We start from the raw sequence: 72,089 nt of genomic DNA, 5'->3' as shown, positions 1-72,089 counted from the left end.
CACTCTCATAAAAGATAAAAAAGGCATCAGCAATAGGTGGAAAGAACACTTCAGTCAGCTTCTCAACTGACCCTCTTCAGTCGACCAAAGCTCCCTTGACCCAATCCCCCAAAACCGCACCATTGAACAACTTGATGTCCCTCCTTCAATAGAGGAAGTCCAAAAAGCCATTAAACAAATGAGTGCAGGCAAGGCACCCGGTAAAGACAGGATCCCAACCGAGGTGTACAAGGCCTTAAATGGAAAGGCGCTCCAGGCATTCCACATAGTGCTGACCAGCATATGGGAAGAGGAAGACATGCCCCCAGAACTCAGAGATGCCTCCATCGTAGCCCTATACAAGAACAAAGGCTCACGAGCAGCCTGTGACAAATACAGAGGCATCTCACTACTCTCCACTGCTGGAAAGATCCTTGCCCGTGTTATACTCAACAGACTCCTGTCATCTGTTTCAGAGCAGAACCTGCCTGAATCACAATGTGGCTTCCGACCAGATCGCAGCACCATTGACATGGTCTTCACGGTGAGGCAAATGCAGGTGAGGCAAATGCAGGAAAAATGCCTTGAGCAGAACCTGAGTCTCTACATTGTCTTCATATACCTGACAAAGGCATATACCTGACACAGTGAACAGGGACACATTGTGGGTGATCCTCAGCAAGCTTGGTTGCCCAGCCAACACCAGGCCACAACCGCACCTCCCGTAACAACTGGAGTCCCATGCCCCATGTGTCATAAAATTTGTGCCTCAGCCTTTGGACTCCAAAGCCACATGAGGGTACATCAATAGATGATAATGCACAAAGACAATCGTCATTCTAGGTCACCAAGAGACTACCACTACTGATCAGAGAAAAAAGAAAAGAATTTACATGTTCTAAAATATTTATAGAAGTTCTCTTTGGGGTGGCAAAGAACTAGAAATTGAAGGAATGGTCATCAATTGGGGAATGACTGAACAAGTCAAGCATATGATTGACATGATGGAATACTACTGTACAATAAGAAATGAACAAATTAATTTTCTAAAAACACATGTCAAAGTGGAATCTAGAGGTCCCCGTGCTTGCAGCTTGGAGGGATTTGGTGATCTCCAGTTTATTTAGTTTGGAGGTAGAAACCTCCTTATCACATGAGAGTTCCTCCCTGAGGGAAAGTCCTACTTCACTGGTCTCTGGCTAACAATAGACCTCCATAGTCTGAGTGTGAATAGCTAATCTGATCAGATGTTAAGTATCTCTTTTGTCCCAATGGTTTCTCCACCTAGGCTAAAATCCTTTACCTGGGTGGCCCAGCCATGGGCTTGATCTTTCGTTTTTGTGTCCATTGTGAAGCATTAGCCCTACTCTCTATGTTGATAGGGCATGAGACTTTTGATCTCAGAGTCCTGGCTTTTAGTCCCATGTTTTGTGGAGTTGTTATCTAGCATGGTGGCACTCCCAGGGGTCAATATCCAGAGTGACCAGAGTTTAATCCTCCAGCTCTGTGCAGTCCTGTGGTGTGGCCTACTATTGCACTGAACCCCTTTTCCCTTGATTAAAGAATGATTTTGACTATTTAATAATTCTATGCTTTTTTTCCCAGCCAACATATGTAAGGACTTCCATGAAGTTATGAAGAGTGAAATGAACAGAACCAAGAGGACATGATATGCAGCAATAGAAATATTGTTTTAAGAATGACTTGTGTATGTCCACCTCCAGGAGAAGAACTGATAGAAATAAGCAAGACAGTTTTATATGTACATATATCTTTTTGTCAAATGATATCTTTAATAGAGGGAGAGGAGAGAGGAAAGGAGTTACCTGTTTTGTTTTTTTCTTTATTCAAAGGTGTTTTATTTCCCAATTACATTTAATAATCAGTTTCAACATACATTTCCCAAAATTATAAGATCCAAATTGTCTCCCTCTCACCCCCCTCTTGGAGATGGTAAGCTATTTGATCTGGATTGCCTGGATATTTTAATGTAACAAATAAATAATTTTAAATTTTATAAATGTTATTGTTATTTCTGGAATTTCATTAATAAAAAAATTCTCCATACAATCTTGTAGAAAAGAAATGAGGGTATCTGCTAACACCTAATTAGAAAAAGTAAATGATATAAAGGAATGCAAGAAATAGGACAATAGCTTGAAGAGGAAATGGGGTCAAGTAGTTCTGGGATTTTTTTTTCTCCAAGATCTAGTCATATTTTGATTTTTCTCCAAAAGTTATGCATTCTTAGGAGAGTCTCATCCTCTTCTCTGATGTTTAGTGACTCTTCTAGTCTCCAGAAGCCTCTTCCAGTATATCATACCCTCCTTTCAAGGATTGAACTGGGGACCTTCAGCTTGAAGTGCCGCCTACCCTGCCAAATCTTAAAAGTCTATTGTTAGTCTAAGAGGCAGTGAAGTAGGACTTTTCCCTCAGGGAGGAACTCTCATGTGACTAGGTCAAAACCTGGGGTTTCCAGATCCCAGTAGGCCACAAGTTTGGGGTTTCTAGATTCCATGTTGACAGTCTATTAAGGGGAGACAACACATAAAAGGAGACAAGAAAGTAGGGGTAATAAGGAGGAGTCAGAGACCAGGGAATATTGTATCAGAGACCCTTTCCCAAGAAGACCCACACCTGCACAGGGTAAGCAGCCCCTTCCCTTACACCCCAGCCTCTAGCTAGGATTCCTTTCCCAAGCTTGATTGTATTTTGTCTGTATAGTTTGAACACTCTCATTTCCTTTGTAGCTATAGTGATGTCAATCATCTTTCCCTGCCCCAAATGCTATATAGGCTCCCCAAATTCTTTTGTTCCTTGGAGTTGTCAATCTAGCAGGCTTGACTCTCCCAGGGTTCAGTGTTCAGAGCATCTAGATTTCAATCCTTGGACTCTGTGTGGGTATTAGTGTGCATCTCTGTGTGGAGGCCTACTATTACACTGAACCCCTTTCCCTTGATTAAAGAATGGTTTTTCTGACTATTTATTAGTTGTGTGTTTTTTCCAAGTCAACAAATTGAGGTTCCCCAGTAAGATTCCAAAGTCCCAGTTGTTTGAGCAACCCTCTAACTAACAAGGACCCCAGATGTGAGGTACCCACACTACCCGTTTGGGGTTGAGTCAAGAGTCCAGTTAGCAGAGGGGCCAGGTAAATGGCTCTCAGAAAAAGTACTCGGTCTCGTCTATTTGGGAGTGACCCACTCTTTAATTAAGGGGGCATTAAGCAGTGGTCCACAGAATCCAGCTACTCCGGAGCTGCTGGAATGGGGAACAGCATGTCTATGGTTCCCAGGAGGAGGTGGGGACAGTTGGCAGCCCAAGGAACCACTTTTTCAAAGTTTGGGTCTGATGTAGGTAAAGGTTGTCAACGTGGAAATCTAGAAATCCCCAGTTTATTTAGTTTGAGGGTAGAAACCCCAGGTTTTGACCTTGTCACAGGAAAGGTTTCCCCCTGAGAGAGGTGGGAGACAGATCTCATCTGAAGCCAAGTAGCTCTTTTGTCTCCAGAAGCCTCTCCCAGTATATCACACCCTCCTTACTGAGGATCAAACTCAGGACCTTCAGCTTGTGAGACTGACATGCTACCTATTGCATCAAAGCTAAAGTAGATGTCTATTGTCTGGTGAAGAGGGACCTTCCCTCAGGGGGAACCTCTCCAGTGACAAGGTCAAAACCTGGGCTTTCTACCTCCCAACTGAATAAACTGGGGATCTCTAGATTTCCACCTTGACAAGGTTTAGATAAGATTGCAGTCAGTGGCAGAATCTGGCTGCAAGGTAAATTTGACAAATGGAGTCTAGTTCAACTTGACTACAAGCTCTGAGCTTGGCTAGGTTTTTGGGTGTGCGTGTGTTCGTGCATGCCTATGTGAGTGGAGCAGTGTCTATGCTAGACTAAGGGCAAGGAGAGTAGTTCAGATGTATGAATGGTTGGCTGAAAGCTTTGAATGGGAAGCTGAGCTGGAGTGTGAGAGCCTGAGTGCTCGCTTGAAGTTCTGGGTAACTGCTTTAAGTCGATTAAAATAGAGAAAGTTTCTTAATGAATTGAAATGCTACTGTTTAAGGTTTGAATGGTTGTACATTCTTTGTGAAAGACCTTCTTAGAAGCTTAAGGACTTAAGTTCTGGATTTCTTCTCAATTTCGGTGGGGTTTTGCTTATAGTGTATGTCTAATGGATTCCTTAAGTGGAGGCTTCGCTACTAATTTCAAATGCTCATGATTTAAATGTTAGGAAATAATGTCTGAAAGTTGCGTTAGCAGTTAATTCCTCCCCAAAGCTAGAGGCGAGGCAGGCAGCAAAAGGAGGTCCAGACATTCATAACCTTCAATTCTAATCTTTTCTTCCCCGTTTTGGTATGGTTAATGTGTGAAATATTGCATATCAAGTGCAGTTGGCAATGAGATGCATTTTATTCTAGGTATTTACTTTGTTATTTGAGTGCTGTGATTTCACATTTTGTCAAGCTGCTATTAGTTTCCAAAGAGCAAGGTTTTTCTGATTAATGTGTGTGTTCAGGAGTAAAGAAAGTTCATTTTTGGTCATTGCATTGTTGTAAAAAGACTAGATCTTACTGGGGAAAGGCTTTGCTTTAAATGGTAAGGAAGCCCTGAACACTTTAAAAACTAACCTACAAATTTCCTCTCCTGGAGCGTCTTTAGCCTTAGGGCAAAAAGGGTTTAAGGCAAAACTGAAAGAAAGGCAATTTTGGAGCCAAAAGCAAATTAGAGTAAAAAGATAATGGGAAGAGAATTGGATAGGTATTCTTATTTAAAGGTAATTTTTTAAGCTTTTCCTTAGTAACCCTAAGTTTTGTGTTTGGAGCAAAATTTGTGTGGATTAAAAAAAAAAGGTAAAGGACCATGAACTATAGCCTGATTCTTAAGAGTTTTTAAGGTAAATTTCCAGAGTGCAACCATTACAATAGATAAGTTTGTTTTTTTAAACCCTTACCTTCCTTCTTAGAATCAATTCTGTGTATTGGTTCTGAGGCAGAAGACTGGTAAGGACTAGGCAATGGGGGGTTAAGTCATGCTCAGGGTCACACACACAGCTGGGAAGTGTCTGAGGCCAGATTTGTTTTTGTTTTGGTAGACCAGAGAACTCTGATTGTTTCCTAATTTTTCCTTTTTAAAAGGAGAGAACTAATCCGATTTGGCATTTATTTTGTGAGCATTATTTTTCTGATCATTGGCATATGACCACTAGTAGAGAAAGGAATTCCCCACCTGGGAAATCCCCAAGAATTGGATACTAAAAGGGTGGTCCCTTCCCAGTTGTGGGTCTTCTTGGGAAAGAGCCTATGATACAAAAGTGAAGACTACCTAAGACAAAAAGGGTATTTAGCATATGCTTAGTCCCACCTAACTAGGATTCTCTTTTACCCCAGGGTCCATTATTCAGTTTGAAATTGCTAGGCTGAGATTCTTTGCCTGGTGGATTCTCACTGGAACTAGGAACTAGTACAAGCTTACCAATTTACAAAATAGTCCTAAAACTTGGGGTTCATCAGATCTTACTAGGCTACAGGTTTGGGGTTTCTAGATTCCATGTTGACAAATGGAAGGGCTGAGAAATGGCTCAGCAAGGTTTGTCAAGTTCTACAGGTGGCTGCTGATCATTACCAACTTATGTTTGGTATTAATATTACAAATTATGGGAGCTTTTCTCCTTTTTAATTTACTTCCCACTTTTCTCCTGTTATAGTAAATTTTCAGTTGCCAACATGGAATCTAGGAATCCCAAACTTGTGGCCTAGTGGGATCTGATGAAGCCCAATTTTCAGAACTGGTTTGTAGATTGGAGACCCCAAAGTTTGTACTTGTTTCCTGTTCACATGGGAATCTACCCTGAAGGGAATCCCAAGCTAGCCCTTTCAGACTGAGTGGAAGACCCTCTGGGGAATGACTATCCTAGTTGGGTGAGACTAAGCATATACTAAGGACCCTCTGTTTTAGGTAGTCTCCCCTATTGTATCAGAACTTTTCCCAAGAAGAGATCCCAGGTCATTAGGAAAACCTGGCAACCATCAGTACCAAAAAGTGGGGGAAGCCTTATGTATAAATACTAGATTCTAAGTAGCATTTTTAATATGCAGGGTTCAGACAGAACACTGAATTACTCCCCAGTGCCAGTAAAGTTTAAATATTTTGAAGCCCCAAGGCAGGAAACAATGAGATAAGAAGGAAACCTTTGTGACTAGGGACAATGAATAGATACTCAGGAAATTGAAAAGTGTGCTCAAAACAAAACTAATTTACTAAATCAGGAGATCTGTAATACTGCCACAACAAAAGAGTTATTTTTCACAATCATTTATCTACAGGTTTTTGCTTTGGCTGGGACTCAGTTGCAACATTATTTCTTACTAGAGTTAAAGGGATTAAAGTAATGGTAAAGAGGAGTGAAAAAAAAAGGTCTGAGCCATTTAAGCATAGTTATAATTGTTAAATAAGTAGTTAAAAGTAAATGAAAAGTTTTTAAAATCCTAGTATCTCAACCTCCCCAAAGGGGGGGTGTATGAGAGGTTTTAAAATTAGGGAAAGGTAGAAGCATTTTTAATTTTGAGAATTTTTGGTGTTAATTTTAATTTTGAGACATTTTAAATTTGCCTTTAAAAATAGTTTCAAGGCTGAAATTGCCATGCAGTAATTTTAATGTGGTTTTGGATTTTTGAGTGATAGAATATCTAGTTAGAATTTTACTTAGTACTAGACAATATTTTAATTTTGGCCACGGAACAGGAGAAAGGGACATTTTTAGATTTACAAGCCCTGAATAAACTGTGATGTGGATTTTATTTTTGGCTTTTATATTTCTATAGTTTGTAGGGTTTCTTTTTATTTTATTAATTTATTTTTAAACCCTTACTTTCCATCTTGGGATCCATACTGTGTATTGGCTCCAAGGCAGAAGAGTGGTAAGGGCTAGGCAATAGGGGTTAAGTGACTTGCCCAGGGTCACAAATCTGGGAAATGTGTGAGACTAGATTTGAACCCAGGACCTCCCCTTTGTAGGCCTGGCTCAATCCACTGAGCGACCCAGTTGCCCTCAGGATTGCTTTTTATAGGATTATTTTGGTAGAGTAAGTCAATCTTTCTGATTAAAAAGTAGCCTAAATAATTTTATAATTGGTGTATAATAGACATTAATAGAATTAATAATATGGGATTGCAGATTAAGATTAGCAGTGTAGATAATCTTTATAGTTAAGTATATTGGGAGTTGATAAAGTCCTATTTAAAGAATGTATTTATGGATTTCTCTTATTTTTCTCTTGCAGCAATGAAGTAGTCTTGTACAAAAGGAGAATTCTGAAGGAGGACAGAGAAGTTGCAGGAGAGAGGAGGCTGAAGGCATTACAACAGGACCCACCAGATTTGAAAGACTTAAAGACTTTGGAGAAAAGGGTTAGTGTTTTGTTTGTTAGAATTTTTGCCAAAGGCAGACTGTCTGCCTTTCTGGCTCAGATGTCTATGGGCAGGTATTTGAGGAATGCCTCCAAATACCAACTGCCCATACCTGTACCCCAAGGTTTTCCACCACATTGTGTGCCCACATTTGTAAATAAGTTTGAACTCAGCCCTCTTGGGTGGACTCTTCTTCCCGAGTTCTCCTCCTTGCTCTGCTCTCCTGCCCTGTGTGGTTCAGGTAAAACTTGCTCTTACTCAGGCTTTATCTATTTTCCTCTACTTCAAGTCATTATTAATCTTATGAAATATAATATTTGGAGCTATTGTATATTAATTTTAATCTTATGGCGACCAGTGAAGTTGGAAAAAGAATTCTCCATTTTTTAAAGATAGACTTTTGAGTAAAGAATAGGGAGTAGACAAATTTTGCAAAGCTATGTTTCTCTACTGCTGTTTCTGGTGCCCCGCTTCTACTGTTGTTTTTTCCCTGTTTCTTGCCAGCCACCCTGGGCACCTGCATGCTTTCATTTGAGTGAGTTAGCCATGGGCCTCTTGGCCAAGAAGGGATAAGCCATTTTTCACACCCATCTGCTTGAGCCAATGTTCCTCTCTACTGCCTCCCACTACTTCTGCTCCGTCGTCTGCCCATAGTCCAGCCTGCAGCCTCCACTTGCTGTGACCATACCTCCTGCTGTGAGCCTGCCCCTCTTTTCACCACACATGTTAGGATATCTTAAGAAGCTGGTGAAAATGGACTCTTGAATTCTATGCCTATATCCTGCCATGCTTATTGTCTTTGGCTGAGTTTGTTTTAAGGTTTAATTTTACCTTACTAAATTCACATCTTAATCTGATATATACTATTCTGTTACATTGAATCATTTTAAGTTACTGTGTTTTGGCTATTAGCTCTATATGCTGTTACATTGTCTTTATTTGTACCTTTCCCCTATGACTGTACTAAAGAACATATTATTGTAAAGCCCATACTCAATTTGCACAAACCCTTTCCCTGGCAAAACCATAAGCCCTTATGGATAACTGGGTTTGTCACCAGTTCCATCAAGGTCATGTGTTGCCTTAACAGCCTTTTGTTCCTTTGTGCATTAGTTAATTGTCACATCTATGATGGATGTACTCCATCAAATTGGATACAACCTGTATACAACCTTAGGAGAATTTAATGAGCTAAATATCTCAAATTGATTTTAAGGGGTCTTCAGACATGATTTTTAGATATCTAGTAGCATCAATATCTCTGATCATTTTTCATGTCTCTTGAGTTATTTGTAACAAGAGGTAAGGGCCTATTTTGAGCCTGGAGTGTCATGGCACTGTTGTATTGCCCCATTTCTGCAATGGATGAGGCATCTGAAGTGATTTTCACTGTTTTTCTCCTCAGCTGTACATTGAAATGGATGGAACATATTGGAGACATTCCTTTTACGCTGTTACAGTCTCATAACAGAGGGAAGGAGGTTTCCCAAAGAGGCTTAGTTACCTAAAAACGGGTTATAATTTCATCATGGAGGTGGGAAAATAATGTCGTAGGAAGCCTAGTAGCTTTTTTTTTTTTAATTTTTTTTTAATTTATTTTTGAACATTATTTTATTTGGTCATTTCCAAACATTATTCATTGGAAACAAAGATCATTTTCTTTTCCTCCTCCCCCCCCACCTCTCCCATAGCCGACGCGCAATTTCACTGGGTATCATATGTGTCTTTGATTTGAACCCATTTCCATGTTGTTGGTATTTGCATTAGGGTGTTCATTTAGAGTCTCTCCTCAGTCATGTACCTTCAACCCCTGTAGTCAAGCAGTTGCTTTTCATCGGTGTTTTTACTCCCACAGTTTGTCCTCTGCTGGTGGATAGTGTTTTTTCTCCTACATCCCTGCAGATTGTTCAGGGACATTGCATTGACACTAATGGAGAAGTTCCATTACATTCGATTGTACCACCGTGTATCAGTCTCTGTATACAATTTTTTCCTGGTTCTGCTCCTCTCACTCTGCATCAATTCCTGGAGGTTGTTCCAGTCCCCATGGAATTCCTCCACTTTATTATTCCTTTGAGCACAATAGTATTCCATCACCAACATATACCGCAATTTGTTCAGCCATTCCCCAATTGAAGGGCATCCCCTCATTTTCCAATTTTTGGCCACCACAAAGAGTGCAGCTATGAATATTCTTGTACAAGTCTTTTTCCTTATTATCTCTTTGGGGTACAAACCCAGCAATGCTATGGCTGGATCGTCTTTTATTCCCCTTTGGGCATAGTTCCAAATTGCCCTCCAGAATGGTTGGATCAATTCACAACTCTACCAGCAATGAATTAATGTCCCAACTTTGCCACATCCCCTCCAGCATTCATTATTTTCCTTTGCTGTCATGTTAGCCAATCTGTTAGGTGTGAAGTGATACCTCAGGGTTGTTTTGATTTGCATCTCTCTGATTATAAGAGATTTAGAACACTTTTTCATGTGCTTATTAATAGTTTTGATTTCTTTATCTGAAAACTGGCTATTCATGTCCCTTGCCCATTTATCAATTGGAGAATGGTTTGATTCTTTCTACAATTGATTTAGCTCTTTGTAAATTTGAGTAATTAAACCTTTGTCAGAGGTTTTTATGAAGATTGTTTCCCAATTTGTTGCTTCCCTTCTGATTTTAGTTACATTGGTTTAGTTTGCACAAAAACTTTTTAATTTGATGTAGTCAAAATTATTTATTTTACATTTTGTGACTTTCTTAGTCTTGCTTGGTTTTAAAATCTTTCCTTCCCAAAGGTCTGACATGTATACTATTTTGTGTTAGCCTAATTTACTTATACTTTCCTTCTTTATGTTCAAGTCATTCACCCATTCTGAATTTATCTTGGTGTAGGGTGTGAGATGTTGATCCAAACCTAATCTCTCCCACACTGTCTTCTAATTTTCCCAGTAGTTTTTATCAAATAGTGGATTTTTGTCTCAAAAGTCTTTGGGTTTGTCATAGACTGTCTTGCTGAAGTCATTTATGCCAAGTCTATTCCACTGATCCTCCTTTCTGTCTCTTAGCCAGTACCAAATTGTTTTGATGACCATTGCTTTATAGTACGATTTTGGATTCTAATCCACTCTGTTATTCGCTTGCATTTTATGGGTGAGTTCATTCCATTCACATTCAGAGCTATGATTACTAGCTGTGTATTACCCAGCATTTTGATTTCTACTCCTGTTCCTGCCTTTTCTTTCACTATTTCCTTCTACACCAATGTTTGTTTTTAATCAGTCCCCCTAGTTCCCACCCTTATTTTACTTCCTTTTCTACCCCCTCCCTTCTTATTTCCCCCCTTATTTTTCCTATAGTCTTTCTAAAATTAACCCCCCACTCCCTCCCTCCCTTGTACTGCTTCCCTTTCCACCAGTCCATTTGTTATCCTTCTACTCCCCTGTAGGGTGCAAATCTATTCTCTGCCCCCAATGGATTGGATTGTTTTTCCCTCTTTGAGTCAATTTGAAAGCACATAAAAGTTGAGTATTTCCTGTCTCCAACCTCTTTACCCTTCCAATGTATTGATGTTCTCCCCTCTCCCACCATGAGCTTTTTTGTGACATATAAATTTACCCCCGTTTGTTTCTTTTCCCATTTCTTTTAATATTAACCTATTTTTAAGCTCTAGTTATATATGTATATATTTATACATACATACATACATATATATATATATATCCTGTTCTTGTGGGAGGCCCTGCATTTTAGGGGGGGAGAGGTCCTGGCCTCCCTGGGCTCTGAGGAGTCCTGATGAGATTAGGTTCAACTGGGTTGGTCTGGATATTCCCCAAGGCAAAAACCTCCAGGGAGACTGGAGCCAGATGGAAAGACCCAGCCATGGGGCTCCTGGCTCCCCAGTCTCTCCCTGGCTTCCTCCCTGCTGCCAGAGCTAGACACTCTGAGCCCGGCGCCTTGCTGCTCACAAGGTAGACCCTCCAAGCCAGCACCTTTGCCCGCCCAGAGGTTCCAGCTGCTGCTGGGGGCTCAGCGCTCTGGGTTGGGGGGGAGGGGTCCTGGGACCTTCCTTCTGCCTTCCCCTTAGACCCAAGTGTTCTCGGATTCAGGCTTTTGGGGGGGGGGCGTACCTTTTGATTTGAGTCCAGAAGAAGGGTTCCCCTCCTCTGTCCTGTTGTTAAGTTTGAATTTCAGCACCCTAGGAGCATTCAGTTTGTGATTGGCAAGGAAGGATTTTCAGAGGTCTGAACTTTTGCTGCTACTAAGCCGCCATCTTGACTCCTCCTCCCCTAGTAGCTTCTGAACAGGTTGTTTTGGTGTGTTTTTCTTTAGATATTTGTAACTCTTCAGCTTACTCTATCCTTCCACCAGAATGATCTAAATTTTTGGTAACATTTTAGACCCAAAAGGTTTTCATCAGCAGTACAGAGGTTTGTGTTTTGTTTTTTTTCTGGCTTCTCTGCCAAATTTTGGAATGATGGCAGTAATAAACATTGTTAAAAAGATCTTTGCCAAGGTTGAAAGATTTGCTACATCTTAGAACTTGTGACAAGTATCCATGAGTTCATAGGTTTTTTAAATGTCACACAGCAAGTGGCTATAGATTCATGAGAATCCTATATGATAGTGGGTTTATTTACTATTGTCATTAACTGAGCTTTTATGATTTGGGGGAATTTTGGAACTTCTTTGAATGTGCATTACCTACTGTACTACTGTTTTATAAAGCTCTTACTTTGAAAATCATTGGCACTCACACTGTGGATCATAGCCAAGTTAAAAAGGAAATGGATCTCATTTTGGGGTGAGAAACCTTTGTATTCTACTTCTCCTTAGCTGACACAGTGTGCCACTGATTGTAAGCTATATTTTTTTATTTTTAAAACATTTTTTATTATTGTCTTTTCCCTTTCATATGCAATATAGTATTTGAGTTTTATTTTATCTCTCATTTTTTGTACTCAAAGCACATGTTACCAATATTAAGTTGTTTTTTTTTATTTTGCACAAGAGTAAGTTTAAAATGTGTATTAGCCCTAATGTCAATGCATAACCAAAGCTTTATATTATAGAAATGGTGCCATCAATTGTTCAAAAATTATGAGACTTGACATTGTATTAGAAACACTAGCAGTAGCAATTAGAGAAGAAAAAGAAATTGAAGGCATTAAAATAGGCAAGGAGGAGACCAAATTATCGCTCTTTGCAGATGACATGATGGTCTACTTAAAGAATCCTAGAGATTCAACCAAAAAGCTAATTGAAATAATCAACAACTTTAGCAAAGTTGCAGGATACAAAATAAACCCACATAAGTCATCAGCATTTCTATGTAATTCCAACACAGATCAACAGCAAGAACTAGAAAGAGAAATCCCAATCAAAATTACCTTAGACAAAATAAAATACTTAGGAATCTATCTCCTGAGACAAACACAGGAACTATATGAACACATCTACAAAACACTCTCCACACAACTAAAACTAGACTTGAAAAATTGGAAAAACATTAACTGCTCATGGGTAGGATGAGCCAATATAATAAAAATGACCATCCTACCCAAACTCATCTATCTATTTAGTGCCATACCCATGGAACTTCCAAAAAATTTTTTAATGATTTAGAAAAAACCATAACAAAGTTCATTTGGAAGAACAAAAGATCAAGGATATCCAGGGAAATAATGGGGAGGAAAAGAAAATGATCTTTGTTTCCAGTGAATAATGTTTGGAAATGACTAAATAAAATAATGTTTAAAATTTTTAAAAAAGAAAGAAAAAAAAGAAAAAATGAATGTTAAAAATTTTTTACATGTATTTGGGAAATATTTAATGAAATAAATAAAATAAAAGATAAAGAAAAAAAATTATGAGACTTTGCTTACTGATTGTGTCTGATTCCAGGAGAAGGGAACACAAAAAGAGCCAATGCATAGTGCCAAGGGAGCATATAGAATCTGCATAGTGCCAGTTGAGCACATGGTCAAAGAGCCCAACCAATCTCAGTGAAATTGATGAGGTACTGCACCAAGACAAGAGGACTTGAACGTGTTTGGTGTTTGGGGTTTGAGGTTGTGGCTGTTTGAAATATGTCAGACACAGGTCTTCCTTGTCCCACACTTCTATCAAGCACCTTACTTTGGCTGCCATCTTGGCTCCCTTATTCCTGAGAGAAAAGTAAAATCAGACCAGGGAATCCTATTTCCCAATTTTCTGCTAAAATCTAGTCTCTTTTCTTTCTTTCATAGTGTGGCAAATTTTCTGTAGTCCTGGCTGCTGATTGGGTAAGTGCATAATTGCTACTATAGGCATATGGGACATAAATTACTTTAATCGGGCCCTGATTCAAGGACCTGTTATAGGTTTGTTTTTCTTACTTAGAATTGTTACATATTAGACTTTGGTATTTTATATTTCAAACAGATGTGATTTTTTCTCTTTTATTTGGATTTTTATGTTTTTTATTTTCTTCTGACAATTGATTCATATACTTCATAACTCAGCCATGCATCCTTGAGTGATCCATGTGTTTATTAACACCTTCCTGAGAGGGAATTGTATTATTATCCAATAATGCAAAATTTAATTCTTTTGAGAGTAATTTTAGGATAAGAAATTTGCTACCTCCCAGAATCCAGAAGGTGAACTGTTTAGAAACGGTGCCATGAAGATGCTTTTCAGAAATCACATGCTGTATCAAAAGATCCAGAGTGAACTTGGGGATGTGGTGAATTGAATTGTGGGGGGTTGAATGCATTTGTTTTGAATGTATATTTATGCCAAAGGGGTCTGTCCCCTAATAGGTTTTTCATAAATATAGCAGTCATTGGTTTTTGTTCTTTTTCTCTTGTTTCCCTTTTATCCCCATATTATTGTAATTTCTCTTCAGAAACTGCAATATTGTATATACCTTTAGTTACAATCTTTAGTTTTAAATTTGTCATGTTTAAATTATCCACTGGGGAGATTAGTCTCCCAAAAGGATCACAGGGAGTAATGTGTAAATAGAATTTTGTACCCTTGGACTTCATCTCCCAGAATACTTTTCCCTTCATCCCTATATTATGTGTTTACATTGTGTTGATAAAATTGTGTGTAACTCTGGCCTCTCTCCCTTCTACCCTGAGCATGGCTGGGAAACTCTTTATTAAGGCTATCACTTTCCTCTACTTCAAATTATTATTAATACATCTTATAAAAATAATACTTGGAGTATTGAATATAAAATTTTAATCTTATACTATCATCTGCAATTGGAATAAATTAGAAGACTTTCCAATAAAATCAGGAGTGAAGCAAAGATGCCCATTTATAACCACTATTTTTTAATATTGTGTTAGAAATTAGAGAAATGCTAGCTTTAGCAATAAGAAAAAGAAATTGAAGGAATTAAAATAGACAATGAGGAAACTAAATTATCACTCTACAAATGATATGATGGTATATTTAGAGAATCCTAATGAATTGGTTAAAAGACAAGTTGAAATAATTAATAACTTTAGAAAAATTTCAGGATACAAAATAAATCCACATAAATCATCAGCATTTCTATGTATGAAAAACAAAGTTCAGCAGCAAAAGATAGAGAAATTCCATTTCAAGTAATTCTAGCCTATATAAAATATCTGGGAATCTACTTGTCAAGATAAACCTGAGAATTGTATGAACATAATTACAAAATACTTTTCCCAAAAATAAAGTCAGATCTAAGCCACTGGCAAAATATTAATTGCTCATTGGTAGGTTGAGCTAATATAATAAAAATGACAATTCTACAGAAATTAATTTACTTATTCAGTGCCAACCCAAACTACTAAATAATTATTTTCTAGAACTAGGAAAAATAATAACAAAATTCTTCTGGAAGAACAAAAGGTCAAGAATATAAAGAAAATTAATGAAAAAAAATGTGAAGGAAGGTGGCCTAGTAGTACCAGATCTCAAACTAGAGTGATCCCTCTCCTATCATGGTAGTTATGTTTCAGAGAACCTCGTGACAGATGAAAATCCACAAGGTACTGGCATTATATTTATTTTTATTATTAACTATATTTTAAGTATTTATAAACCCCACTTTTCTACAAACGTTTTCTATACACTTATTAACCTTTCCCACACTTTTATAAAGATTGAGCCAATCAGCGCCTAGGATACAGAACACAGTGCTGTGGTTGGTCACCTTTCGTTCCATCAGCCAAAAGTGTGCCATGTATAATCTCACATTGACAAACTTGTGCAAGAGGTAGTGGTATACTGCATTTCCATTGTTCACAGTACAGTATTTATCTGCAAAATCCTGCAATATAGCAAAAATTCTGTGATACAGAATTAGGTACATATTTTTTTTTTAAACCTGAGATACAGTGAAGCTGAAATATGTGAAGCATAATATAGCAAGAGATGACTGTATATTATAAAATGATAATCATTAAACATTCTGGTATTGGATAAAAAAAAGAATGGTAGAACAATGGAATAGAATAGATACTGTATTAATGCTGGTTGTTTCTTTATGGATTATGGTACTGTAAGATTGCTGGGCAAAACCTATAGACCAATGAGGTAATGAGGAATCAGATCTGCCTCCTTCCTCCCTTCTCCCTCTCACTTCAGTTAGTCTCTTCAGTTGATGACAAATGGAATTCAGTTTTGAGTCAGTTGCCTGATATATCTGATATAAAATGCACTCTTTAAGTTGTTGGAACAAGGAGTTTATTTAAGGAAGGGGAAGGAAAAGGAAATTGAATAGGAGAGAGGGTTTAGGGTTTTCCTGATCTTAAAGAATCCTAAATTGAGAAATAATATTATAGTCTTGGATGAGGGATGTGGCTAACAGGTTTGAGGATCTTAGAGTCACTTCTTGATACAACAGAAAGAAAATCAGTAAAGAAAGGATCTTCTCAGTCCTTCCTCCTTCATGTGTCAGGACAAAGATTTCAAGCAGTTTGGGTATTTCTTTTAACAGTCTCCTCCTGGTCACATTCTTCTTCGGAATGCTCATTGATTGACAGCTCTACAAACGTCCATCCATTGCTTCTGCAGGTTTTCTTCAATGTACTCATTCACAATACACAATAAAATGGGAGAAATGATCTTAGAAGTCTAGTGTTTGATAAACACAAAGACCCCAGCTTTTGGAATGAGAAATCACTGTTTAACAAAAACTGCTTGGAAAATCAGAAAATAATATGGCAGAAAGTAAGTAGAGATCAAAATCTCACACCCTATACCAAGATAAGGTCAAAACAGGCATATGATTTAGATATAAAGACTGATACCATAACTAACTTAGGGGAACATAGAAGAGCTTACCTGGCTGATCTATAGAGAAGGGAAGAATATGACCAAACAAGAGATAGAAAGCATTATAAGATGTGAAATGAATAATTTTGACTATATTAAATTAAAAGTTTTTGTACACAGTGCAATCAAAATTAGAAGAGAAACAACAAACTGTGAAGAGCTTTTTATAAAACAATTCTCTGACAAAGTCACAGAAGAGATTGCTGCACTGCAAAGCATCAAAGGAACAACTACAGGAGAGGATATCTATGAAAAGGTTTCCCAAATTGTGAACGATTTGGAGCTGGACTGGGCTAAACTAGCCAGTGTGACAACTGATGGTACTCCTAGCATGGTGGGGTTTAAGAAAGGAGTAATTGCTCGCATTTACCAAGAGATGGACAAACGTAACCATTCTCATCCAATAGTCATACACTGCCTCATCCACCAACAAGCACTGCTATGTAGTAAATCACTGGAGTAGGACTCTGTTATGAAAATTGTGATATCTTGTGTTAACTTCATTAGAACTAATGCACTAAACCACAGACAATTTCAGGAATTTCTGTCTGAGCTAAATGTTGCCTATGAAGATGTTCTGTACCACACAGAAGTCCATTGGCTGAGTCAAGGGAGAGTTTTGAGACATTTCTATGACTTACTTCCACAGATTACAGCTTTTATGCTTTCAAAAAACAAAGAAGTACCAAAGGTCAATGATGCAGAAAGGAAACAGCACCTTACCTTTCTGGCAGATGTAACTGCTACTCAATAGTTTCAATGTTGTGACAAGGAAATCACTTTAAAAGACTGATATATATTAATTTAAGGTCGCCAAGGAATTCAGCTATGTAATTCCTAAATGAAAACTCAAGTCAGCCAGCAGTCAACCTTTTATGGAGTTTAATTACAAACAGGATGAAGAAAGGTATTAGAGATAGAGAGAGAGAGGGAGAGAGAAAGGGGAGAGAAGGGAATAGGGCTTAAATACCCCTTCTGTTTAGGCTGGGCCAAAAGGCCCAAGCCCTTAGATAGCTGGGGCAAAGAAAGGAGATCAGTCCCTATTACTCACGTGACCAAAATGGAGAAACAGTCTCAGGGGCCTCCACCTCCAGCTTCCTTCAGAGCAAGCTTCTCAGAGCACCTCTCCAACCACTCAGAGCCAAAACTCTCCAACCAACCACCCCTCAGTCCTCAGACCCCTCTCTCTTTAAGCAAACCATCCAAGTTCCCTCCCCTCCATTCTCACATCTACCAATCACTGTCCATGTCTTCCCTGTGCCAATGGTGGCTCTAGCTTAACCAGGACTGCCCAGAGGTCTGTGGCTTTGCACACGTCTGTTGAAGGTCATATTCTCAAATAATTAAATCTTGATCCTTGGCTACAGCCCTTCCTAAATCCTGTTACCCTGAGTAGGTTAGAAATTGGAATAATTAAATTTTGATCTATGCTGCAGCCCTTCCTAAATCCTGTTAGGACTGAGTAGGGTGGAGATTGTAATTTCCAAGACCTGGTTCTGTCATTCCAAGTATCTCTATTGTATCAATTCTAAAATCAATCATGACTCAAAGAAATTCCTGTTCTATGCTTAAGCATAGGTCAAAGCCCTTTCCATTGTTCAGCAAAAGGTTTCTGTCCTAAAGTAATCTTAAGAAGGGAGGAGGAGGAACCTCCCATGCCAATGGGGTTCACATTCCAATAGAGTTCCCACTATCAATAGGAAATTTTTCAAGTATGAAATTTCCCAATAGTGAAATTTCCAACATTTATAAGTCTAAGAAATTTTAAGGTTTACAATCCCCCCTGATGATCATTGGGAGACTAGTCTCCCCATTGATCATTTAACATAATCATTTTGTAGTTCTAAATTCACTTCTAACTAAAGATATACACAATATTCAATTTTCTAAGAGAAATTAGAATAGTGAGAGAGGAAATAGAAAAGAAAAGAAAGCAAAACCAATGTTTTGCTAGGCGCATTGACAAAAAGCAAAATTAGGGGCAGTCCCTTTTGGCATAAATGTGTACAGTTACAATAAATGTTCAATCAAAAGTTCAGTCCAATCAATCACATCCAAAGTTCATTCTTGATATTCTTGATGAAGTGTAGATTTTCGGCATCTTTCTGCAACAGTTCATTCTCTGGATATAAACATTTCAAGCTTTTTTCTTGAAGATCTTTTCTCGAACAGAATCAAAATCTTTGATTTTTATAACAGTAAAATCTTAAACAAAATTCAAAATTCTTGGGTTTTTATAAAAATACAATCTCAAACAAACAAAAAAATTCAAAAAAAAAATTCTTAGATTTTAAATTAAAATACAATCCCCCCTGAAGTAAGTATTTAAAAAAGTATCAAGTTTAGCTCAGAATGCAATGTTCAGTTATGGGGGTGTATGTGTCAATTATCAAAAGAATAGAAAAATAATCAAAAACATAAGAAAAATTCAAAATAGGCCTTGTATAGGTCCAGTTTAAAGTAATTTCAATCCCACAAGTATGTAGGACAGAATGCAGTAATATTTCACTTAGCCATTTGTAGCCAAGACTACAGGAAGTTGCCATAATATAAGAAGAAAAGAATTAGAATTCTATTTTGATGGGGAAATGTCATTCCCTTGTCTGATTTTTTTTTTCCTTAGGGATATAGGGAGCCAGCATGATAGTCAAGCTTTGTACTTGTTTGAGTACTTCGAAAACAGTGTAGATACAAGGAAGTCCTACGACTTAAACATAAGTTAAGCGTCGCAACCTCGAGTCTCACTTTAATATTTCTTGTGTGCTCTATTGGCACTATTCAGGTTTAGTCTGTGCTCCTTGTTTTTATCCCTTTTCCTGGAATCAGACACAAACATTAATCACAGTCCTATAATATTTTATCAATAAATGGCAGGTTCCCATAGTTTAAAGCTTTTAGGCATATATTGATATTATAGCAAGAGTATATATATTAACTTGTATTACTGCAGGGAAAAATAATATTAATATTAATTATGTGTACCTTCAGTACAAAAAAGGAGAAAAAAATCAAATATTCTGATCAAAAAAGAAAAGAAAAGAAATAAGAAAAATAAGAAAAAAAATCAGTAATTCAACATATTCTTGAAAAAACAGCATCCATTTGTCTATGGATTATTATCTCCAATTCATATGATAAGATAGAGTCACAATTCATATGATAGGATAGAGTCAATCAGTCTCAGCAGAAGATGCTTTCTTCACATGTGAGCAGTGAATCCAAGAGTCTCTTTCTCCAATCTTTATAGATGTTGGAGTAGTTAATAATATTTGGAATGGTCCTTCCCATGAAGGTTCAGTTGCTCCAGTTTGCTTGAAATTCTTGATATAAACTTTATCTCCTGGGTTCAGGTCATGCAGAGAAAAGTCTAATGGTCCGGCTTGTACTGCAGCTCCAGATTCATGAAGTTCACGTAGTTTGTGCTGTAACTCCTGTATATAGGAAGCAATAGTAATATCTCCCCCTAATAGCGATGTATAAGCCGGGGAGAAAGGCTTAGCCTGTATAGGCGGATGTCCAAAAAGCATCTCAAATGGTGAAATATGTAAGTCTCCTCTAGGCCTGCTTCTAAGATAAAATAGGGCCAGAGGGAGAATTTCAGGCCATTTTTAATGGGTCTCAGTGCATAATTTGCCAATCATAGTCTTAAGTTCTTTATTCATCCTCTCCACTTGGCCTGAGCTCTGGGGGTGATATGGAACATGGAATTTTGGAGTTATCCCCAAGCAAGAATATATTTGGTTTAAGACAGAATCGGTAAAATGACTCCCTCTATCGGAGCCAGTACGTGCTGGCAGGCCAAAACGAGGAATAATTTCTTTTAAAAGTATCTTTGCAACAAAGTCTGCTGTGGCTCGGGTCGTAGGAAATGCTTCTGGCCATCTGGTTAGTTGATCTACAATTACTAGACAAAATTTATAATGTCCAGCCTTTGGCATCGTTATGAAATCTATCTGTAGATGTTCAAAAGGTGTGTAAGCCAGAGGACGTCCCCCAAAGGCTTTTCCACGATATGCATGTTGGTTATATGCCTGGCAGATAGGGCAGGCTGAACATACTTTAGAGGGTATAGTAGTTATACCAGGGGCTATCCATACTCTCTTGACAGAGTCCACGATGCCCTGGGTGCCAAAATGACCATTTTTATGAATAGATTGGCAAATTTGGTTATAGAAACTTCTAGGGAGCAGGGGTTTTCCTTCAGATGACACCCATACTCCATTAATCTGTTTTGCTTTAAATTTTTGTTTCCATTTTTCCACTTCCTTTTCATTATAGGAAAGTGATAAATTTAAATTATCAGTGGTTGTTAATGTTAAAATTAATCCAGGTCCTTCTATGGCTGCTAGTTTTGCAGCTGCATCTGCTCGGTCATTTCCTCTAGAGACAGGGTCAGAGCCACCTGTATGGGCAGAGCAATGAACTACAGCTAGGGCTTTAGGCAGTTTGAGAGCAGAAAGAACTTCGTTAATAATTTCTGCATTAGCTATGGATTTTCCAGCTGAGGTTAAAAATCCTCTCTGGAGGCATAGCATCCCGACTGAGTGACAAATGCCAAAAGCATATGTAGAATCCGTATAAATTGTTGCCTTTCTATCCTTGGCAATTATACAAGCTTGTTTTAGAGCTATGAGTTCTGCTCCTTGAGCGCTAATGTTAGAAGGTAGTGAAGCTGACCATTCACTGGCAAATTCTGAGACTACCGCAGCTCCAGTGTAACGTATGCCGTCCCTCATAAAAGAGGAACCATCGGTAAATAAAATCAGATCTGCATTGTCTAAGGGAGTGTCCAAGAGATTATCTCGAGACTTTTCTGCCATGAACAGTAATGTTTCACAGTTATGTAGTGGTTCTCCTGAAGTAGGTAAATCTGGAAGCAAGGTGGCAGGGTTAAGAGTTGAACAGCGTTTAAAGGTAATATTTTCACTATTTAATAAGGTTATTTCATACCTTGTAATTCTCTGATCCAAGAATGCCTGTGTTCTATGTTTTATCAATAATGCTTCTATCTCATGTGGGCACATTATTGTTAATGGACATCCCAATACTAAATCAACGGTTTTTGTTACTAGTAAGGCTGTAGCAGCTACTCCTCTAAGGCATGGTGGTGCTCCTGCTGCTACTGGGTCTAGTTGGGCAGAATAATAAGCAATTGGGCGCTGAGAAGGTCCCAAAGTCTGAGTTAACACACCAGAGGCTACTCCTCTTCACTCATGCACATATAAAGTAAATGGCTTGTTGTAATCTGGAATGCCTAGAGCAGGGGCAGACATGATAGCCTTTTTTAGATCTGATAGAGCTGACAAGTGTTCAGGCTCTAATTTGAGGGGTTCAGGAACCAAATCCTTTGTTAATGCTATAAGGGGTTTAGTGATTTCCCCATAGCAAGGAATCCATTGTCTACAAAACCCTGTTGCTCCTAAAATTGCTCTCAGCTGTTTCTTAGTGGTAGGAGCACTCAATTTTTGAATGTTCTCAATTCATTTTGGAGAAATATAATGAGTACCCGCAGTCAAAATGTATCCCAAATATTCTACTTTTTGGAGACACCATTGAACTTTATCCTTAGAGATTTTATGTCCTCTTTTGTGTAATTCCAAAAGAAGGTGTTTGCTATCTTCTTGACATGTTTTTGCATCTGTTGAAGCCAAGAGTAGATCATCTACATATTTGATTAATTTGCTATTTTTAAATGTTATATTGTCTGTGTCTTGGCTCAAAATTTGCTCAAATAAGCTCGGACTTTCGACATAACCCTGTGGCAGCCGACACCAGGTATATTGTGAGCCCTTCCAGGTAAAAGCAAAAATATGCCTGGAGTTCTCATGTATTGGTATGGAAAAGAAAGCTGAACACAAGTCTACTACTGTAAAGTATGTAGCTGTGCTAGGAATAGATGAAATAATAGAATGTATGTTAGAAACTACGGAGTGTCTCTTTATAACGTGATTATTCACTGCCCTTAGATCCTGTACGAATCTATAGATGTGTTTGCCATCGGGCCCTTTTTTTGGTTTTTTAATTGGCAGGATGGGCGTGTTGTATTCAGATTTGCAAGGGATTATTATTCCCTGTTCTCTTAATGAGTTAATAACTGGTGTAATTCCCTCAATTGCTTCCTTCGAGAGGGGATACTGAGGGATAGAAGGAGGTGGGCTAGATTTAGTTTTTATCTGTACAGGAACAGCAGATTTAAGTAAGCCTACATCAGAAGAAGATGTGGCCCAAAGAGACTCAGGTATATCTTTAGGTATTTCAAAAGTGAGAAGAGGGGTATATATTTACATTAAAAAACTCTTACCTTCCATCTTGGAATTAATACTGTGTATTGATTCCAAGGCAGAAGAGAGGTAAGGGCTAGGCAATGGTGGTTAAGTGACTTGCCCAGGTTCACATAGCTAGGAAGTATCTGAGGCCAGATTCAAACCCAGGACCTCTTGTCTTTATGCCTGGTTCCCCATCTACTGAGCCATGCTTTAGGGAAATTACTTAAGAAAATTAGGAAAATAGACTTCTGGGTAAGTGTGGCAGCAGTCTACATGCAAGACTCATCCTCTCCTCAGCACCCACTGATATAGACTACCTCAAAAGATCAAAAAAACCTAATTCATAAGAATGAAGGGACTCTACATTAGGGTGCAGCATTGAAGGTATGTGGGATTTTGGCATTTCCACACTATAAGGGGGTGGAAATTTTCCAACTAAAACCTCAAACTGAGCTATCCTTCCCCACCCCACCTACAGAGCCAGAAACAGAGCCAGCGTGCACCAGAATCAGTGAGCAAGGGGCATCTCCAGAGTGTGTAAGGGGCACCCCTAGGTCCTTGGGAGCTGACTAAGACCACCAAAGACCTATCCTTGAGAACAGCTACACCTGAAACTCCAGCAGGCTGAAAAGCGCAGACTGTGTGTGCTCGGGGGAAAATAGCACAGAGAAGGGCAGCAAACAGCAGAAGCTGAGGAGATTCTAGAGCTTGCCAAAGGCAAAATCCTTGCTCCTTAGCTCCATACACAGAGAGCCTCCCCATCTCACTCATATTTCTTACTAAAAAGAGAACGAAAAACCTCCACAGCTATGGCAAATTTTGCCCAGGAGCAACAATAGCTGGAAACCATGAAAAACAGGAGAGACTAAACCAAAAAGGAAAATCAAAAGATTATAGTGGAAAATCAGTCGTTAAAGACCAGAATTAGGCAACTGGAAGACAATGATCTTGCAAAAGAGCAAGAATTAATAAAGCAAAGTCAAAAGATTGACAAAATAGAAGAAAATATAAAATACCTCATTCACAAAATGACATATCAGGAAATCAGATCGTGGCGAGATAATCTGAGAATCATTAGTCTACCTGAAAAGCCAGAAATAAACAGATATCTCGACATCATACTACAAAAAATCATACAAAATAGATATTGAAAGATTTCATAGAACATCCTCTAAACTAAATCCTCAAAAGACAATTCCCAGGAATATAATTGCCAAATTCAATAGCTTTCAAGCTAAGGAGAAAATTATACAAGAAGCCAAAAAGAGACAATTCAGATACCAAGGAGCACCAATCAGGATCACACAGGACCTGGCAGCTTCCACAGTAAAGGACCAAATGGCCTGGAACATGATATTCAGAAAGGCAAGAGAATTGGGTCTTCCCATCTATCCTTTGATCCAGCCATAGCACTGCTGGGTTTGTACCCCAAAGAGATAATAAAGATAAAGACATGTACAAAAATATTTATACTTGCACTCTTTGTGGTGGCAAGAAATTGGAAAATGCGGGGATGCCCTTTAATTGGGGAATGGCTGAATAAATTGTGGTATATGTTGGTGATGGAATACTATTGTGCTCAAAGGAATAATAAACTGGAGGAATTTCATGGAGACTGGAACAACCTCCAGGAAGTGATGCAGAGTGAGAGGAACAGAACCAGGAAAACATTGTACACAGAGACTCATACACTGTGGTACAGTCAAATGTAATGGACTTCTCCATTAGTGGAAATGCAGTGATCCTGAACAACCTGGAGGAAATATGAAAAAAACTACTATTCACATCCAGAGGAAACACTGTGGGAGTAAAAACACCAAAGAAAAACAACTGCTTGAATTCATGGGTTGAAGGGATGTGGTTGGGGATGTAGAGTCTAAATGAACATCCTAGTTCAAACAACAACATGGAAATAGGTTCTGATCAAGGACACATGTAATACCCAATGAAATTGCAAGTGGTTGTGGGAAGGGTGGATGGAGGGGAGGGAGGGAAACAATTTGATTATTATAACCAAGGAACAAAGTTCTAAATTGGCTAAATAAATGAATTCAAATGGGGAAAAAAAGAGAATTAGGTCTTCAACCAAGGATAACCTATCCATCAAAACTGATTATATACTTCCAGGGAAAAGTATGGGCATTCAACAAAATAGAAGATTTCCAAGTATTTGTAAAGAAAAAACCAAAACTATGTGGAAAGTTTGATATCCAAACACAAAGATCAAGAGAAACATGAAAAGGTAAATAAAAAAGAGAGGAGAAATTGGAAAATTTTTTTTTATTCAAACTTTCTTCTTTAAGGGCTACAATTAGATCAAATTATATAAATATATGGGAAAATGTTATTTGTAATTCTCAAAAATTATATTCACTATTACAGTAATTAGAAGAATTATTCACAGGAAGAGATTGGGATAATAAGTGCTATAAGATTATATACAAAAAAAACAAAAAGGGCAGGGGAATTGAAGATGACACCAAGAGATACTTGAAGAAATAAAATAAATAGGATAATCTTTATCACACAAAGATACACATATGAAGGGGAGGGGAAGAATACTCTTATAAGAATGAGAAGAAGAGAGTGCTAATAAGTAATACTAAAACCTTACTCTCAGTGAAATCAATTCTGAGAGGGAAGAGCATCTAGATCCCTTGAGGTCTTGAATTCTATCTTATCCTACAGAGAAAGTGAGAAGGAAAAACTAAGGGGGGGTAAGGGGAAGGGAATACAAAAAGGGATGAAAAGAGAGGGTGGTGGGAACTTAACAGACCCTAAAAAAACAAGAAGGGGACAAAAAGGGAGGTGCCAGAAAGTGAAGCATATCAAGGGAGGGGATTAGGGGGATTGATTAGAAGTAAACCACTGGTTTAAAATGATATAGCAAAAGAAGAAAGGACAGAGCTAGGAGAAGATATCGAAATGGAGGGGAATACACAAGTGACAATCATAACTTTGAATGTGAATGGGATGAACTCACCCATAAAAAGAAAACAAATATAAGAGGTGATTAGAAACCAAAATCCTACCATATGTTGTCTACAAGAAACACACCTGAGTGAGTTTGTAATAATTAAAATAGTGGAAGCCATAAACTGTGGCAGATAAAAGAGTGGTTGGCTTAAATTGTGACCACAGAAAATATGGTTTCAAGACAGTGTCTTTTTTTAAATCAAATATAAGGTGGTCACCAGGGAAAAATTCCCAAATATTAAATATACCCAGGCTGAAAAACCTAAGAGAGAGATCAGGCAGTCTTTTATCAATGCACCACAAGATTTGTCCAAGCAAGATTCTAATGTTCAGAGAGACACCAGTTCAGCTTTGGCCAGCTCAATCTCCAGAGAGAGTTCTCTGAGACAGTTCTTGAGAGAGAGTCCTTTGCTCTCAGCTTATCATCTCCTTTTAAAGAGAATTTTCTCCTATGTCACCTCCCCTAAGTTCTCACATCTACCAGTCACAGTAGACATTTTCCAAAGGACACACCATTCTTAATTCAGACCTGAGTAGACTAAACTTTTGAGTAATTCACATCTGAGTAGACTAAAAACCTTTGAGTAAGTTCTCACCTCTTTGTCCTTTGCAAGTTCACAAGTTGCCTGACCTTTATAGGTACTTAACACCCTTTTTTTTTATTAGATCTAAAAATAGGCACAGCTTAAGAACTTTTGTCTTACTATAAGTATGGGTTAAGTATTTTTCATTGTTCAGCAAGGAGTTTACAATTTTATCTTCCCCTAAAGTATGCTTAAGTAGGGGTGAAGTAGGGGTCTCACATTCCTGATCTAAGGCCCTTCATTGTTTAAAATGGGGAATGGTCTCAACCAAATCTTATGAAGTAGGGTCTGAGAATTTTTGAGATTCACAGGGTAGATGCTCACAAGGTTGGAATCAAAGGTTGGAGCAAAACCTATTGGGCCTCAACTGACAGAAAGAAGGCAGGAGTTGCAATAATGTTATCTGACAAAGCCAAAGTAAAAATAGATCTGATTAAAAGGGATAGGGAAGATAAATACAACCTGATAAAAGGGAGTATAGACAATGAGGAAATATCAGTAATCAGCATGTATGCACCAAATGATATAGCATGCAAATTTCTAAAGGAGAAACTAGTGGAATTGAAGGAGGAAATAGATAGTAAAACTATACTAGTGGGAGACCTGAACCTACCTCTATCTAATTTAGATAAATAAAACCAAAAATAAGTAAGAAAGAAGTAAATGATTTGAATGAAATCTTAGAAAAATTAGCATTTATAGATATATGTTGAAAAATAGATAGGGACAAAAAGGAATACACCTTCTTTTCAGCAGCACATGGTACATTCACAAAGATTGACCATGTACTAGGTCATAAAAACGTAGCAAACAAATACAGAAAAACAGAAATAATAAATGCAACCTTCTCAGATCATAATGCAATAAAAATAATGATCAGTAAGGGTACATGGAAAGCCAAATGAAAAATTAATTGGAAATTAAATAATATGATTCTCTAAAATCGGTTAGTTAGCGAACAAATTATAGAAACAATTGATAATTTCATTGAAGAAAATGACAATGATGAGATATCCTTTCAAACTCTATGGAATGCAGACAAAACAGTACTCAGGGGAAAATTTATATCCTTGAGTTCATATATTAACAAATTAGGGAAGGCAGAGGTCAATGAATTGGACACGCAAATCCCAAAACTCAAAAGCGAACAAATTAAAAATTCCCAGAAGAAAACTAAATTAGAGATTCTAAAAATTAAGGGAGAAATTAATAAAATCAAAAGTGAAAGAACTATTGAACTAATAAATAAGACTAGAAGCTGATATTTTGAAAAAACAAACAAAATAGACAAAGTACTGGTCAATCTAATAAAAAAGGAAAGAAGAAAACCAAATTAACAGTATCTTAGATGAAAAAGGAAACTTCACCTCCAATGAAGAGGAAATTAAGGCAATCATTAAAAATGCTATGCCCAATTATATGGCTATAAATGTGACATCTAGGTGATATGGATGAATATTTACAAAAATATAAATTGCCTAGATTAACAGAAGAAGAAATAAATTACCTAAATAACCCCATATCAGAAAAAGAAATTGAACAAGCCATCAAAGAAGTCCCTAAGAAAAAATTCCCAGGGCCTGATGGATTTACAAGTGAATTCTATCAAACATTCAAAGAAAAGCTAATCCCGATACTATACAAACTCTATGACATAATAAGCAAAGAAGGAGTTCTACCAAATTCATTTTACTACACAAATATAGTACTGATCCCAAAGCCAGGCAGGTTAAAAACAGAAAAAGGAAACTATAGACCAATCTCCTTAATGAATATAGATGCAAAATTCTTAAATAGGATACTAGCAAAAAGACTAGCAAGTGATCACTGACAGTTATTTACTATGGCCAGGTAGGATTCACACCAGGAATGTAAGTATGGTTCAATATTAGGAAAACCATCCACATAATTGACCATATTAACAAGCAACCTGACAAAAATCACATGATTATCTCAATAGTGCAGAAAAACCCTTTGATAAAATGCAACACCCATTCCTATTGAAGATACTAGAAAGTATAGGAATAGAAGGGCCTTTCCTAAAAATAATAAATAGTATATATCTAAAACCATCAGCAAACATCTTCTGCATTGAGGATAAACTAGAAACCTTCCCAATAAGATCAGGAGTGAAACAAGGATGCCCATTATCACCTCTATTATTTAACATTGTACTAGAAACACTAGCAGTGGCAATTAGAGAAGAAAAAGAAATTGAAGGTATTAGAATTGGCAATGAGGAGACCAAGCTATCACTCTTTGCAGATGACATGATGTTTTACTTAAAGAATCCTAGAGAATAAACCAAAAATCTAGTCGAAACAATCAACAATTTTAGCAAAGTTGCAGGATAGAAAATAAACCCTTATAAGTCATCAGCATTTCTATATATCTCTAACCCATTTCAGCAGCAAGAATTAGAAAGAGAAATTCCATTTAAAATCACCCTAGACAAAATAAAATACGTTCGAATCTATCTGCCGATACAAACACAGGAACTATATGAACACAACTACATAATACTCTCCACACAATTAAAACTAGATCTAAACAATTGGAAAAACATAGATTGCTCGTGGGTGGAATGAGCTAACATAATAAAAATGAAAATCCTACTCAAATTAATCTACCTATTCAGTGCCATAGTCATTGAACTACCAAAAAACTTTTTACGGAATTAGAAAAAAACATAACAAAATTCATTTGGAAGAACAAAAAATCAAGGATATCCAGAGAAATCATGAATAAAAAAATGCAAAGGAAGGAGGACTTGCAGTCCTAGATCTTAAACTATACTATAAAGCAGTGATTATCAAAACAATTTGGTACTGACTAAGCGACAGAAAAGAGGATCAGTAGAATAGACTTGGAGTAAATGACCTCAGCAAGACAGTCTATGATAAACCCAAAGATCCCAGTTTTTGGGAATACAACCAACTTTTTGATAAAAAACTGCTGGTAAAATTGGAAGAACGTATGGGAGATATTAGGTTTGGATCAATATCTCACACCCTACACCAAGATAAACTCAGAATGGGAGAATGACCTGAATATAAAGAAGGAAAGTATAAGAAAATTAGGTGAACACTGAATAGTATACATGTCAGATCTTTGGGAAAGAAAAGACTTTAAAACCAAGCAAGAGCTAGAAAAAACCACAAAATGTAAAACCAATAATTTTGATTACATCAAATTAAAATTAAAAAGTTTTTGTTCAAACAAAACAAATGCATCCAAAATTAGAAGGGAAGTAAGAAATTGGGAAACAACCTTCATTACAAAAACCTCTGACAAAGGTCTACTTACTCAAATTTATAAAGAGCTAAAACAGTTGTACAAAAAATCAAGCCATTCTCCAATTGATAAATGGGCAAGGGACATGAATAGTCAATTTTCAGTTAAAGAAATCAAAACTATTAATAAGCACATGAAAAAGTGCTCTAAATCTCTTATAATCAGAGAAATACAAATCAAAACAGCTCTGAGGTATCACCTCACACCTAGCAGATTGGCTAATATGACAGCAAAGGAAAGTAATGAATGCTGGAGGGGATGTGGCAAAGTTGGGACATTAATTCATTGCTGGTGGAGTTGTAAATTGATCCAACCATTCTTGGGCAATTTGGAACTATGCCCCAAGGGCGATAAGAGACTGTTTGTCTTTTGATCCAGTCATAGCAATGTTGGGTTTGTATCTGAAAGAGATAATAAGGAAAAAGACATGCACAAGAATATTCATAGCTGCGCCCTTTGTGGTGGCAAAAAATTGGAAAATGAGGGGATGCCCTTTAATTGGGGAATGGCTGAACAAATTGTGGTATATGTTGGTGATGGAATACTATTGTGCTCAAAGGAATACTAAAGTGGAAGAATTCCATGGGGACTGGAACAACCTCCAGGCATTGATGCAGAGTGAGAGGAACAGAACAAGGAAAACATTGTACACAGAGACTGATACACTGTGGTACAATAGAATGAAATGGACTTCCCCATTAGTGGCAATGCAGTATTTCTGAACAACTTGGAGGAATCTATGAGAAAGAACACTATCCACATTCAGAGGAAAAACTGTGAGAGTAAAAACATCAAAGAAAAACAACTGCTTGATGACATGGTTTGAGGGGGATATGATTGGGGATATAGCCCCAAAATGAACATCCTAGTGCAAATATCAACAGCATGGAAATAGGTTCTGATCAAGGACACATGTAATACCTAGTCAAATTGCACTTCGGCTGCGGGAAGAGAGGGGTGGTGGTGAAGAAGCTGGAATAGAATATGATTTTTGTAAGCAAGGAATAATGTTTGAAATTGACTAAATAAAATTAAAAAAAGAAAAAGAAAATTAGGAAAATAGTCCATATGTGGGATGGACTCTAGTAGTTTAGGGCTTGAGTAGGTGGCAGGTGGTCAAAGACTGAACCAATGTAGTGACTATGTGAATAGAGAGAAGTGATCAAATGGGAGTTGTGGAGAGAGAAATGGTGAGATTTGACAAATAAGTTGAGTAAGGAAGAGTGAGGAGAGGACAATGCAAAGTTTACAAACCTAAGAGACTAGAGAATGGTGAATAACTGTTGTTGGACATTTCTATAGAAATAGGGAAGTAACTGGCAGGCTTTCATGAGTAATGCTCTACTGCAGGCCACAACTTTATACAAATGACTGAAAAATGGGCTCATTTGTTGTTCACTGTTGGTGATGGCCTTTTGTGTAACTAACATTTGGTCTGAAGGAACTAAACCTTCAGATATAAGCTGTACTCCTATCTCTTTGAGGAATAGTGACTTTAAAAACAACCTAAACCTAAAATGGTTTCCCCAATAATAACAATATTTAGGGAGGCAGCTAGATATAAATCTAGCCCAATGCTCTCTCTCTGAAGAGAGCAAAGTAGCCAGCCCACTGACCTCAATCTTTTGCTCCTTTTCATCCAGTAATTAAAGTCTCTTTTGGAGAAGGGAAATTAATTTCTAAAAATAGTTATTTATGCCTCTCTGCTAGGTGAATTTATACAAAACCATGTGGACATACATATCACATTCATGGACAAGATACACCTAATGTGAGGAATAGAGACATTCTTTATCTATTTCATGCTTTTGATGTGGATAGTTTTAATTATTTTGAAAAGTTGTAATTAATCATGATTCAATAAGCAGTAATTAAACATCTATCATATTGTGCTAGACACTAAGTATATGAAAAGAAAAATTAAATGGTCCTTGTTTTCAAGAAATACACAGTTTATTGGGAGAAACAATATGTACACAGATAAATATTAGAATAGAAAAAGGAATAAGGCCTATGTATATAATTTCATTTCTACAAAGAACTCACAGATGAAGAAATTATTCTATCAATGCAAGTTGACACCTTCTCTGCAACTCAACTGTTTTACAGAGTTGTCTAGAGCACAGAGAAGTTAAATGACTTGCCTGGGGTCACACAGCTAGTTATGCATCAGAGGGGGACATGAAGTCATATCTTTCTGACTCCAAGTCCAGCTCTTTATCCATGATGCCAAAATGAATATGGGTTATTCTTTGCAGGGGAGATGGAGTGAAGGAAGAGACCCTGGAAACTAGAAGGATAAAGAAAGACCCCATCTAGGAGGAAGCATTTAAGTGGTGCTTTGAAAGCACTATCAGGATTTTGATTAGATAAAGAACTGATTGGGTAATAGAACACTAGGACAAATTATCAGTTAGGAAGAACGTCTAGGGTGCAGTGCCACAGAGACCTACCCATACCTCTCTTCTACTTTATATTTTTATCAAAAACTTGCGAATAGACAATGTAATAATACAATCAGCAAAAACACAAAGCTGGAAGTGATCACAAATGTGCTAATTGGCAGAAAAAGCATCCAAAAAAGATTTAGACAGACTAGAGCTGAATGTAATGAAATGATATTCAATAATGATAATATAAAGTCTTACACCTAAGTTAAAAAAGAATCTTCAGAAGTATGAGATGGCAGTAGATATGGTTAGACAGCAATTTAGTTAAAAAAGGTTTTGGGGTTTCATTATCCAGAAAGCTCAATATGAGTTAGCAGTGTTATGTAGTAGCCAAAAAGGGCTAACATCTTGGGATCCATTCAGACATTCAAAGCTTTCAGAAAAAAGGAGGTGATAATTCCTCTGTACTCTGCATAGGTTAGATGATATCTAGGATATGGTGTTCAGTTCTGGGTACCACAGTTTAGGAAGAACTTGGATATATATGTCAGAGAGGATCTAGAGGAGAGCAACTGTTTGGCTAGAGAACCTTGAGTCTTATTTTATGAGAACTGGAAGAAGTAATTGGTGATGTTTAGACTAAAGAAGAAAATATTCAGAGGAGACATTGAAGAGTTACCATGTGGAAGTAGCATTTGACTTATTTTAATTTACCCTAGAGGACTGAACCTGGCACAATGGTGGAAGTTGCAAAGAGATATATTTAGGTTTGATGTCAGGAAATACATCTTAGCAATGAGAGCTTTCTGTAAGTGGAATGTTCTTACTTGTGTGTATGAAAGAGAGGCTGGCTTCCCCTTATTGGAAGTCTTCATGAAGAGGCTGAATGACCACTAGTTGGGTGTGTTCTATCTAGTGGGGTCTAGATTGGACTAGAGGGCTGCTGAGACCTTCAAGCTCTAGAATTCTGTGATACCTCTAGTTACCCAGGTTTACAGTCTTGGTGTTATCCTGTACTCCTCCCCCATATCTACTCAGTCAACCAGCTTGTTTTCTCCACTTCCATAACATCTCTCCCATCTAGTCCCTTCTCTTCATTCTATTTCTATTATATCTACTTCAGACCCACCACTTTTTTTAAAAATAATTTTTTATTTGATCATTTCCAAGCATTATTCATTAGAGACAAAGATCATTTTCCTCCCCCCCCCCCCAATAGCCGACGCACGATTCCACTGGGTATCACATGTGTTCTTGATTTGAGCCCATTTCCATGTTGTTGGTATTTGCATTAGAGTGTTCATTTAGAGTCTCTCCTCAGACATGTCCCCTCAACCCCTGTAGTCAAGCAGTTGCTTTTCCTCTGTGTTTTTATTCCCACAGTTTATCCTCTGCTTGTGGATACCCACTTCACTTTTTGCCCAGACCAGTAAAGTGGCTTAATAATTGTCCTACATGCTTCCAGCCTCTCTCCTCCCCATTCCATCTACCATATTGCAGCTAAGTTGACAATAAAAAAGCACAGGTCTGACCATGTCGTGCTTTGCTCAAGAAGTTTCCGATTTCTTTTTGGCTAAATTACAAATTCCTTAACCTGTCTCCAACAGAGACTGATAGGTAATGCATGGGATAGAGAGCTATGCCTAGAGTTAGGAAGACTTGAATTCAAATGTAGCCTTAGATACTAGCTGTAAAACCCTGGGAAACTCATTTAACCTTTGTCTACCTCAGTTTCTTCAACTGTAAAATGGGAATATACTGCTTAAGTATAGTGCTCAGATATAGTTATATCAAAGCTTATTTTCTTCTCATATGAAACCCTTCACAATCTGGCTCCAGTCAGCCTTATTGTTGCACATTTATCTGCATAAACTATATTCCAGCCAAATGGGCTTACTTGTTATTCATTGAGCACAACTTTCCATCTCCTGTATCTTTGCCTTCATCGGACCTGCCCCCCATGTTTAGAATGCACTTCCACCTTGCCTTTTAGAACCCCTAGATTCTCCCATCTTTGGTAGCTTCCTACAGACAGGCTTATCCTGTCTCATGCCAGTATTCTCCACAACTATTTAATATATGCACATTTTTTTTTTTGGTATTTATGTTTATGTTACTTCTGGCAGTAGACTATAAATTCCTGAGAACAGGGACTATTTTTTTAAACCCTTATCTTCTGTCTTATTGATTCACAGGCTGAATAGTGGTAAGAGCTAGGTAATAGTGGTTAAGTGACTTGCCCAGGGACACATGGCTAGAAAGTATCTGAAGCAAGATTTGATCTCATTTCTAGGCTGGACTCACTATCCATTGATTCACTTTAATGTCCCCTAACTTTTTTATCTTTTTCTGGCTCTCCTTTTCCTCCAGTGACTAGCACTGGAGTTCTGGACTAGTTCTTACTACATAGTCAACACCTAATAAATGTATCCGTATTTACAGAATGAGGGAATAGAAATAAATAATATTACTGGGTCATTGGCTGTAATGCAGGGCTGGGGCACCATTGTTTTCTCAGAGATTTCATCATCCCAAGTCAGAAAAGATAATTCCTTCCCAGGTATTAGTAGGTTCTGGGACATGGAAACGGAGCCATTTCTTGAAAGCAGCTGGGCCTGGGCCCAAGGCCTACATCTTCCATGACAGAGGAGCAGCAGGTTCTGTAGCAGTCAGTTGACAAACATTTATTAGGCTCTTACAGTGTGACTAGCAATGTGCTCGTGTGTGGGGCTCTTTGGTAATGGCAGCCTGATGGAGGGCCCTAGTGGGGCTGCTGAGGTGGTAAGAGTGGCAGCCTCCCGTCCTCGGCCCGTTGAAGTGGCTGCAAGAGCTGATGGAGAGCGGCTCTTCCTCTGGGTGGCTGCTGTCTGTCTCTCTGCCTACTCCTACTCCTCCGTTTCTCGTGGCTCTTATTGCCCGCCCTGGGATTTCTGGGCATCTCTATCTCTGCACGTGCCTGAAGTCCCGCTGTTTCACTCCTTCCTCTTCCCTCTCAGTCACAGTAGCACTGCCCGTAGCCCCTAGCGCCCCCTGCTGCCCGCCGAGAAAGCACCGCCCTCGCGCAGCTCCTCCCTGTGCTCAGCACCGGAGAGGTCCCACGGCGGCCCAGCCCCGGGCGGAGGCAGGGCTTGGGGCCCTCGTGGCCGCGCATCCGGAAGCGCCCCGGAATCCGCAGAGCCTGCAGTCCCAGCCGCCAACCTTTCACCTCAAATCTTCAGACTCCTGCTGCCGTCATGCCGGTGAGTCGTTCGGCCAACTGGCGCCACTCTCCTTTGTTTAGCCGGGTCCTCCCGCATGGCCCTACCCCTGCCCCAGCCCCTGCCCCTGAGATTGCCCCAGCCCCTTCCCTTTCCCCAACCCCTCCCCCCAACCTTTCTCCCTTCCCCAGCGCCTGTTCCTCCTCAGAGCCTGCTCCAGCCTCAGAGCTTGTCCTATTCCCAGCTCCTACCTATGGCCATGCCTATGTCCCCTGCCCAAACCTCGCTCCCCTCTTCAAAGCTCACTCCCCTCCTATCCATTCCTGCGCTGCCTCATTGCATCCCCGCCCCGGGATTGGGATTTAAAGAGCTGAGATTCCAAAGACTCGGGGAAGGAGGGCTTGGGAAAGAACCCGGTGCTTCTTCCCGAGGCTCCTTATCCCTCTGCCCCACCACGCCCTGGCCGCCTATAGGAAAATTCTTGAGGAGCCTCCTAGCCCCAGCCTTGGACCCCTTTAGATCCCGGGCCTACAGCCCGCCGATTTCTTCCAATTTCTTCGATGACTCCCAAATCCCGGAGCTCCTCTGCCCCCTTACCCTCTTAGCCTACTCACGGATTCACGGAATCCTAGACAGTCGGCAGATCCGTTAGTAAATATTCAGTCTATAAAAAGAGCCTGTTGGGGGAGAAGAGGGAAACCTCTTTTATTAGTCCTACTATGTGCCTGGCGCCATGCTAAACTCTATAAATATTACCTTATTTGTTCTATTTGATGGGATCTGACCAGAAGCTGGGATACGAAGTCTATGAGTTATCTCTGGCTTAATCCTTTTTTTTTCCTTTTCTTTTTGAAAAAGTTGACCCTCAGCTATACGTAGTGGCTTTCCCTTACTGCCTTCCTTCCACCTTGTAGGAGGTTGCCAATTTTCTCCATTCTACTAGGGCCTGGTAAAATTTCCTAGGTTAGGAACCAACTCAGAGAAAGGTAAGGGCTAATAATACTGTTTGTCTGTAACAGAGCTTTAACTTTTCCCAAATATTACCTTTGTTTTTTTCTCATTTTACTAAATGAAGAAACTGAGGCTGTGGGAGGTGGTAAATGAATATTAATGTTGCTTATTGGCAGAGGTTGGACCTAGAACACAGGTCTCCTGATTTCCAAGCCTCATTCTAGTGCTCTTATCCATACAGAAGAATGTCTTTGGCTATTTTGGAGGGGGTGGGGGAAGGGCTTCTATTTAGAGTTAATTTAAAGGATACAATTCATAGGAGCTTGGGGGCCCTGGAGATGACACTGGCCTTTGGGGAGGAAAGACTATTGGTAATTAAAAGACCTTAGTTTGAGTCCTGCCATCTACACTTGTTAGGAGAATGACCTTGTAAATAATTGAACCCTCTTTACTAATCCATCAAAAAGGCAGCCCAGTGGCTCATAGAGCACCAGGTTTGAAGTCAGGAAAACCTGGGTTCAAATGTAGCCTCAGACACTTCCTATCTGGGTGATACTGAGCAAGTCATTTTAACTTGGTTTGCTTGGCCCATGTCCTTCTGACTTGGAGAAGTTACTAGGAGAGAAAGTAAGGGTTGTTTTTTTAAACCCTTACCTTCCATCTTGGAGTCAATGCTGTGTATTGGCTCCAAGGCAGAAGAGTGGTAAGGGCTAGGCAATGGGGGTCAAGTGACTTGCCCAGGGTCACATAGCTGGGAAGTGTCTGAGGCCAGATTTGAACCCAGGACCTCTCGTCTCTAAGCCTGGCTCTCAATTCACTGAGCTACCCAACTGCCCCCTCAGGTGATGCTTCTAACATACATACTGGCTATGTATCCCTGGATGAGTTACTTAACCAATTCTTTCCCTAAGTCATTAAGACTATACATTGTAGATCATATACCAACCTCCATTGGTAAAAAGAATTTCCTCAGTCAAATCTCAGGTTCTATCCCAGAAATAATATTTGCTGTACTTTATCTTACAGGATGTTTCTGAGAAAGAAATGAGATAAATGTATGTAAAAATATTATATAACTATTAGTTCTTATCTTTATTATTTTATATCTGGTTACTTCTGAAAGTGCCTGAGATAGTACTTTGCCTACAGAGGGTGATCCTTGCCAGGTGCTGTGTTCCTCAGGCTCTCTGTATCCTAGCAGCCTGTCTTTGAGAGCTATTATATAAGCTGGAAGAACTCCAAGAAGACCTGCCACTGTCCCAGGTGTTTATTCTTTGGAGCCAGGTGCATTCAGAAGGGCTTGAGAGAGAAATCGCAAACAAAAGATGCAAGACTCCCTGGCCATAGAACTACCCTGATTAGTTCTCCCTTCCCCAGAAAGACTCATTTAGTATTGTGAAAGAAGTAGTCACTTCCTCCTCTCCCAGACTAGGCCTCCAGAACCTAAGAAGGCATGGGGCATTATATTCATGCTCCCAGTAGTGTTAATCTCCCTAAGACAACATCTCTGAGACCCAGGGATGGATGGGCCCCATGGGAAAGCCTGGAATTGGCTCCCTGCCTCTTTTGGACCCTTGACTTCCACCTTTGTTATTGGTGTGTATATTGGGTCAGCTTCTAGATAGCTTTTTTAGAGAGATCCATTGATAAGAGCTGAGTGGCCAGGATGGTGAAATCACCCAAAACTGTTGGGTGAGGATCTTTTGAAGGAACTGAAGTTGTTTTAGTCTAGAAACAGGGACTGATAGGAGTAGGCAATATCTTTTTTTAAAATTTTAAACCCTTACCTTCTGTCTTGGAATCAATACTGTGTGTTGGTTCCAAGGCAGAAGAGTGGTAAGGACTAGGCAATGAAGGTTAAGTGACTTGCCCAGGGTCACACAGCTAGGAAGTGTCTGAGGCCAGATTTGAACCCAGGACCTCCCATCTCAAGGCCTGGCTTTCAATCCACTGAGCTACCCAGCTGACCTCCCTTCCCCCCCCCCCCATGATTACTATCTTAAGATATCTAAAAGAATGGCCATGTGTCATTTACCAAATGAATTAATGCAGTAAAGCATTTTGTAAATGCTAACGCACTCTGTAAATGCTGGCTGTGGAAGATAGATGAGACAAGGCTGAAAGGGAAATTAGAACATAGAATGACAGCACTGAAAAATGACTAGAGGTTGGCTCATCCAACCCCTATACTTTGCAGGGGAGAAAACTGAGGGAAGGGGTTTTTCCATAGAATTGGTGGCAGAACCAGGACTTTGAACAGAGATCATGTGACTCCTGATTCATTGCTCTTCCTTTCACAACCCAGAAGGTTTTTGCCTGTGTGCAACTCCAGGGAAGAGGGAAGTGGGGGTTGGGGAAAGTTGAAAGTCAAATGCCAGCTCAGGAGAAGCTGTTTATGATCAATATCAGTAGTCATAGCTAAAGCATATATGAAATGCTTAAGTAGCTTAAAGTTTGCAAAGTGGGCAGTTAGGTGATACAATAGACATAGTGCCAGGTCTGGAGCCAGGAAGACCTGAATTCAAAACCAGCTTCAAACACTTACTGGCTTATGAAACTGGACAAGTCACTTCTGTTGCTTCAGCTTCCTCATCTATAAAATGGGGATCATAGCACTTATCTCCTAGGTAAGGATTAAATGAGATAATTTTTAAACACTTAGCACAATGCCTGGTATACAGTAAGAGCTGTATATAAATGTTACCTATGATTATTATTCTCTTCATCCTTTTGTGAGGTAGGGGTGATACTGCAATAGAAGATTATCCCCTTGTCCCTGGAATAAGTGGGGCATGGCTTGGAGTGTTTCTCCTTTTTCAGTCCCAGGGAACATAAAATCTCAAAGCTGGAAGGAATCTTAGAGGTCATGGAATATTCGAATACCACCTTCCAATGACAACATCCCGGACAAGTGATCCCTTTGCTTCTGGTCTTAACTTTTCTGTAATGGGACTCAGTCCTTTTGGAGACAACCTTATCTACAATTAGGCTCTGGAGTTTTTGGTTGTTAGCTATTTCCTTGTATTGAGGCAAGATCCTGCCTTTCTGGGACTTCTGGGTCTATAGAGGATTGGTTATGGTCTGAGTGCACTTTTACTCATAGGTTTTCCTTAACTCAATGGAGCTTCCAAATGTTATTTTTCTCTTGTTATAAGTAGCACATAAGGAAGACCTTTCCAGTTCTAAGATTCTATGAAAACTGAATAAAACATTTGATGAATCTATCCTGTAATTAGTGTACACCTCTCACTCCAAACCTTTTCTGAAGAAAGATAACTTAGGGAAAAGATCTGGACAGTAGCTATAGTGATTATACATTAAATATTTTCTAAGAAATTTTAGAGAGGAAAGACTGATTCTTAAGAATATTATAAAGACTAGAGATATTAAATACAAAAAAGAAATGGGGCCTCTAAACCATAAGTAAGGATCCCTCTAGGAGCATATTGATTTGGAGAACCTTGTATTCTTGTTATCTGTGTTTTATTATATTTTTAAATTTTTATTTTTTGCTATTTTTAAAGCCTTTACCGTCTTTCTTAGAATCAATACTGTGTTCCCAAAGGCAGAAGAGTGGTAAGGGTTAGGCAGTAGGGATTAAGTGACTTGCCCAGAATCATACATTTAGGAAATGTCTGACTCTCAATCCACTGAGCCACCCAACTCTCAGGACCCACCCCTCATTATATTTTAATTCTGTTCAAGTGCATACTAGAGGATGTTGTGAGCCACATATGGCTGTGCATTTGACATTTATGATATAGATCATTGGATCTCAAGTTTTTTGGTCTTAGTATCTTTTCATGCTCTTAAAAATCGAGGATCCTCAAAGAGCTTTTTCTAAATCAATATTTAATAGGGAAAGTAAAATGTCTTAGTATTATTAAAGTAGTTTTGACCTCTAAGATACCCTAAAAGGATCTTAGGGACTCCAGGCATCCCTACACCATACTTTCTAGAACCACTGTAGTAGATTGAAGTCACAGATAGAGTCATTCAGCAAATATTTCTAAGCATTTACCATATTCATGACTTAGTATTCAAATTGATCAAACAATACTTATTGACCAACTTCTATGTGTCAGGCATCATGCTAGGTGCTGTTGATACAAAGAAAAAAATAATCCCATTCCTCAGGGAACTTACATTTTATTGAAGGAGATGTGTGCTTATAGAAAACATATACAAAACAGACACAAAATAACCTTAGATGGAAAGGTTTTGGCAGCTGAAGAAATTGGATAGGCCTCCTGTAGAAGATGGCACTTTGAGCAGAGTCTTGAAGGAATCCATGAAGGAGAACAGGCCAGGCTTGGGTCTAGCACCTAGGGCAAAGACCATAAAGATAAGAGATGGCATGATATGTGTGAGGAATGGCAAGGGGGCCAGTGGGAATGGATAATAGAGTGTCTGTATGGAGGGTTCGATGGGGGTGATATGTAAGGAGACTGGAGATGTAGGAAAGGATTAGATTATGAAGAGCTTTAAGGGCCAAACAAAGAAGTTTATATTTGACCTTAGAAATAAGCTGCAGTGTATGGGGGGGGGGGGGGGGGCGGGGAAGCATGGTTAGACATGCTTTAGGAAAATCAGTTGTGACTGTGGAAGATTATTGAAATGAAGAGAGACTTGAGAGAGGGACACCATTGAAGAAGTTGGAGGAGAACTTGACTTAGGGTGGTGGCTGTGTGAGTTGAAGGGAAAAGATGAAGATGAGAAATTAAAGAGTTAAAATCAGCAAGATTTGGATTACTAATTCCACTTGTGAGATGAGGGAAAGTGAGTAAGGAAGGTGATTGAGAGAAGCTAAAATGATCTTGTATTTTTGCAAGCTTGATAGAAAAAACACCTTTTACAATGTAGACCGTTTTACAACATAGACCCAACTTAATACACATTAGTCATCATTTAACACACTTTAATTCAGCTAGACTAGCCTTCTTCTATGTTCCTTACATACAACATTCCATCTAGGTGATGCAGTAGATATAGTACACTGGGCCTGGAGTCAGGAAGATGTAAGTTCAGATCTGATCTTGGACACTATCTTTATGGCCCTGGGAAGGTCATATAACTTCTGTTTGCATCAATTTCTTATCTCTAAAATGGAGATAATAACAGCATCCACCTCCCAGTGCCAGAGTTGGTCTGAGGATCAAATGCAATAGTATTTATAAAGTGCACTCTTCCTCCCATAGCATCTATTTTGTGCACATGCACAGACACACATATACACATACACAGAGCTCAATTATAATTATAGTGTTTTCAAAGCTAAGGTTTGTTTCACTTTTATCTTTTTAGCCCCAGCACCTAGCCCAGTGCCTGGCACATAATAGATGTTTAATAAATGCTTGCTGATTGATTGATTGATTGATTGATTGATACCTCTTGTAGTTCCCTCTACCCTTTATACTCTTTATAGCGTACAGTCTTTTTAACCGTGTACCTGTTTTTGTCTTCTGCTTATACTCCAGATTATACTCATTATAAGCTATTTTAGAATAGAAAGGCTCTTGTTTATCTTTAAATCCCCAGAATAGATAGTTATACTAAATATAAGTTTGTTGAATAAATGAATTGGAATAAGCAACTGTTTTTGTAGTGGGATGGGCCCCAACATGTCTGGTTAGTCTAGATCTTAAGATGTATCTCAGGTCGGGTCAGCAGTGAGGCCCCATCAGGAGATTAGCTTGGGGGGATAGATACCAAGATGGTAGAAAGCAGCTAGAATTTCTGAAACAAGGAGGACCCATGGTTTTAGCCTGGATTTAAATCACATGACTGTCATGTGCCATGGCTCATATACCTGGAGGTGGGACTCCCACCCATTATAAAGTTCCTTTATTGTAGGAGTTATTAAGCTGAAGCTTGAAAAAAATTTCTTTGATGACTTTACTTCCATAAAATTGGTTTCCTAAACCTATATATTTTATTTTAAACATTTAAAAACATTGTTCTAAGAAGGGATCCATAGGCTTCAGCACACTTCCCAAGAGGTCTGTGATACAGAAAAGTTCCAACCCCTGTTTTTGTAATTTTGAGGATCTCATTTCTTTTTCTGAGACTAATAACCCCAGACTTGAGTGGCAGGCATAGTATAGAAACTCATTCTGGTTTACCTCCTGTTAACATTGAGCTGAAGATGACCCCAGTGGAAAATAAGTCTGATGATTCTGCCTTTTGTGTTGTAAGAAAGAGAGAGAAGGAAGGAAAGAGGTCTGGAGTCTACCCAGGCATACTTTGGAGATATCAGGGGTTTGGTTTCAGATGACTGCAGGAAAGTAAATATTACAGTAAAGTGAGTCACATAAATTTTTTGGTTTCCCAAAAAGTCGCAAAAGTTATATTTGCAATATACTGTAGTCTATTAAGTGTGTAATTATATTATGTTTAAAAAATAACATTCATACTTTATTTTAAAAATACTTTATTGCTAAAAAATGCTAACCATCATCTGAGTCTTCAGTGAATTGTAATCTTTTTCTATCAGAGGGCAGTGCCACAAAGTTTATTGGCTAATCCAGGTGGTGGTTGCTGAAGATAGGATGGTGGTGGCAATTTAAAAAAATAAAACAGCTGTGAAGTTTGTGGCATCAATTGACTCTTCTTTTCACTTGAACACTTAGAGGCCGTTGTAGGGTTACTAATTAATTGGTCTAATTTCAATATTGTTCTATCTCAGGGGAAAAGGAAGGAGGCTTGAGGGAAAGGGAGAGAGAGGTGAACAAGCAATCAGAACATATTTATCAATTGTCTCAAAACAATTAACAATAGTAACATCAAAGATCACTGATGACAGATCACCATAACAGATATAATAATAATGGAAAAGATTGAAATTTTTCAAGAATTACCAAAATGTGAAAGACATGATGTGAGCACATGCAGTTGAAAAAATGGTGCCAGTATGGGTGTAACCTATATGAGACTCTTGGTAGGGGGGAACAGGGGTAGAGAGGGAGAAAACCTGAATTCTAAAAAGTCACAGAACCATCATCAAAAATTGTTTCTGCATGTAACTGAAAAAATAAAATTAAAAATTTAGAGGAAAAAAGAAAGAAAAACAGAACCAGTAGACTTGCCTCAAACCCTCTATTTCTAAAAAATGCAATATCTACTAAGTGCCATAAGTGCAATAAAACAAAGTATGCATGTATGCCTTATAAGATTTCTATCTGCAACCAGCTGTTTGTCCTTTGAAAACTAATGAGTAGATTAGGGCTTACCTTGGTTCAGAAAAAGAACTGAAGGTAGAAAAATTTGTCTGCATAGAGTGCCTATACTTCCTCTCCTTTAATTCACTCTTCATCCTTTTGAAATCTAGCTTTTGACCTCATCACTCAATTAGTAATGCTCTCTCCAGAGTTACCTGTAACCTCTTAATTGCCACATCTGGTGGTCTATTTTCCTATCCTTAATCCTTTTTAACTGATCTTTTAAATTTGATATTGTTGACCACTCCGTCTTCCAAGATACCCTTTCCTCTTTTGAACTTTCCCAACTGCTTTCTCCTGGTTAATTTACTACCTGTCTGATCAGACTCCTCAATTTCTTATCGACAGATCATCATACCCCCTAAATATGGGGTTTTCCCCAAACCCTGGACCATCTTCTTTTTTACCTGTATGCACATTCTCTTGGGACCCCTTATTAGACCCTGTGGATTCAACTACTATCTCAACATAGATATTTCCCAAATTTATATATCCTAACCCAGGCTCTCCCCAGCTTTATCCCTGTAGCCTACCAAATGAACACTGGACCTTTTAGACTATAGGTGTTAAAGTCAGTCTTATCTGAAACTGAAATTATTATCTTTCCCCGTTTTTCATGAATTCTTAATCTATTTTGTGTCACAAACACCTTTGGTAGTTTGATTTAAAAAAAGAACCAATGTATTTCACAGAATAATGTTTCTAAATGCATAAAATAATATATAGGATTACAAACTAAACCAGTTAAAAATAGAAAATGGAAATAGTTATCAAAATATATTTTTTTAAAGTTCAGGTTCACTAGATTAAGAATCCCTGATTGAAAGATCCTTCCTTCTTCCAGACTTCTCTGTTTCTGTAGATTTCACTGTCCTTCTAGTATCTCAATGTTACTTTTTTAAACTTTTACTTTCTTTTTTAAATATAATTTTCCATGATTACATGATTTATGTTCTCTTCCCTCCCTTCTCTTGTAGCTGGCAAGCAATTTTACTGGGTTATACATATATTATGACTCAAATCCTCTTTCTATATTACTCATTTTTGTAATAGAGTAATGTTTTAAAATCAAAACTCCAAATCATATACCCATATAAACAACGATAAATCATATATTTTCTTTTGCGATTCTACCAATTCTTTCTCTCGATGTGGATAGTATTCTTTCTCATAGGTCCCTTGGTATTGCCCTGGATCATTGCATTGCTAATAGTAGCAAAGTAGCCCAATGTTTCAGTTACTGTGTATAATGATTTCCTGTAAACCTTTACCTTCTGTCTTAGAATCAATAATATGATTGTAAAGAAAAGTTCCTTCTGAGTATCTGCTATAGAGTATCCTCCACCAATTAATCAACAGTCAACAAGGCACTAAGCCCTGTTAAAAGTTAAATTAAAAAGTCCTAGTTCTTCGTTTCCATAGAGTTAATTAATATTACTTGAATAAAGAAAGCAGATAGACATTAAAGCCTATTTCTAATCTAATTCTAACCACCTGTTTCTCTACATGACTATCTCTCTCAGCCATGGTCTTCTGCCACCACTGCCCAAGGGAATAGAGAGAGCACGCCCCCCACACCCCCTTTTTTTTTTGGCCTGGACACATCATCTGTGCATTCATGTGATATCCAGTTTCAAAGTGCAGGGACGCAGGTCAGACGACCCTAGGGTGGGGAGGGGGTTCCCTTTACACAGCCCCTACTATGTACCACTAGACAACTAATACAGTTACTGCAAAAGAGTGGTAAGCGCTAGGCCATGAGGCAATAACAGTTAACTGATTCACTCAGGATCACAGCTAGGAAGTGTCTGAGGTCAGATATTGCACCCAGGACCTCCTGTCTCTAGGTCTGGCACTCAATCCACTGAGCCACTTAGCTTCCCCTTCTGTATAAATTTATTTGTATTTTTATATATATTCATTATGTCTCCCATTAGACTCACCGATTGAGAGCTGGAATTGTTTCTTTCTTTGTACTTGTGTTTCCAGTGCCTAGCATGGTACATGATGCATAGTAGGCATTTGGTGCCTTGTTGATTGATGGAGGATATCTTATGGAAGAGATTTAGGAGGAACTTTTCTAATAGAATGGAAGATCTTTTCTCTCTCTTCACTTTTCTCTGTCATCTTGGAAGGCTGGTCCAGATAATCTGCTGAGGGTCCTATCCTGTAGTGGGAAGGCTTTAGGAAGCTCATCAAGAGGAAACAGTAGATACACTCTATTTGTGCTGCCACTTGTCACTGCTGCAGACGTTTTGGAAAGCAGTTGGACCATATGTAATAAGAAGCACGAGGTTGGGGGTAACTTGGTGGGCCAGAGTTAGGAGGTCCTTGGGTTGGGTTCAAATGTGGCCTTCCTAACTCTATGACCCTGGATACTTACCAGTATCCAGGTACTTACCCCCCATTGCCTAGCCCTTACCTCTCCTGCCTTGAAACCAATATACAGTGTTCATTCCAAGATGGAAGGAAAATGGAAGGGTCTTTTAAAAAAAGGCATAAAATCAGTTGTGCTTTTAGATACTTTAATTTTATTGCATATTCCAAAAAGGAACTGGGATTTTTATCACCTCAAAGTAATGAGAAATAAAAAGCTACCTATATAGAAGTAATCATAGCTTGTCTAGATGTAAGGCCAAAAAAAAAGGAAAACTAAATGTACAGTATTTGGAGACTGGTCAAAGTCATGACATTTTAAAAATTAATTAATTTGGAATATTTTTCCATGGTTACAAGATTCATGTTCTTTCCCTCCCCCTCCCAGAGCTAGCAAGCAATTCCACTGGGTTTTACATGTATCATTTATCAAGACCTATTTCCATATTGCAATAGATTGATCATTTAAAGTCAAAATCCCCAATCATCCTCATTGAACCATGTGATCTATCATGTTTTTATTCCCACAGTTTTTTCTCTGGTTGTGGATAGTATTCTTTTCCTTAAGTTCCTCTGGATTGTCCTGGATCATTGCATTGCTGCTACTAGAGAAGTCTTTTACATTTGATTGTGCCACATTGTATCAGTCTCTATGTACAATGTTCTCCTGGTTCTGCTCCTTTCACTCTGCATCAGTTCCTGGAGGTTGTTCCAGTCTCCATGGAATTCCTCCACTTTATTATTCCTTTTAGCACAATAGTATTCCATCACCAACAGATACCACAGTTTGTTCAGCCATTCCCCATTCGATGGTCATCATGATATTTTAAGATAAAAGCAAATAAAGAAGAGGAAAGACCTACATGTATGCATAGGAAAATCAGCAAAACCAGTTCTGTGATTTAGCAACTGATTGTTTTTTGATGACTTATTTGGGTCTACCATCTTTAAATTCTAAGGCAGGACTTCCCAATCTTTTTCAGTTCCCCTACATCTTATCTTAGCCTTCAGTAAACCTTTCTTCTTGCTCTGGGACATCTCTCCACCGGGCTGGCTCCCTTCTCCTACTGATGAGTTTCTTCTGGAACCTTCATTTTAGGGACAGGCTTGAGCCAGCCATTGCTTCTGATTGTACTCCCATGCCCCCTTGGGTGTCTTTTCTTGCCATCTGCTTCATCCTCTCTTCATTTATCATTTATGAATTATCTTTCCCCATAGAATGTAAACTTAAGAGAAGGGGTTGTCTGCTTGTGTTTTTATAAACCCTAGTGATTAGCACAATGCCTTGTGCATAATAAATGCTTAATAATGCTTGTAGCCTTTCTGCCTGCTTACTTTCTTGTATCCCCTAGTCACTGTGAAAGAAAATAAGTTCTGTAGTTTATCATACATATGGAATAAGAAATAAAATTGATTAATTTTTCATAAAGAAAATTTTATTCAGCATACATTTTAATACCATAAAGTTTTAAATATTTATCAGAACAGAATCAAATAAATTATAGTCTTTTTGATGCTCTTTCTTGTCAACAGATAATTTTATTCTCAGTATAGTTTTTGAAAGGGCTACCCAATATCATGCTGAATCTACAATTTGTTTCTTGCATTGGATTTGATTGAGAACAGGACTGAGAGTCCTGATTCACAAAGATCATTTGTTATGAATAGAACTCAGGCCTTGTGAGAACATTCAGTAATAATGGGACATGCTTTACCAAGGGTCTACCAGATGACTGGTAACTTCATTGTTTGGAAATCAATTCAGAAGCTCTCTTTCTTCTGGAATTCAGTTTATTCATCTTTCAGTGGGTTGTTGTAGATTTTCTTCTAGCTCAGTATGAAAAGAGTTCCATATTCAAATCTCATTTATTTGTTTGTTTTTTTTTAAACCCTTACCTTCCATCTTGGAATCAATACTATATATTGGTTCCAAGGCAGAAGAGTGGTAAGGTGTAGGCAGTGGAGGTCAAGTGACTTGCCCAGGGTCACATAGCTAGGAAGTGCCTGAAACCAGATTTGAACCCAGGACCTCCCATCTTTGGATCTGACTCTCCATCCACTGAGCCACCCAGGTCACCCCCTGGTTTTAATCAGTAGAAATTAGCCCAATTGTCTTTTTCACATTTTTCAGAGATATTATAATATTCCTCCTTTTATTATTATAGATATTCTCCATACTTCCTTGAAAGTTTCTTTTACCTTCTGAAGAATATATATATATATGTATATATATATATACCTCAACTTAGGAACTTCTAAGGGCTTTAAGATTTTACTTTTAGTTTATATTTTTCTTCATTGTTATTTAACAGTTATTCAATTCATAATAATTAAAAAAAATTTTTTTATTGATGACTTTTTTTTACTCCTTCATCCCAGGCATTTCTGGATGTACTTAGTGCTCACCTTTTCCACCCAAGAATCTTACTTTCCTTTAAGATTCTAGAATTTTAGATATTGAAGTCAGAGAATATGAGACAATTGAAACCATTGAAAATTAGTCTATACAACACCACCATAGCTTTCTACCTCTTCAAAAGGAAAAGACATGGGGGCGGCTGGGTGACTCAGTGAATTGAAAGCCAGGCCCAGAAATGGGAGGTCCTAGGTTCAAATGTGGCCTCAGACACTTCCTAGCTGTGTGACCCTGAGCAAGTCACTTGACCCCCATTGCCTAGCCCTTACCACTCTTCTGCCTTAGAACCAATGCACAGTATTGATTCCAAGATGGAAGGTAAAGGTTAAAAAAAAAAAAGATGTGTCACTTGAACCCAGGTCTTAATGACTCTAAGATGTCTTTCTACCACAGTGCCAGGCTGATGTTAATTCAAGTATTGTGGTTTGTTTGTTTGTTTGTTTGTTTTTTTCTCTCTCTTGTTACTTTTGGGGGCAGCTGGGTGGCTCAGTGGATTGAGAGCCAGGCCTAGAGATCCTAGGTCCTAGGTTCAAATATGACTTCAGACACTTCCTAGCTGTGTGACCCTGGGCAAGTCACTTGACCCCCATTGCCTAACCCTTACTGCTATTCTGCCTTAGAACCAATGCACAGTATTGATTCCAAGACAGAAGGTAAGGGTTTAAAAAAACAAAAACAGAAAAGATAGCTGTTGATTGTAGTTCTTCTGAAAACTTTTGGTACATTTTGGCCACTTAAGCTATTGGGGAATGGCTTTTGGTCTTATTTATAAATTTTTGGGTATATTGGTGTTTGCATATAGTATATTTTCTGTTTGTTTTTTTTATAACAAGATTAAGGATTATTATTATAAGTGTTTATCTTTACTTTGGTTTTTTATTTACATAATTATAGTCATGTTTATTGTTTCCTTTATTCTGCTTTGTATTGGTTCAAGTCTTTCATGTTTCTCTGAACTCATATATATTCATTGTTTTCATATAGTTTCATAATATTTCATTTGGTCAGTTAAACATCTACTATATGTTGTGCATTATTCTAAGCTCTGGGGTTATAAAGAAAAGCCAAAAACAATTCCTGCCTGCTAGGAAGTCATATTCTAATGGGTAGGAATATGCAAGACAATTATGTACAACCAAGCTATATACAAGATAACTTGAAATAATCCATAGAGGGAAGGCAAATAAACCAGGAAGGACTTCCAGTAGAAGAGGAGATTTTAGCAGCAATTTGAAGGAAGCCAAGGAAACAGTGAGAGGAGAAGGAGGAATGAGCAGGGAGAACATTCAGGGCATGAAGGATAGCCAGAGAAAATGGCTAATTAAGAGTTGAAGTATCTTGGAGTAACTTATTTGAGAAACAACAGTACTTTCATATAACCCAATTCTTTTGACTTTCAGTTATTTCCAGTTTTTTGTTTTACCAAGCAACACTGCCTTTAATATTCTGTGGCTTCTTTTTGTTTGTTTGTTTGTTTTTGAGCTTCTTGGGGTAAATGCCCAGCAGTGAAATCTCTGCCTTTCCCTTCTTTCTCCCTCTCTCTTCCTCCTTCCCTCTCTCTCCACCCTCCCTCTCTCTCTCTCATTTCTTTGTCACTCTTTTCTTCCTCCCTTTCCTTTCTCCCTTCCCCCTCTGTCTCTCTCTCCCTCTCCCCCCCTTCCTCTCTGTCTCTGTCTGTCTCTCTTTCCCTCTCTCCCTTTCAGTCTGTTGCCCAGCCCATTGCTTTCATCTCTAGCATATGCCCCCTTCTCTCTCTCTCCTCTGATAGTGCCCCCATCCTGGTGCAGGGTCTCATCACCTCACCCTTGTGTTACTGTAATAGCCTGCTAGTGGGTCTGTCTTCCTCCTGTGGTCTCCCTGCTCCAGTCTATCCTCCACTCATTTGTCAAAATGATCTTCCTGCAGCCCAGATCTGAGCATTTCCCCCACCACTCAGTAAACTCTATCCCCTCTAGAATAAAATCTAAAATACCGTGTTTGGCATTCAGAGCTGATCACAGCCTGGCAACCTCCTACTTTTCCAGGCTTCTTCCACCTTCCACCCTCCCCGGCCTCTTCTGGCAGTGCCTTTCCTCATTGCTGTTCTTTCACAACATGGTCCATCTCCCAACTCTGGAGCTTTTTCTCATGCCTGGAGTACTTTCCTTTGTCATCTCCACTTCTCTTAAGAAGCCTTTCCTTTTTCCTCTCTAATGCCTCATCCAATTTATTCTGTATCTCTCTTGTTTATTATACATAGTTGTTTTCTTGTCTCTCCATTGCCTCAAAGGCAGGGATTCTCTTCTGCCTTCCTGTGTATCTCCAGCCCTCAGCGCCATGCCTGGCACCTGGTAGTCCCTTAACAAATGCCTGTTGACTAGCTTTAAAGAGAAGCAGCATTTCTCACTCCTCCTTCGTGGTTGGGTTTTCTATAACTCCCACAAGCTTCCTAGTCAGGTGAGAGGCGGCCTCCTGGGGGACCAATTTGCTAACCTTTCTCCTCTTTTGATTTCAGAAACATGAATTCACTGTGGATATGACCTGCGAGGGCTGTTCTAATGCAGTCACCAGAGTCCTCAACAAGCTGGGTGGTAAGTGGGATGGAGGAGGCTGGAGAGCATGAATGGAGGAGCCTAGGAAATACAGGGAAGGTTGAGGCCAGTTACAAGTGTCTCTGCATGCTCTTCTATTACCTCTGAGCAAAGTACTTTTTAAATTATTTTTTTATATTTATATTTACTATTTTTTTATTATGTAGTAGCTTATTATGGACTCAAAGACTATTTGGAATAGATTATCAGTATCTGCTTCTCTAGCCCCTTATGTGACAGATTAGGAAATGGAGATCTGGAGGAAAGTGAATTGCTCAGAATCATATCATTACTTAGTGTCAGAGGAAGGATTAGAACCCAAAACTCCTAAGGCCTCATTGAGGACTCCCTTTCTACCATACCAGGCCTCTTTGGTCATATACAAAGAAGATAGTGTTAATCCACTGTCAAGATACTTTGAGCAAGGAGATAGGTTATTCTCATTTAATCACTGATTTTTTTATTATTCCATTTAGTTCAATGAGATTTATTAAGTGCCTACTGTATGCAAGGCCCTATTCTGGGGATGTCAGTGGGGATGGGGGATAGAGACACAAAAGTGTAACTGCCTTTTCCCTAGACACTTTCATAGGGGCTTGAATTTTGAGGCTAGCTAGCAGGGCAGCCAACGTTCAGGGACTAGAATGGAGCCCTGCTGGCTGCCTGTGACTATTGAGGAAGGGAGGATCAACACTGAGTCCCTCTCTTTGTTAGGAGCTGAATTCTAATTTCTTGAACTGATACAGAAGTGAAGCTGGGCCAGTGGGGGGGTGGGGACAGGGGAGAGAAACAAAGAAAATCTCAAGTGTCAACTTTTACGGGAGGAGTAAACTATGCATTTGACAAGTTCTTGAGAAAACCAAGCTTATGTTTGTATATGTTGGTGTCTGCAGATATCCTGATGATTTTCATCCTGTCCCTTGTAGAGTACTTCAGCAAGTGGCACCTAGGAAAAGCCCTGTGCCCTGCGATAGGCTGGCAGGAGAACCACTAGAGAGGGCAGGAACTTGTTCAAGCCTGGGCTAACTGGAAGTCCAGGGTAGTGTGGATTCCTTAGGCACTAGTTAGTCCCAGTCTCCAGCTCCCTCCCTTGTTATAGATGGAAAGGTGAGCGTGCTTACTCCCTGGTGCTGAAGAGCTTCTTGGAACATGCCTGAGGGAGGGACACCTGTATCTCTCTCTGTTTTGCCTACTTTTTCTCATTGTCCAGCTTGCTTTTTCTCTGATTATCTCTCCACTCTCTTAGTCTCTTTTTCTCTTCTTTCTCCCTTGCCTGCTTGTGAGGTCTGATTTCCCTCAGGATTGCCACCATTTCTTCAGGTGAAAGAGCTTACTGACCCCTGATGGCAGCTCTGAGCTGAGTTACTTGGCTCACAGGGGTTCTTAATCTGGGGGCTTACATACATGTGTGTTTGTTGGGAGGGGCAGTAACTAGGTGTCTCGGTGGACAGCACTGGGCTTGGAAATTAGGAAGACTTATCTTTATGAGTTCAAAACTGACCTCAGACCCTTAATAGCTATCTGACCTTGGGCAAGTCGCTTAACCCTTTTTACCTCAGTTCCTCATCTGTAAAAATGATCTGGAGGAGGAAATGGCAAACTACTTCAGTGTCTTTGCGAGAAAACTCCAAAATAAGGTTGCAAAGAGTCAGACACAATTGAAATAAACCAATCACAACTAAATTTTAAATAAATGTCTTTTAATATAATTGATTTCCTTTGTAATTTCTGTGTATTTTATTGTACACATTTAAAAGCATTATTCTGAGAAGGGATCTACAAGTTTTACCAGAATGTCCAAAGGGGACACAAAAACATTAAGCCCTGCTCTTGAATCTAGTGCCATTCCCTTTAGTCACATGGAAGTTGCTTTCCCCAGAGGGTCTCTGCTTAGAAATATGAGCCTCTAAGAGGGTCCTTTTCTCTTTTCCGTAGAGGAATTTTGGGAAGAAGGATAGGCATTTCAGACCTGGCATATTACAGACAAAATACTATCCCAGATCTTGAATCTGTTGGGTAGAGGGAGCCTCATGTTCGATTGTTCCCTAGGTAGGGGTCTGAGAGAACTGTTTTCTGGAACAGAGTGTCTCAGTCTGCTTCCCCCAATGGGACCAGGTTCTAAGTCTTAAATCTACCAACTAATTCTGTGCATGACTTTAGACAAATTATTTCCATCCTCATTTTTCTCCCTAAATAAGTGTTAGATTAAATGGCCTTAAAGGTTCTTTTCATCTTTTAAGTGTCTTTGGTCCAGAACTGTGCCAGACCCCTAGCTGGGGCCTAGATCTCACCCCTTCCCATTTGAACACTTCTCTGAGATTGCTTGAAAATGTCTCATTTGTTTGTTTTGTTAACATTTACTACCTTAGCAATTTATCAAGCATATCTTATTTTCTATTCTATAAAAGGTGCAGTGGATAGAATTCTAGACTTTTGAGTTAGGAAGACTCATTTCTTGAGTTCAAATCTGGCCTCAGACACTTATTAGCTGTGTGACCCTGGGCACATCATTTTACCCAATGTGCCTCAGTTTCCTTATCTGTAGAATGAACTGGGGTAGAAATTTGCCAAGACTCCAGATAAGGTCAAGAAGAGTCAGACACAACTGAAACAACTGAACTGGCTTCTGGGAGCCAGAGGAAGTAGAAGTCCTCCTTTGAAAGGAACTCTAGGCTAGCTCATCATCCAGGTACCTGAGAGGGGAAGCTAACCCAGAGCAGATCAAAGCCTAAGAGCATCAAGAATACTGGGGGTAGGATTAGTGGGGGAAGGGCAGAATGCAGAGGAAATTTGCTTTCCTAGAACTCAGAGTTTGGAAACTCTGCATTGTATTCAGAGGGCTTTTGGGATGGACTCTGCCAAGCCACCTTTTTAAGATAAGGCTCCAGAATGGGTAAGTTCAGCCCTGCTCCTAAGGATCTAATTACCACCTATGTTTCCTCTGCTGCTGGGACATTAAAACTAGTTGGCAGTCAATTCAGTTGGAGTCTCCTGGTCATTGTTAATCTTTTTTCTTACCTGGCTCATAGTAGCCTAAATCTTATGCTTATTATCCTTGGGGACATCATTGTTTAAGTCAGTGTCTCTTCAAGTACCTTGACCTTCCACCTCAGCTACACCCAGATCCTTGCTCTGATATTCAGCTTCCTCGATTCAGACCTCCAAAACTTTTCTTTCTTAATTTAACCTCCTGTTTTTCAATCTTTCCCTCTGCCTTAGCCCTCCTAAAACCTATACTTCAATTTTACTGTGACCTCCAGGCCCTCTACATCTCCTAATTCATGTATCTTAAGTGTTTTCTTAATTCATGTATCATTCCTGTTCTGATTTCATTTCTGTCCTTTCAAAGACTTGACCCTATGGTTGACTCTTGCCCTTTTGTCTTTTTACCAGGTAAGCCTTGCAAAACCCCATTCACTTTTTCTTGCTTCTTATGTCTTGCTGAAAACTACTGGAAAAAGTTGTACCCTCTCTTTACACTACAAATGCATTTAATGATAATTATGCCTTCCCTTGTGCCCTAAAATCCTTTTATTTTTCCTAAATAGACTTATTATATCATACTTTCTATAATGGTCATTCCAAAACTTCTTTCTACTCTCTTTCTGAACAGAAGTCTTTGACTTCTGCTTTACTGAGAAAATAGAAGCTCTCTGTTGCAACTATCCTCTTTTTAAAAAATATCTACTTCCATTCATTCTCATTCTATCTTTTACTTTCTTTGATGAGTAGATGGACTTTCTTCTTACCACGACAAATCTGTCCATTTAAAAAAAACCTTTACCTTCTCTCTTAGAATCAATACTGTGAGATTTAAAATGGTTGAGGTCTTAAACTGTAGTGATTAAAATAGTGGAAGATATAAATTGTGATAGATATAAGAGAGGGTGAGTAAATTTGACCGCAGAAATATGTTTCACTACAGTGTCTTGGATTTAAAATCAAATATAAGGTGGTCGCCAGGGAAATATTCCCAATTATTCAAATACCCAAGTCAATTGGGTTTTATAGAGATTTTAATTAACAATACAATGAGTAATCAAAGAAAGAGAGAGAGAGAGTAAGAAAGGAATAAGTATGAAGGGCCTCAAGCCAATATGGCCTAGACCTGAGTCTTAAAAGAGAAATCAGTCAGTTTTTTAAAACTCACCACAAAGTCTGACTAAACAAGGATACTAGTGACACCAGGCCAGCGTCCTTCCTCAAAGAGTCTTCCAGCCAGAGATTGTTTCAAAGGGCCTCTCTCAAGAGCCTCCAGAGCTCCTACCCCAGAGGGGCAGAGTCCCTCAGAGGATCTCCTCAAGGAACTCTCCTTCAGAATGAGAGTCAGAAATCGAGATTCCTCTCCTGAATGAGATCCAAGCTCTTATTTTTAAGGGCAAAATCTCCTCTGTCACCTCCCCTAAGTCCTTACATCTACCAATCACTGTAGATGTTTCTAAAGGACTGCCCATTTTGAATTCACAGCTGAGTAGTTTTAATCTCTTTAGTAAGTCAGGAAAAAATGCTGCTGTGTCAACAAATTTCATTAGAAAAAACCTCTGAATAAGTTATCACCCTTTTAGGTTTAAGTAGTTTACAAGTTGCCCCACCTTTATAGGTACTTAGTATCCCATTGTATCAATTCTAAAACAGTCATGACTCAAAGAACTTCCTGTCCCTTCCATAAGCATGGATCAAAGTACTTTCATTGTTTAGCAAGCCGGTTTCTGTCCTAAAACAGTCTTAAGTAGGGTTGAGCAGGGACACTCCCATAGCTAGGAGCCCCCACACTCAAGTAGAGTTCTCACCATCTGCTAGGGAATTTTTTTAAGTAGAAGATTCCCCAATGGGGGAAACCCCTAACATTCATAAGTCTGAGAAATTTTGAGGTTTACAATACTGTATATTGGTTTCGAGGCAGAAGAGTGGTAAGGGCTAGGCAATGGGGGCTAAGTGACTTGCCCAGGGTCACACAGCTGGGAAGTGTCTGAGGCCACATTTGAACCTAGGACCTCCCGTTTCTAGGCCTGGGTCTCCACTGAACTACCCAGCTGCCCCCTGGCAATGGAGGTTTTAAGTGACTTGCCCAGGTATTACACAGCTAGGAAGTGCCTGAGGTTAGATTTGAACCTAGGACCTCCTGTCTTCAGGCTACGTCAACTAGTTGCCCCCTCTTATAATTTTGATCTCATTCCTTCTTGATCTCTTCTGGGATCTTTCTTCAGTCTCCTTAACTGCTAGCTCCTTCTTGCTCACCTACAAACATCCTCTGGTCTGTCCCATCCTTAAAAATACCTTTCCTTCATTCTGCCATTCCCTCATGATCTTGTTCTTGATCAATATCCATTCTCCTAAAACTTTTACGTCATCTACACATTACTTCCATTGTCTCCCTCTTATTTTTTAAAAATTAAGTAAATGCTTTATTGGATGTCCTTTAAAAAATATTGTCACTTCCCAATGCCCTCCCCTTCATAAAGTCCTCCCTTGAGACAAAGACTAACAATAATAATTAGCATTTATACAGTGCTTTAAAGGATAAGTAGTGCTTTATATGAATAGTCTCATTTGATTTTCATAATCACCTCCTGAAATGGATGTTCTTATTATCTCTATTTTACTGATGAGATTAAAGTACAGAAAGAGGTTAAGTGTTTTATTTAAGATTACACAGCTCGTTAATTGTTAAATCACATTCATTTCCAACTATATCCCTCTCTATTCTTACCCAGAGAGCCATCCCTTAAAATAATTTTAAAACAACAAAAAAAATTTAATTGATAAAGTCCATTGGCTTTTTCAGAGTCCCATTCTACTTGACTTCTAAATACAACTTTTGAAATTTTTGCTTCCCTATCCCCCCATTCTTGACTTCCTCTGATTATTCTCTTCCCTCAGCATCCATAAAACCATCTTCTTGGTTCTCATACTACCTGTGTGACTATCCCTTTCCCTCTTCCTGCCCATTAAGTATAGAGACCCCATAAAATTTTGTCTTGGGTATTTTTTTCCTTCTATGCTCTCACTCTTAGTGATGCCAACACTTTCCCTAGGTTTGATTATTAATATACAGATGACTCCCAGATTTATATATTTTGCTTCAGTCTCTGGAATGTAGTTCCCAATTGCCAACTGCTGATTTTGACATTTCCTGAATATTCCTTCAGCATCTCAAACTCAGCACATTTGGAACTGGAACCCATTCTCTTTTCCTCTATCTTGTCTCCAAACTTTCTCTGTTTCTCATGATAAGAGAAATCTCTGGAATTCTTCTCTCATCATCTTTCTAGTCCCTCATGTTCTTAGCTTTCTCCCACTCCTGAAATGATTTTGAATGATTTTGAATTTACTTTGTATGTTGTAGTCTCCCTTCTACCTGAGTGAATTTAGTCTTCTTGAGGGAAGGCCCAGTTTTGGTTTTACCCCAATGATTCCCACAGTGCCTTTCATTCAGATTCTTAATTAATGCTGAATTGAATTCCATACTTGCATTGGCAACCTGAGGCCAGTAGATCCCATCCACCAGGTAAGGAGAACAGAGAAGTCATAATAATAACTAACATTTATATAGGACTACAGAGTTTGCAAAGTGCTTTACATGTTATCTCTTTTGATTGTCACACCAACCCTATGAGATTGGTGCTATTTTTATCTCCATTTTATGAATAAACAGAAATCGAGGTGGAGAACATTGGGGTGACTTGCACAAGATCATACAGTTAGTAAATATCTGAGGCAAAATTTAAAAACAGGTTTTCTCACTTCAAATGTAACTTCAGTATTCTAATCACTGCGCCACTGAGCTCCTGGTAGGCAGTGTTGGCATTCCTCGGTCTGATGGGCAAGCACAGTGGTGGGCTAGTGAAGGAAAAAGAAACCAAAGAAGAGAATCCCAGGTTAACTTGGAGGGGAGAACAAAATGTTGACTTCAGAAATACCAAAGAAAGAGTTGGAAGGAAGTTGGAAGGAAACTTTCCTTCAGCGGCATTCTCCTATCCTAGGAGAGCTGTAATAATTAAAATTATGAGGCTGTTAGCAGCTTAATAACTTTATTAAATCAAAGTAGTAGTAGTAGTAAAGAGAAAGAAAGGTAGAAGAGAGATCCGTAGCTTTTTAATCTATTGGCTGCCCTGATGGGCCAGTAGCTAAGTATTTCTCTGCCCTCCATGCTCCCGCCAGAAGCCCCAGACTGGCTCCTGGTCTGACCTCATAAGCTCTTTTCTCCACCCACTAGCTCTCACGCGTCATATCTCAGGAACCCACCATAGTTTCTTACTTTGCCTGGGCAGCCCAGGGGTGCAGTGCCTGTGGAATCAGTTTCCTGTCTCATAGGTTCCTTGGTTCTTTAACTTCCTTTCTCTGAGGGGTTGTCTATACCTGAATTTACTTAGTGGTATTTGACCTCCAGCTCACTGAAAGATGACATTAAAAAAAAAGACACAATGGAAAGAGAAATTTGCTTCTTACAGAGCACAGTTTGGGACATGGATTGGGAGACTGGGTTTGAGTTAAAATGGACTATTAAATCTTAAATAGACATTAAAGAGCTCCAGTTCCAACTATTTTATAAAGAAAGCAAGGAAATTCCAAAGAAGGGAAATGACTTACTCCCAATAATATAGTATTTAACAGAGCCGGTCCTTGTGGCCAGTCTCCTGACGCCTAAGTCAATGCCTTTTGTTTTTTAAAACCATTTCTGTCTTAGAAGTGATACTACGCATTCATTCCAAGGCACAAGAGTGGTAAGGACTAGGGAGTTGGGAATAAGAGACTTGCCTTGGATCATACAGCTGGGAAATGCCAGAAGCCAAATTAGTTTGCTGCTATTCCACTCTAATATGTTGCCTTAGTGTATATCATATGACCTTGAGCAAGTCACTTCCCTCCCTGAGTTTCCGTTTCCTTGCCTACAAAATAGGAATCATATTGTCCTACCTACCACATAGAGCCATTGTAGAGAGTGTGCTTAATAAAGAAACAGGAGCTCTGATGATTGTTCCCTCCCATCCCTGGCAGGGGTCCAGTTTGAGATCGACCTGCCCAACAAGAAGGTGTGCATCGATTCAGAGCATAGTGTGGACACCCTGCTGGAGACCCTGAAGAAAACGGGGAAGACCATCACCTACCTGGGAGCCAAGTAGCTGCAAGCAGCAGCCTCTGGCCGGCAGGATGGACCCAAGGGGGCAGGTCAGTCAGGCCCGGGCTCTGGGAACAGGGCTCCCCCCTCAGCAGGGGTGGAGAGCTCTAAAGCTAGAGAATAAGCAAGGCTGCTTCTGACCCTTTTACCTCCGTGTTTTGGCTTCAGCCACTTGTATCCCAACAGCTGGGGCTTCCTGCTCTGAAAATGGTGGGGAGTGCCCCTGGATGAGAATGAGAACAAGATAGATGGGGGAGAAGGCCAAGAGCGAGCTCCAGCCCCCTGAGAGCCTTGTGGGGAGAAACCTGTGGCATGTCCTTCAACAAATTGACTCACCACCTTTGGGCTTCAGTTTTAAAGACAATTCTTACCTTCTGTCTTGGATCCAATCTAATGAACAGTTCCAAGGCAGAAGAGTGTTAAGAGCTCTGCAGTTAGGATTAAGTGAGCTGCCCAAGTTCACATAGCTAGGGTATGAAGTTAGATTGAACCCAGGACCTCCAGACCTGGCGCTATCCGCTGAGCCACCTAGCTGTCCCTGTTTTAGGGAATTCTTAAGGGAGTTGTGAAGTGACAGAAGCACACCCAATATCCATCTTTTCTTGCTGTTTTTCCCTCAGTTACATGGTAAAAATTTTTTTAAAAATATTTTTTAAAACTTTGAGTTCCAAATTCTCTCCCTCCCCACCCTTGAGAAGGCAAGCAATTTGATGTAGATTATACATGCAGTCATGAAAAACTTATTTCCATATTAGCCTCTGGCATCCATCTTGAAAAAAGAGAACTGAAAACCCACCTTGAAGATTATTTCTTCTGCTTAGTTTAATGTTAGCTTCTGTGAAGATAATGGGATGCATTCCAATAGGTTATGAAAGTCTAAATATAATACTTATGGGGTATGGAAACTTCCATCATTGGTATCATCATCATTAATATTTATGTTGCATTTTAAAATTTGCAGAGTGCTTTATAAAATATCTTATTTGATCTTAGAACAACTCTGGGAGGCAGGTGCTATTATTACCTCCATTTTACAGAGGAGGAAAACTGAGGCATAGAGCTCAGTCTAGCTAGTGGCTGAGGTAGGATTTGAACTTGGGTCTTTCTGATTTCAGGTCCTGCATTTTATCCACAGGTCCATAGAGCTGCCTCAAAGCTTGTAAAAAGTAAAAGGTGAGGGGGCTGGACTAGAAGAATTTAAGCTTGGTTGTATACTAGCTAAGTCTATATAAGTCTATATATATAAGTCTAGCTAAGTTGTATACTGAATTATAGTGTTTGTAGACTCAGGTGTCCAGGCCCCTGCAGGGCTCCACCACTTTATCTCCTTGGTAGCTGGGTTGTACCTTACCCTTCCTGCCTCCCCTGGTGCCCAGGTCAGTGCCCTGTGTATGGGAAATCCAGGGCAAGTCATGTGAGGATGGGGAGGCTCAGGGTGGGAGAGGTAATGTTCCCTTGTCCCCAGCAGGGGGAGCCCCTGCCCTGCCTAACTTGCCCTCTCCTTCCTCTGCTTTGCAGGAGCTGGAATGGCAAGTTCCCCAGGACCACCTCCCATTCTGGCCAGCTGTGGGAAGGAGGGGAGACCTGGGCGGGGAAAGGAAAGAGAGGAAGGAGTGCATCAGTGACTGGGAGCCCACAGTGTTCCAGGGGAGCCCTTCAGCTCCCTGTCCCTCTTTCTTTGCCACCCTCTAATAAAATGGAGCTGGTTTTTGCTGGGAATGAGTTCTTCTCTGTATCTTTGGTTCGCTGCAGGCTGCCCTCAGCAACAGAAATTGTGGGATTTCAGGCCTTCTGCCATTGCAGAAGCCCTTTGTGGAGGGAGGGATTCTGCCCCTTTAGCGAAGGATTTTCCAGGGAAATACAGAGAGAGTGATTTTTGCGATTGCTTCAGGGGCTTTGTTGCTACTAGCAGCAAAAAAAAAAATGTCATTAGGAGACATTCTGTTTTTCTTAGTAATATGCCCAGTAGCTGCCACCAGGGGATATTTTGGGTTGGATTGTATAGACCAAATGGTAGGATTATTCCTGAAACCAGAAACCACAGAGAATATCATAGCATGAACATACAGTGGGACAGAGAGCTAGATTTTTGTATCTGTCTGGAACAGCCAGTCAAAATCATATTATAGTAGCTAGTGGCTCTCTGAAATTGGCCCTGATAATTCTTTTTATTTTTTTAAACCTTTACCTTCTGTCTTAGAATTAATACTGTGTATTGGTTCCAAAGCAGAGAAGAGGTAAGGGCTAGGCAATAGGAGTTAAGTGACTTGCCCAGGGTCACACAGTATCTGAGGCCACATTTGAACCCAGGACCTCCCATTTCTGGGCCTGGCTCTCAATCTGCTGAACCCCCTAAGCTGATCTGCTCCTGATAGCTCTGAAACGTTCATCCAGTCTAGTGAAGTAACTCGATTCTTCCCCCGGCTTCATTTGGGTGACATTCTCCTCTTGGGCTTCAGGAACTTTTTCCTCTCCTTGATGAGATGACCCCAATATGAAGGAATTATCTCCGCAGTATGAAAGACAAGAGAGGAGAAGAGGTTCCTGCCAATACACGGAGGGCTATGATATGTATAGCCATCCCTTTGAAAGCAAAGAGGTCAGCTGGTATTAAGCACCGCCTGTGATGGGTACTGGGAGTAAGAGGAGATACAGAAAGCAGGAGACGCCGGAAGCTCTGCCCTCAAGCTGCTCATAGAAATACAAAAAAATACATACATACTAGACTTAGAAAGAAGAAGAATATTTACTGATTGAAAACCACATTTGCGTTTACATGTCATATTTGAGGCAAAAGTGGGTATATAGCCAAGCCAATAAGGTAAACATTCAGAACAATAAGTAGTTACTGAGCATTATGGGTTTAGATTATAAATATAGGAGCCCAGAATAGCAAGAGACTGTTGGGCTGGGATCATCAGGGAATGCTTTATGTGTGTGTGAGGGGAGGGCAGGATTTAAGCAGGGCCCTGAAGTACTGTTCAGATTCTTCCCTGGCTAATGCCTTATTTTAAAAACCTTAAGCCCTCAGCCTTAGGTTCATAGAATCCGGAGCTGGGCATCCCAAGAGGGCATCTATCATAACCCCTGTCTAAGCGGAAATCCTTCCTACAACATTCCACCAACTGATAACCCATCCTCTGCTTGAACATTCCCATTGATGGTGTGCTCACTACTTCCCAAGGAAATCCATTTAGTTGCTGGACAATTTGGATTGTTAGGAAATTTTTATATGGAGCAGAAATCTGCCTCCTTGTAACTTCCCCACCATTAGGCTCTTTCTTCCACAAGATAGTCCTCTTGGTCACCAGGGGGCAGGATCCTATAGCTTGGCCCCAGAGAAGTTTCCAGAGGTCCTGTAGAACAGTTGTTTCAGTGAATTATCCGCAGAGATGATGGTATTTTTCCACTTTGCTGACTGGGGTACCAGTTTCATTCAGGAGGTATCCTGGGACAGAAGAGACATTGGCCTTGGCATCTCCAGCTGGTGGTCATTCAAGATCCTTTCTTTGATCTGTTGCCTTCATCCCCTCTGTTCCATCTGTCCCTTCAGAAAAGATCTGGTTTCCTTTCACTATCCCTTGGCTCTACTCCCCCAGGTCCTGGGTGGGTCATGGGTATTTCTGTAACTAGCATGAGCTTGATCATCTAAGCCTTGAGCTAGAGAGAAAATAGATCATGCCATTGTGTCACTGTAGAGCTGGAAAGGATTCTAGAGAGCTAATACAGTCCCTTTCTTAGTATATAGTCCTAAGTCTATGAGCCATATCTAGTCTTTAACCCTCTCATTTTCATAAGATCAGGAGTTGGAAGAGCCATTTAGTTCAACCCTTCATTTTACAGATGAAGAAACTGAGGCCCAGGGAGGTTAAATATTTTGCCCAAACACAGATGACAAGTGTCAGAGGTGGCATTTGAACCTACATCCTCTGACACTAGAGCCAGTGCATTTTTCTCCATTGTTCTGCCTGTTATGAGCAACATCTCTAGACCCAGTAGACAGATAGATAAACTAAAGGTCTAGTAAAAGAGACAAGCATTTTATCAGCTAGAAGTAACTGTTTCAGGCCCATTTCTCTCTGTTTCTTTAAAAAAAAAAACCCACCTCTTACTATATGTCTTCAAATCCATACTGATTATCTGTTCCAAGACAGAAGAGTGGTAAGAGCTAGGCATTGGGGATTAAATGACTTTTCCAGGGTCTGAGGTCAGATTTGAACCTAGGACCTCCCATCTCCAGGCCTCTGCTGAGCCACCTAGCTGTTTCAAGTCCATCCCTTGATAAGTGCTTAATGATATATATTTAAGTACAAGAACTTCTATGGTTTCTTTTGTAGCTTCTTTACCCCAGAGGGTCAGCATCCCTGCAGCAGACATCTCTCCAGGTTAAATAATATAGGAATTTATTCATCCAACGCTTTTTAAAAAATCAATTTTTATTGATCTTGTCTAAATTTCTCCTTATATCTCTCCATTTCTCCAGATAACAAGGTCATTCCATGAATAAAGTATACTTTTTAAAAAGAAGACGATCAAGGACACAAAGTAATACCCAATGAAATTGCGAGTTGGCTGCGGGAAGAGTGGGTGGAGGGGAGGGAGGGAAATAATGTGATTATTGTAACCAAGGAATAATGTTATAAATTGACTAAATAAACTTATTCAAATAGAAAAAAAATAGAATAAGAAAAAAAATCAGCAAAACTGATCAATACATTGAAAAAAATCTACAATTATATGTGATGTTCCACATCCATAGACTGCCCATCTCTACAAAGTGGGGGAAGTTATAGTCTCATATATCTCTAATTTGGGACCATGCTTGTTCTTTGTAATTTTATAACACTCACTTTCAGTTGTTTTGTGATTATTATTTTCTTTTGTGGTATATTTTTTACTTTATTTAACACTTTATCAGTTCAGTTAAATCTTTCCATGCTTCTTTTTTTATTCGTCATAGTCATCATTTTTTACAACATAGAAATATTCCATTAATTCACATACCATAATTTGTTTAATGTTTTCCCATTCATTGGACATCTAATTTGTTTCCAGTTCCTTACAATCACAAAAAGTTCTGTTATAAATATTTTGATATATATGGGAATTTTCTTTTTATCAGTGACCTCTGAGGTATTTGCCTAGATGGGGAATCTTTAGGTCTTTATCACTTTATTTGTATAATTCCAAAATAGTTGCATTAAATCATAGTTCCACCAATAATGCACTAGTATGCTCATTTCCCCACAGCCTCTCTAGCATTGACTATTCTTATCTTTTGCCATCTTTGCCAACTGGCCCTCAAGTGAAATTTGTATTTCTTTTCATGATTTGAAGCCTTCTTTCACATGACTATTCATTGTTCGCAAGACTTGAGATTTATTTTTTTCTATCCTTTGATCACATATTCATTAGGAAATTACTTTTGGTTTTTTAACTTGACATCTTCAGAAAATCTTAATGCAGTTTCAGGAAACGACACTAACACTTTTGGAACACTCTGTATACCTGTTAGTTGTTTATATATCTTAGATACCGAGCTTTTTCTACAAAATTTGATGTAAACTTTTCCCCCCTTTTGGCCACATACCTTTTTATCCTAGATGTGTTCATTTTGTTTATACAGAAGCCTTCAGTTTCATGTAATCCCAGATTTTCTCCTTTGTAATTTATCTATCCAACTCTAAAACAGACCTGGGTTCTACTCCTTATGTCTCACATCATTGGAAAAAAGACTACATGGAACCTCAGTTAAAAGGAAACTCAAAAACTATTTAGTCCAATATGTATGTGAGCAAAAATCCTCTCTTCAATGTCCTTGACAAATAGTAATCAGTTTCTGCTTGAAGACTTCTGAAGAACTCACTAATCCTGAAGTGGCACATTCCACTTTTAGGGATCTCTAAATGTTAAAAAATTTCCCCCCTTATATTAAGCTAACATCTCCAGCAACTTTCACCTATTGGTCTTATTCCATCCATCCCTTTCTGGGGTCTTACAGAATAAGCCTAATCTAATCATTCTTTCATATGACAGCTCTTAAAGTACTTTAAATCCAACTGTACAAAGTTTCTCCTAAGCTTTCTCTTCTCCAGGCTAACATTCACAGTTCCTTTGACAATGTTGGCTTGGTTTTGAGTCCCCTTACATTCCTCTGCTGCAGTTTGCTTTTGTCCTTCCTAAAATGGGCCTAGAAGTGAACATAGAACTCCAGATGTGGCCGGGTGTGGGCATCTCCCTCACTGGTCACTGTGCTTCTCATTACAGCCTGAGGTTGCATGGGCTTTTTGGTGTACCGTGTCATACGTTATAGGTTCATAGGCAGTTTGAAGTCCAAAACCCTTCTCTTTGCTGGTTTTTGGTTTTTTTCCCACACAAACTATGGTAGAATCGTCCTGCATTTTACTTTTTTTGTAGTTGACTTTTTGAACCCAGTTGTGGGACTTTGCAGTAATCAGTATGGAAAAGTTGGATGGAGTGCTGGACTTGCAGTCAAGGAAGGCAAGTTGGTTCAGATGTGGACTATGACACTAGTTGTGTAACCACGGCCAAACCATTTCATTCCTCTGAATCTCAGCTTCCTCACTTTTAAAATGGTGACAGTGGTACCTGAAGCATTCACCTTATAGGTTCTTGGGAGGCTTAGATGAGATAACGTGTGTAAGTGTTTTGCAAGCTTGTTGCAACCTGTGTGGATATTTTTGTTACTTTTTTTTTTTAACCCTTACCTTCTGTCTTAGAACCAATACTACATATTAGTTCCAAGGCAGAAGAGCAGCAAGGGCTAGGCAATAGGGGTTAAGTGACTTGCCCAGGGTCACACAGCTAGGAAGTGTCTGAGGTCAGATTTGAATCCAGGACATCCCATCTTTAGGCCTGGCTCTCAATCTACTGAGCCACCCAGCATCCCAACTCCCTCAATCAACTTTTAACCCTTTTCTGCTGGAGAAATGTGTGAGATCCTTGGCTACCATACCATTTCTTCATAAAAATGTTTTTTTGTCTAGATTGTAGTCATTTAAATTCTCTCTAGTTTTTGGCCCTGAAGTCTGAGGATTTATCCTCTCCTTTTGGATGGGGGTTGGCAGTTTTGATGGCTTGAAGCTTGGAACAGAATGATTCCTGTACAGTTGTATTCAGTCCTCCTGTGGGTCTTGTGCAGAATCACACCCCTTGTGATGTGGCGAATCTCTTGCCAGCTCAGCCATCAGCTGGACTGCTCAGTCACTGTGTGGCTGGGACTAACCCTCTGGGTGCCAGCCTCATCCTGGATATAGAAGGAGGAAACCACCTTTTTTTGCTCTGTGTCTGGAAAATAGTGAAGCGCTGAAGCCTGGGCACATCCTTCCTCCTCTTTCTGCTGGCAAATGAGCCTTAGGCCTGTGTGGTTTGGGGGAAGAAGGAGGCTGTTCTCTGCATCCCAGCCCTCACCCAGCGCCACCCTCCCAATTCGAATGACTCCTCTGTCATGCTGGGCCTGTAATTTCTGGGGAGTGTCCTCCCATTTAGAACCTGGGAGAGTCTCACCAAGGAAATGGGGCCCACCCTCTTGTGGGAAAGGGGAGGCCAGGCCCCCTTGGGCTGGTTCTGACCCTGGAGGCTTAGGAGGGATCAGAAAGGTGGCTAGAGGGATGTGCTGTCAGCATGGCTGTGGCATTTCTGGCCTCTCATTACCAGGTGGGGGTTGGAAGCTGGGGCAGGGGACAGGGCAGCAGTTAAGGCCACTTGTACTTCCTTTTCACAAGAATTTTCCAGATTAAGCCTTTTGAGAGTTAGTGATCACTGATGGCTCTAGGACTGAAGGCCCTTTGGGAGAGAATAAGAAGCCCTTAACGCCTGGCCTGAGTAGTTGTAGGCTCTTAACAGCAAGGTTGTGACTCCATTCAGCTTGTGAAAAGAGCTCTGGATTTGAAGTTTGAGGCTTAGCTCCACCATTTGTGACCTTGGGTAAGATTCAGCCTTTCAGGACCTCTTCTTATCTGTCTCTAAAATGGAGTTGGTCTAGATGGTCTCTAATGCCCTTTCCACCTCTATATCGTCTCTGACTCTATGATTAGGAAGAGGAGAAATATAGGTGGAAAAGCAGACTGCCGCTCTTTGTAGCTCTGCCCCTGAATGAATCACACCCTCCGATGTTGATCACATCTCTAAAGTAGGGATAATAATCTCTGACCCGTACAGTTGCCCTGAATATTTATGTAACTAGAACTACTGAGCAAAACGGGTTTAATTTTAGGCAGGAGGATTTAGACAACACTCCTTTCTCTTCCCCACCATAGACTAGAGCCAGAAAAGACCTACAAATAGAATTTTGGAGCTGGAAAGAATCTTAAAACGTAGAGCATAGAACAATATAGGTAGAAGGAATCTTGGAACATCAAACAGTCAGAAGAGGCTTAGAAAATGGAATGTAGAATATTATGCTTATGGAGGCCAACGCCTAGAAGAGGAAACTGAGAACTAAGAAGCTGATTTGCCCAAAGTCACATAGAGACATAGTGCCCAACTATCTAGAACCCAAGCCTTCTGGGTCCCAGGCCAATGTTCTGTTCTCCATACTATTTGGGCACTCGTGTAGTTTTTTAGGAGGATGTGGCAGGGAATGGGGAGATCAGTGAGTCTAACTCCCAGTTAGCCCACTCCATCCTCTCCCTCCATACACACCCTGTTTTGAACTGTTGAAGGAGGGAAGGGTCAGAACAGTCAGGGGCCAGAGAGGGGGAGAAACACAGCTGGTCCCCATGGCTCTGTTCTCCCTCTTTCTGCAATTTGGCTTCAGTGCTAGTGAAGGGGGGAGGTGCGTGGGTGGGGGAGGTGTTGGCCAGGAATAAGTCTGAAGACTGAAGCCATTCAGCTGTTTTTTGAAAGCATGTGGGGAGGAAAGAAAAGCGAGTTCAAATAAATGCAAGGAGGTAGCTGGCTGGCTTGAATACCTTTTGCACAGCAAACTCACTGCCAACCTTTGGGGCCTGGTGGAGATCTCCCTTCCCAGGCTAGGCCTGGTGCTAGATGTTTCCCTGGCCAATGAGGCTCTTAGTCAAGAAGTTTACTGAGCACTTTGTGCTCATCCTGGTGGCTGGACTCTTGCACAGGCAGTATGGTTTTGAGGGGCCCTGGGAAGTCTCCCTTGACCAAAAGTACCTGGGTACTATCTCTCAAGTGTCTGAAATCTGTCACTAGAACCTTGGACCTTTGGATTAGTGACGATGTAGAATGGGGAAGAAAATTAGACGAGGAGCCAGAGAGCTGGGTTAGAATCCTCATTCTGCCACTTAATAGTTTGGCAAGATGCTCACCCTCTCTGGGCCTCACTGGGCCTCCATATCCTCATCTGTATCATGAAATCATTGGTTTAGATTAGAGTTCTTCACCTTTTCCATGTCATGGAGCCCCTTATCAGGCTGGTGACGCCATCTCAGAATCATGCTTAAAATACATAGGATGGCACAAGAAACCACTCCTGTTGTAGCATAATAGATGATTTTTTAAATCTTGCAGGTGCCAGGTTAAGATGAGATGATCTCAAAGACCCATTCCAATTCTAAAACCTGTGACTGTCCCAGTAAAGATGTAAATCCCCCTGAAAAATATGGTCATTTCACTAACTCCTGTGACTCACCTGGCCCTGGTTTCCTTATTTTGAAAATGAAGGGGTTGGACTTAATGTTACTTGAAACCCTTTCCAGTTCGGTCAAATAGAGAGTGATTTTTTAATTCTGTTGTCTCTAGTACTTTGTGATTCCATTTTTGGGTTTTCTTGGCAAAGATACTGGAGTGGTTTGCCTTTTCCTTCTCCATGCCATTTGACAGATGAGGAAACTGAGATAAAAGGGGTTAAGGGACTTGCTCAGGATCACCCAGTAAAGGTGGATTTGAACTTGGATCTTCCTGACTCCTGGTCCTATGCTCTATCCACTGTACCAGTGGATTGCCTCTAAAAAGGTTAAACTAGATGCTTCAAGATCCAACTTTTATTTTACAGAGATTTGCTTAAGTTTCTTGATCCCTATCTGATTCTTCTTCAGCCATTCCAAGCTGTCTCGTTGGTCTTTAGAACTCTTACTTTTGTCTTTCTTCTTCCTTCAGTAATCTTCAGTTACCAAGACAACAAAGTGGCTCTGTGGACCGAGCCCTGTATGGGGAAATGGAGAGCCCCCAAAACACTTAACTAGCAGTGGACAAGTCACTTAACCTCTGTAAAATAGGGATAATGATACTACCTACCTCTCAGAGTTGTGAGGATAAGTGAGATAATAGTTGTAAAGTGCTTTTTAAATCTTATAGTACAATATGTATAAACACTAATTATTATTATTATTATCCTTAACAGATACATCCTTAGAAAGTATGTAAATACCATTCACATTCAGATGTCTTGTAGAAACCTTTCTTGACAACCAGGCTTTGAACTAAATGGCTAAAATAGAAGGTTGGAATTCCAGCCAAAACTCAGAGAGGTGGGGCAGATATGAAGGATGTTTGGGGCTTGAAGACCTTCTCACAATCCCAATAATCCCATAACTAGACAGCAGCCTACCACACTTATTTGTATTTTCCTCCCTTCCTTTGTGACTTGAGGTATTTTCAGTGGTCAGCCATGTGGGAAACTGGGAGCTGAGAGAGATTGTTGAGATTTTTCTCAGCCCCTAAGGCAGAAAAAGGCATGTTGGACTTTTGGTGAAGATGGTATATCCACTTTCTCATTCATGCAAAATAAATCTTCATTTCTCCAACTCTCCATAAAAGAAACAGAGACAAGAAAGAGCTAGAAAAGCTCTTAGAGCTAGAGAAGATCTTTAATTGTTGAATTGTTTCAGTCATGTCCAACTCTTCATAACTCATAAAATCATAACATTTGGGGTTTTCTTAGCAAAGATACTGACATGGTTTGCCATTTCCTTCTCCAGCTCATTTGACAGCTGAGGAAACTAAGGCAGACAGGATTAAGTGACTTGCCCAGGGTCATACAGCTAATAAGTGTCTAAGGCCAGATTCAGACTCAGGAATATGAGTCTTCCTGTTGGAATCCCCTGGATCTTTGGGGAGATGTTGGTGCTCATTTAGCAGATTCTTGAAACAAGTAGATTCAGGACCAAATGATCCAACATTTCTTTATCTTTTTTTTTAAACCCTTACCTTCTAACTTGGAGTCAATGCTCCAAGGCAGAAGAGTGGTAAGGGCTAAGCAGTGGAGGTTAAGTGACTTGTCCAGAGGTCACACAGCTAGGAGTGTCTGAGGCCAGATTTGAACCCAGGACCTCCTATCTCCAGACCTGGTTCTTAATCTACTGAGCCACCTAGCTGCCTCCTAGCTCAAACATTTCTGTAAAAAATCTGCCCCTTTCCTCTCCTCAACCCTCTCTCTACCTGCTGACAGAAAAGGTCTATCTATATAATATGATTTATTTTTATATATATACATTATATACACATATACACATAACCTCCTGGATAGAATTTGACCATTAGAGCTTCATTATGTTGTGATTTAAAGGCATTTTTAGCTTCTATAGCCCTTCCATTAAAAATGTGGGTACTGGGACAGCCAGGAAGTATCTGAGGCCAGATTTGAACCTAGAACCTCCCGCCTCTAGGCCTGGCTCTTAGTCAATCCACTGAGCTACCCAGCTGCCCCCAGGAAATAGCTTTTTAAACCAACACTTTGGTTATCATCCCAAGAGTGGCACAGTATCCAGAATGCTAGACTTGGGAGTTGGAGGACTCTGCACTTACTGCCTATGTCCTTGTAAGCCACTTACATCTCTGTGAGACCTCAGTTCTTCAACAGTACAACAGTTTGATGAGATCGCGGGCTCTCATGAAAGCTATTGGTGGTACCCTATAAGGGCCCTTTCACCTCTCAGACCATGATCCTGGGTTCTGAGGACCCGTGTTCCTACGAGCCCACTCATCTGAGAGCAAGACCTTAGAAAATAAGGTCAAGAAGACATCAGGACCGCAAGAGGAAAGGCCATTCCGTCAGATACAGGAGAGTTACAGTGAAGAGGAAACCGAGGAAACCGGCTGGGCTGCGGCAAAAGGACAGCTCATCTGGGATCTGGGAAGGCCTCATGGTCCCCCCTTAGACCTCCTGCCTTTAGCCTTCATTGAGCCACCGATGGTTTTCAAGAGAGCCAGTGATCTGTGTGTCTGTCAGACAGTTTGTCCCTATGAAGGGGAAACAGCCTGTACCCTTTGGCTCAGCCAGTGACTATGGATATGGGTAGGTAGAGGTTGTACCAATGGAAGAACCAGCTACAGCGGCTTCCCTCAACTGCCAAGGGACCCAGACAGGGGAAAGTGGGGTTGTGAACCAGAGGACTAAGGCTTGGGAACAGCAAGTGAAGAAATGCTACTGGTGGAGAAAGCATTCCCCTCTGTGTTCTACCACCTCACCCCATTGTAGTTACAGTTCCATAAAGGGTGCTAAAATTCAGACATAATCTGGCCCAGTATGTATTTGAAGAAAGGGGGAAGCTTGAGGCTCAGAGAGATTGTGTGAGAGGTAAGGCCACATAGATCATAAGGATAAGGCCGGGATTCCAACCCAGATTCCAAATCTATTTTGAGGATGAGGCGGGGACCTAGCATCTCCATCACGTGTAGGCCTGAGCAGCGCCTGTGTGCCTTTCCCTTTATCTTTTCTTTGGGAACATATCTCTATGTGTAGGCAGAGCCCTTCAACAGCAGGATAGCTGTGGACAGACCTTGGAACTAGGAGTTAAGACTCTGGGACTCCAGCTGGACAAGGCACGTCCCCTCTCGACACCTCCTTCTTTCCCACATGGAAAATGTTGGGGTTGTGAGTAAAGGTCCATTTGGATGTGAACTTGACTGATCATATGAAATCGTGCCACAAAGGCAATATGGGCTCATGGAGGAGGTGGCCTGAAGATAGAGCAGGAAAGTAGCAACAACCTTGACTCTGAGGCTCCCTCCCAAGAATAAACACTCGTAGTCTTTCCCCTGGAGAGCGTCATGTTCTTGGCAATCAGCCTCTTTGTTTCCAGAGCCCTTTTGCCCAAGGGACAGGTCAGTGAGAATGTGAG

At 39.7% G+C, this 72,089-nt stretch overlaps 1 protein-coding gene across 4 annotated transcripts; it reads left to right on the top strand.

The window, feature by feature from the left end:
* The first annotated feature begins 35,249 nt into the window (after positions 1-35,249).
* On the top strand, positions 35,250-64,260 carry ATOX1 (antioxidant 1 copper chaperone). Of its 4 annotated transcripts, none has more exons than XR_008915143.1 (5): positions 35,250-35,433; positions 50,846-50,921; positions 58,920-59,090; positions 60,156-60,213; positions 63,524-64,260. XR_008915143.1 is itself a non-coding variant. In XM_007473911.3 (4 exons), the coding sequence occupies exons 1-3, from the start codon at positions 35,428-35,430 to the stop codon at positions 59,042-59,044; spliced, it is 207 nt and encodes a 68-aa protein (XP_007473973.1). In that variant the 5' UTR covers positions 35,250-35,427; the 3' UTR covers positions 59,045-59,090; positions 63,524-64,260. The 4 variants fall into 4 exon arrangements, 1 of the variants encoding a protein (XP_007473973.1); XR_001626624.2 differs by lacking the exon at positions 63,524-64,260 and adding an exon at positions 60,559-60,759 and having other exon boundaries at positions 60,176-60,213; XR_001626623.2 differs by lacking the exon at positions 63,524-64,260 and adding an exon at positions 60,559-60,759.
* Positions 64,261-72,089: the final 7,829 nt, after the last annotated feature.

The sequence above is a fragment of the Monodelphis domestica genome, chromosome 1, assembly GCF_027887165.1.
Source record: "Monodelphis domestica isolate mMonDom1 chromosome 1, mMonDom1.pri, whole genome shotgun sequence".
NCBI classification, from domain to species: Eukaryota; Metazoa; Chordata; class Mammalia; order Didelphimorphia; family Didelphidae; genus Monodelphis; species Monodelphis domestica.
The sequence above is the reverse complement of the archived record's forward strand: the minus strand, read 5'-3'. Positions and strand labels throughout refer to the sequence as shown.

Bases quoted from the DNA above. Each gene is read 5' to 3' on its own strand.
- ATOX1 (XM_007473911.3), top strand. The intron at 50,922-58,919 runs GTAAGTGGGATG...CATCCCTGGCAG, and splicing joins AGTCCTCAACAAGCTGGGTG to GGGTCCAGTTTGAGATCGAC.